This window comes from Mytilus californianus, unplaced genomic scaffold, assembly GCF_021869535.1.
Source record: "Mytilus californianus isolate M0D057914Y unplaced genomic scaffold, xbMytCali1.0.p SCAF_7, whole genome shotgun sequence".
Lineage (NCBI taxonomy): Eukaryota > Metazoa > Mollusca > Bivalvia > Mytilida > Mytilidae > Mytilus > Mytilus californianus.
The window spans coordinates 77,392,846-77,464,934 of record NW_026262723.1 but is presented as its reverse complement, the minus strand read 5'-3'; the positions used below and the strand labels follow the sequence as shown (position 1 = coordinate 77,464,934).

Here is a 72,089-nt window from a genome sequence, read left to right as displayed (position 1 = left end):
GTAATCCAGATTGTGTTATTATTTTATCTTCAATATTACCCAGGCCATGTGATTTTAATCATTCTGAATTGTTCGTCATCAATTTTAACAATGTACTAAAACAGTTGGCTTCCTCTGTTACTAATGTCAGATACATGGCATGTGAGAAGACTTTTTATAATAGAGTGAGGAAGCCAATTAACACTTTGTTTTCATTTGACAAATTGCAATTGTTTACCACTGGTCTTAATAAGGTTTTTAGCTTTATAGCTTATACTCTTGCACATCTTTAAATCTTTTGAAGTAGAATTAATTTTGATTGTGTTTGAAATTTAAATAAGAATTTTAAATTCAAATTTACTAGTAAATTGCAGCTTATTTTTAGGAGAAGGTTTACTCTTAATGTCTACATGAGAGAGAGAAGAATTTTGATCCTATTTTTTCTATTATTGTAGAGGGTTTACACTGTTGACTCTATCATGCATCCTTGTTAGTACAATGGGTAGTACACCCGTCCTTGTGATGGCGGATCGAGGTTCGAGTCCTCGACTTGGATTATAGAAGATGATGTAGACTTACTCTCTAATTATTTTAGAATTATTATAAAAGTTGCAATTTGCAGTTTCTGAGATTTGTTTGTTTGGCGGACCTTCGGTTTGGCGGGTATGAAATTTACATTTCATTTGTATCTCATAGAATTTTTATTTTGTTATGCTTCATTCTTTATATTTATTAAGATACTTCTTAGTAGTTCTTTAATTCAGAGTTTATTTGTCAGTTATAATCTATGATCACATGGTATTTCATTTGTATTATAATCTTGACATATGTATATATTATTATGACTACCTGCAAAGCCTAAATAAAAGTTTTTATTTAAACAGTATTTTCTTCTGAATTAATTTGTAAATTTTTGATTAAAAATGAATAATTATTGAAGAATCAGAAAAATAATTTAGTGAATTGGTAAATGTACAATTGGTCTCACTTCATTTAACAGTGAACACATCTCTGGTCAAGGTTTAGTTTGGACTGACTTCTAATTTAATTTAAACACGTTTTTTATTGGTCACGCAGTACAGTAATTTATATTGGATACAAATTTCAGTTTAAAAGTAGAACTCACTACTGATTTTCACTTTTCAGAAACACCAGAAAACAGGTAGTCAATATTTTAATAATTTTAATTTTAATTGATATCGCCTACATTTAAGAACTTTCCTTCTATTCAGTCAGGAGTAAGAATTGTCAGAATTGCATCATTGGAAAAACCGATTCCAAGAAAAATATACATTCAGGGGCAGCTTGTAACTATAAGATATGAGGGTCAACAAAATCTAAAAAAATGCTACAAATGCAATGAATACGGTCACATTGCTATAGATTGTGGAAATGAACCAAAACGTAGATGGGAACAAAAAGACTATTGTTTCAAGTGTGTCCGTTATGGACACAAATCTACAGAATGTTATAATGGCACAAATGTACATAAAACAAATAGCACAGATGACAATGGCAATAGTGAACAAGAAAACCCAAGCTCATATCATACCTCTCAATATGCGGAAGTAGATGATCAAAATATAGACAACTCTTACACACATTCTAAATTCTGTAGCTTTGATACGGGAACTAGGTATTTTGGACAGAGTTTTCCTTCACCACCGAAAAAAGATCATATAGAAAATACAGAGGAGTTTGTTACAAATGAAATTTGTGATAACAATTTAGAATCAAATAATCAATACCAAACAGAGAGCACAACATACGAAAACAATTGGGAAAACGAAGAATCATGGGAACAAGACAATCAGGACAACAATACAAACAAACAAGAAATCATAATACAGAATGAGTTACAAATTGGTGAAATAATAGAAATATCTTGTGAACATAAAGAAAAAAACAGCTGAAACAGACGAAACCGAAAACATTTTCGTTTTTACCAAAAATGAACAAATTACAGAAGCAGAATCTGTAGATGGTCCGAGTACACAGTTATTTCGTAGTGCATTTCTTTTAGACAATAAATGAAAATTAAAAAAATCCCACCTGCGCTTTCTCAATAATATTTTTACAGTGTGTTGTACTACTTTTGGGACAAATTATATCAAAATTATAGAAAACTTCATCGGCTCTAACTCAAAATATGGACAATTTTATGTTAAGGGGGTCTTCAAATCTTTTGACAGCTTCCGAAGTGCTAATTTTTAACATTTTTCAGCTGGACCAAATCACTACTTTACTTTAAAATTCATGACCCAAATTTTTTTATAGTGTCATTTCACCCCCCTACTTGCTATTTGAGTCATAAAACATGGAGAAATAAATTTGGAAGGGGTATAAAAAAAATTGGCAAGTAACACACTATCCACACTAGGGACTATATTCGTGGACAACGAAAATCAAAGGACGATAACTGTGTACTCGGACCAGATATTGTCGAAAATGTCGAAAAAGATATATAGATAAAAGAAAAAGAACAAATGAAAAACAAAAATACAGAAGCTAAGAAAAAGAAAGACAAACCTAAAGTGGGGAAAAAGAAACTTGAAGAAAAGACAGCAGATAAAGACAAGACAAAAAGTTCAAAAACTACACAAAACAAAGGTGAAACACACAGTGATAAGACAAAAAAAGATGAACCGAAAACAAATAGCAATACTACAATGGCAAATAAAAGGTCAAGAAATTCAACAGGAGATGGTAAAAAGCAAGAACACTCACAAAAGAAAACAAAAGTACAAACACCTACAGCTCAAACTTCAAAATGATGCATGCTAAACTAACATTTCTCTATAGCACACTACTAATGTTAAGTATTTTGAAAATTATAAGTGTGAATATAAGAAGGAGTTTTGAAACAAAAATAGATGGTATCATTAAAGATTATGGTGATTGTGAAATCATTTGTTTGCAGGAATGTGGTTATATCAAGCAAAATGTTATTAGCGATTTAGAAAATAATACAGACTTTAAAATATATTTTTCGCAAGGAGAGTTACATACAAAAGGTGTGGTAACATTGGTAAAAAAAGATATTGAATGTACAAACCATTACTTTAACAGCAATATATTGAAAGGTAGATTGGTACATACTAGTTTTAAAACTGATGACAAAGTACTTAATCTATTGAACATATATAGTCCTACAAAATCCACAGGACAACAAGGAATTTTTTATAGAGAAATGATGGAATACTGTGCAATTGTAAATGTAGAATCACATAGAAATATTATGTTGGGAGATTTTAATTGTATTGATCAACAGATTGATACAAAAAACCCAAATGTAGTACTAGATAACACTATAATTTTGTTATATAAAGAATTGTGTACCATGTTAAATATATTAGATAGCTTTAGATATAAATATCCTAAAAAAATAAGTTATACTTTTATAGATAATAAAGGTGCTAAAACTAGAATAGACAACATATGTATATCTGAAGCCTTAAAGCATAAGATAAGAGATCTAAAGCATATACCCTATCAATATAGTGACCACAAGATCGTATATATATCTTTGAAACTTCAAAAAACTAAATGGGGAAATGGTTATTGGAAAATGAATGATAGTTTATTGGACAAAGAACTTTACATCGAATACATAAATAACCTCTGGATAAATAGGAAACAAAGGAAGAGTAACTATAATATATTAGATTGGTGGGAAATTGGAAAGAAAAAAATTAAAGAATTGACAATACGATTCTCCAAAATACTAGTAGCTCGTGAAAGAAAAGAACTTTCAGAAACATATATACAACTTAAGAACGAAGAAAATAAAACTCAGCCTGACCAAGTCACCATTGACAACTTAAGTGAAATTATGATTAAATTAGAAAATAAGGGGAAAATGGGTACAATAATACGCTCAAGACAAGATTATTATGAAGAAGATATAGATAATATCAATTTCTTTAAACAAGCAGAGGAAAAAAGAGGAGATAAACGAGAAGTGGAAAGTGTATTAGACAAAAACGGAAAATCATGCACATCTAAAAGTGAGGTGATTAAAGTAGTGACAGACTTTTATTCCGATTTATATAAGTCTCAAATCATTGATAAACAATCAATGACAAATTATCTAGAAGACCTTAATCTAAATAAATTAACAGAAGAAGATAAAACAAACTTTGATACCTTTATAACACAAGATGAATGTCTTAAATTATTAAAGGAATTCAAAAATAACAAATCTCCAGTAGTTGATGGAATAGGAAAGTCTTTTTATTTAAAATTCTGGAATTTGATAGGGGAAGACCTGGTTGAAGTTTTGAACAATATATATTTAAATGGAGAACTAACGGAATCAATGAAGACAGGACTGATCTCACTAATATATAAAAATAAGGGTAATAGAAAAGAAATGAAACAATGAAGACCGATAAGTCTACTATGTGTTGATTACAATATTCTTACCAAATTCTTAAGTAAAAACTTGTCAAAAATATTAAACAAGTTGTGAGATAAAAATCAAACAGGTGCAGGACCAGAAAAATTAATTTCAGACAATCTTTTATCTATAGAAAGTATATTGGAGTATATGGACTTGAATTACATAAGTGGTATATTAATTTCATTTGACCAGGAAAAGGCTTTTGATCGGGTGGAGCATGAATTTATTATACAAGTGTTAAGAGCGATGAATTTTCCATCAAACTTTATAAGATGGATTGAGATCATTTACACCGACATATCAAGTAAGATTATTATAAATGGGGCACTTAGCGACAAGATCGTAATTTCAAGGTCCATAAGACAAGGATGTCCAATTAGTATGAGTATATATGCTCTTATAATAGAAAAATTAGCTTGTAAAATTCGTACAAACAATAATAAACAGGGAATACAAATTCCTAATCATAATTCAAATGTAAAACTTTTTCAACACGCTGATGATTGTTCGATAATATCGACGAACCTTACAGACTTTGAAACTTTGAACAATTTGGTTTGGTATCTGGCTCGAAAATTAATGAAAACGAAACAGAAATTTTAAAAATTGGAAATCCTAATACAACAAACTTTGACAATATAAACAAATTAATTAAAGATGAAATTAAAGTCCTTGGAATATGGTATGGGAAAAATGCAATGGAATTCAACTGGAAAAAGAAGTATAATGGACTAATACAACAGATAAACAAATGGAAAAAAAGAAAACTCCGATATAAACATAAAGTTTTAATTCTCAACACTTATATACTTAGTAAATTCTTGTATACTGCAAGAATATATCCACCTAGTGAATATTATATAAAGAAAATAAATAAAGTAATCTATGATTTTTTCTGGGACAACACTGAGCTGTTAAACATAACAACAATTATCAAACAATATAAAGATGGTGGACAACAAGTTCCAGACATCAAAATGAAATGTGAAGCCTTACTTTTATACAGAATATCTCAAGTTTTAACTGGAAATTCAACTGTATGGACATCACTATTCATATATTTCATAGGAATCACTACAAGAGCCATACTTCCAAAATTAGCAGAAATATGTATAGACATTCTGTGGTCACTATAGGGCAATATGAAAGATTAAAATTCATATATCTAAAATATCAAAGTAATATTATACTTAATAAGAAAAGTTTTAAAGAAATTTATTTACAGTTGTTAGAACTTAACAATGTCATAAACAAGATTGAAATACTATAACCGAATGTAAATTTCCAACATATATGGAATACCGTACAAAGGGTGAACAATCTGTATACAAGAGATTTTATCTATAAAGTTGTACATATGATACTGCCAACAGGGGCGTGGCTCTCAAGGAGAAATTTTTTACAGGTAAAACATATAAATGTAGCTATTGTTATCAACATGTTGAGACGTTAGAACATTTATTTACAAAATGTGTTACTTTGACATATTTCAGAAATTTAGTTTGAAGTATTATACAAAATGAAAAAAAATGTCAAAATTTTAGTATGAATACATATACATGTATACTGTTTGATACTGATATAGACTTGTTTCCATATATTTATGGATATGTACATAGTATTTGGGCTTGTAGATATATGCCAAAAAAAGAACACTTATCACAAATACTTATGTTAAAATACTATAAAGATGAACTTTTATACAAACATTTGAATAATAATGTACAGTAGTTTATTTTTCTCAAAATAAAATTTAAATAAAAAAAAAAGCACAATGATGAGAAAGTTGACATAAAACCATCAGTATCGACCCTAATATAGGTGATCGAAGTGATGTTAACATGTGTTTTTTTCCATAAAAATTTTATTACACTTAAGTTGTAAATCTATTTTTGACTCTATCTTTTGACTTCCTTCTTAGCATATGTAATCACAACTAAACTGAACTCAAATCTGTTATAACCCACTACTTTTTATATTTTGTTTTGTTAAATTGTTTCTTTTTGTTTTATATATGATATTTTTTTTTTATGAAGTCAACAACAATCTGAGTGCTATAAGAGAAAAAAAAAAAAAAAAAAAAAGGTAATCAACATTTTAATAATTTAGAATTTTTATGTTTAAATATGTCTTAGTTTGTCGTTGAAACTTCTATCAGCGTAGTTAATTTGTTAATGAACATTGTGTTTCGTCGTTTGTTCATTTTTCAAAACCCTCCCTCCCTTTCCCTAAATGTGGAATAGGTTTGTATGAGGCGGGTATGAAATTTACATTTCATTTGTATCTCATAGAATTTTTATTTTGTTATGCTTCATTCTTTATATTTATTAAGATACTTCTTAGTAGTTCTTTAATTCAGAGTTTATTTGTCAGTTATAATCTATGATTACATGGTATTTCATTTTTATTATAATATTGACATATGTATATATTATTATGACTACCTGCAAAGCCTAAATAAAAGTTTTTATTTAAAAATTATTTTCTTCTGAATTAATTTTCAATTCTCAGTGTTTTTTTTCTAAGTTTTTGAAATCTCAGTGTGTTTTTTTTTAAATCTCAGTGTGTTTCGAAAAATGGCGTAAACATAGTTTTGACGAGAACATCTTGCCATACACAAGATACAGTTTTGATCCCACGCTGATTTTTAAAGACAATTTGCATACGAACTATTGTTCACCAAACTAATTCAAATATGTACTAAAAATATACCTGTATGTGCTACTTTTAGAATACTTTTTCGAAATTTTAGACATACTAAAAATTTTTTTTTAAACATTTTTATCTTTGGACAGACATACCTAATTAACTGATTTGTTTTAAAAGATTTTTGTAAAACCATTTGTCATATCTTTTTTCAGTACTTATGTATGCTGTAAATTTGCGTAAGAATTCTTTGGAAATAGTTAGTTTTTATAAATTTTTACGATTTTAGAAGAAAAAAAAACGTCATTTTTTGCTGTATATTTATCTTACTGAAAACAAAATTCATCGGCGATTTATTCATAAATAATTTAATTTTGGATGTAACGCGTCTTCTGATTGGCTGACGTTGTTTTGTTAATCGGCTCATAGACATAATTTTGTCATGTGACCGTGACGTCATCAACGTTTTTTCATGGTTTACTCCGGTTAAAAATGGAATTTAGAATTAAATTATAAGAAATGACTGTAATATTTTTTCTGTCTATTCAAAATAACATAAAAAATGTGGTGCACACTTTAAAATAACCCGCTACGCGGGTTATTCAGTGTGCACCACATTTTTGATGTTATTTCCTCATAGACAGAAAAAATATTACAGTAATTCCTTAAAGATTGATACAAATAATCTACTAACATAATTAAGCCAAATATCAGACATGTCCATGAACTCGTTTTTAAGGTTATGATTAAAATGTACGAAAAAATATATCTTTTCCAAACATGTCACATTTTGACACCAAAAAATAACATTTTTCATTAGCGGTCATTACATCGCCTGTAACTGTATTGTATGATGATAGACAGCAAGCAACCAACGTCAACCACTGAATTACAGACTCCTGACTTGGGGCTGGCACATACTCATGTTGGCGAGCGCTCATGTCCTCTTATAACCTTGACCAATGATCACCAATAGAACACCACAACATGAGAACAAACTGTAAAACTCAGTTGAAAATGGCGTGGCTCATCAGATAAACTAAAAGCACAAACAAACACCTAACAAAACAATTACAAATTGTCAAGAATCAGTCCTGTCAAGATTGCACAAGCGTATACTAGTATTCAACTACCAAACATTGAAAAAAATCGTTATATAGAAGTTTAACTTCTATATAACGATTTTTTCAATGTTTGGTAGTTGAATACTAGTATTTATGGAAAAAAACTTTAACAAACGATGTGCAATTTTCTTCTCGACAACTCCCCCTTAGTGCTGCTATCACCAGAATCCTTCAAAATGTGTCTTGATTTTCAATGATATAAATTATTTCAAAAGAAAGTTTGAACTTCTCGCTACAAATTTGGATTGTTTTACTGTGATGTCAAATTGCTTACATTTGTAGGTATTCTATTAGTTAAATGTCCTCTTTTGAAAGAAGGGTCAACTTTTCAAAAATATATTTAAATTACTTCCTAAGGGGTTCGTTCCTTCGATATAGAAGGTGAAAGGTCGTGATGTTTTTCTTTTAAAAAATGGATTAGAAATTTGATTTGAAAGTTTGACAACGAGATATATCGTGTAAGTAACCAAACACTAAAATGCGAATCAGTTGTGTTTATATGTTCATATAGTACATCATCGCTACAAACAATACGAAATTAACTGAAGTTTTGTATGAAATTTTTGGGGTTAATTGAAAAATAGTGGAAAAAAGAAAGCAAAACACAATTATGAGTAATAAATGCATTCATAATTGAATTTATTAGAGTTGTTTATAGTTATTCCGTTATAGACGACGATAAAAATCCGAAGATCATAAACGGTATTTTCTGAAAATCAAATATATTAACAGAGTTATTGATTTTATCAACTAATCTAGTATATTTAAAGGGGCATTAGCTACGATTGAGACAAACAATTAAAATACGATTCTTTTTGTTTCATTATTAATGGAATTAATTAGTGGAATTTTGAAATACTATTTCGTAATAAGCAGTCAAATTGGCTCAAATTTCTCAAAAACATCGTTGTTGTATTATTGACTTGCAACCTCAATTGAATCTCTATTCACGTGACCTTCAATCTAACCCCTTAGCTGGAGATGGATTACCATACGCAGCTATACAAGTCATAATAAGGGTCGATAACTCTGTCGGTACAGATCGAATGGTAAAGGGTCGATAAGTTCTTACATGTAATTATGTGCATTTTATCTCTACACTAGGTCAAATTTCGGTAAAAACTTGAAATTAAAAAAAATTAAAAAAATCCAAAAGCATTTGCTTTGCGTTTAGGCTTTATGTTGTTTTTTTTTTTATCAAATGACAAATTTTACAAACAGAAAATAAAAAAAAATCGATGTATTTTACAATTGATATATAATTTATAAAAAAAATAACTATGTTAAAACATTATTAAGCTGAAAATATAAATATTTATTTTGTTTGCATTATTATTGTTCTGATATTTTATCCAGTGTTGTGATAGAATTTGATATTTGGAAGAATTTCCCGGGGGCAAACTATGTCGTATATAATGACATTACTTTAAAAAATCTCAGAAAATAACTTTGTACGCAGGTGATTATAACAAGTATTAAATTTGGTTTGGCATACGCTTCCTGTGTGTAATATCTGAAGGACGAATTCGCGCAAACGTAACGCGCCGATCTGAATAATTATGTGATGTAGATTTTTTCAACCTGTCTGTAACTTGTGAGGCTTAATAGCTGTTGTTTAATCTTTCTCAGAGACATACATACACATGTAGATAAACGCATGTGCATTTCTATATATTTTAAGGCAGATGTTATAATATGTATTGACTGTAACAATATTTGAAAAAAATTTTTTTTTTGCATCGAAAAAAAAAAACTTTTTAAAATAATCATAGATAAAAAATGGATAAAAAATGCAACCTTCAGAAATATGTCAAATAAATAATGAGAAAGGCAAAATTATCTGATGTATGAACACGACAAACGACACAGCCGCCATTTTGAAAAGTCCCGTTGTTTAAGGAATTTGTGAAATTGATGTTTAAGAAGACGATGGCTTGTTAGTTTTACCATACAGTCAAAGGACAGAGGAGGAGAAAGAGATCAATATATACAATTGATCACCGACGTAATTTCATCTAAATTTAAACTGTTAGGGTCAACATTTTTAAGAAAGATTTATGTTCGAAGACAGGGGAAAGAGCTGCAAAAGTTAGAAAACGGGTCGCATTAAAAATTAAAGTTTATTGAAAGACCTATGCAATTTATATGAGACGAATTTACTAAAAATGGCGGATGCTACGTCATCGAAGTCACGTGATGTCTGACTTAGTTGGGTATGTCATGTACTAGGGGTGCTCAGCTATTAAAGAAAAAGAATGTCAACATTGAAAGTGAAACAAGGGTGAACCATTTCGTTGACTGATTCGATCCACAAAAAATCATTCTTATACAGGTATAAACTATGAATACCCTATTTTTTAAACCTATAACATTGAATCAAACAGACATAGAAAAATCAAATTGCATGTATTCGCTAAATCTATTTATATTTATATTTATATTGGATTATATGACTATCAGTAGTCTTCGAATGTCATGCTGATACATATTATCGAGTCTATGCATTTTTAATAACTTATTTTAGACGTTTTGTAATTTGGATATACGTTTTAGTATGTTATAAATCAAATATGAGAAATTGAGTCAAATAGGTGAATGTGAATTTTACAGCTGATGCCCTTTTTTTCATTTTTAACTTTTCGTCGCTTACATCAGACGTCGAACGGACGTCAGTATGGAAAATAATGCTCCTTCAACTTGAGACTGAATCATCGAATGTTAGATATGAACCCTATGGCCATGTTATAACGGGGGACCCCAACATCGTTCAAGACCGAGAGGTTAAAATGTTTTTGAAAAAGGTAAAAAATATCGGCCTCCATCTAAAATAGATTGGAAACAGTGTCGTCAGGTCATTAAAGACACTCTTTCATCCTACTGTAAAATTGGTGTAAACGGGATTAATCTGAATTCAAAAATCTCTTAAAAGTCTTATATAATTATATATATATGAATATTGTGCATATTCGAATATCTCATTTTGAAAATAATTTAGAAATAAATAAAAGGTTACATAATACGCATATTTCTAGAATAAGAAACAATTTCAAGTACTCGCGAAGTAGTTTGAGTTCGTACCGGTCGACAAAGCGGTGTCTTCCCGATTGTCCAACTTTTTAAAAGTAGAGATAGTATGTGGGACAATCGGGAAGATGACGGTTTGTTGGACAATTAGGAAGTTAAAATGTTGGACAATCGGGCCTTGTTTTGGTAGTAATTCATTTGTGTAGCAAATAATAACAGGTAATTAATCAATGTAGCTTAAAGAATTGGAATAAAATTAAAAAAAAGATGTAAACTACTGTCCAAATAAAGAACAATATAATATAGTTCATAAAATTTATAGTAGGATTAACTACTATTAATGTCATATAAGAAGGCCCTTTTGTTGATAGATTCAAGTTCATTAATCCAATCAAATCGTTGATAAAGATCCAATATAACTGGACAGATAAAACACTTCCTTGGCGCACATCATGGTTAAGCTTAAACCATTTGGAAGGTTTCCCCATCTGATAGAATAGCACTTGGTAAACCTGTGTACAGGTTATCTAATAGTAGCCATAGCTTTCCGGTCGCACCATATTCAAAAAGTCTAATACGTAATCCACCAGGAGGTACTGTGTCGAATGCCTTTGTGCTGTCCAATATCAAAAATATAACTGTTCCGTTCCTTTCTATGAGATGAATAGTTACATGTACTACATGAAGGTTGAATGATGCATTTCACCTAGACAGGACATTTTGGTAAGTTACCTGTTGAACTTTCGGAAAGTCAGAACGCAACAAGGTAAGTTGCAAGTCAACCGTCTTCTCGAAAATGGCTTGGTTTCATATCAACAGGTTAAGCATAACTCTTTTGGGTGCTATAAACAGTTTCGTATAAAAAACTAGGGGTTATTCCTCGACTAAAAATAGCCATGGAGGGAAATCCCTTTTTATTTACATAATTGGTGAAAAAGTGTCATGTTTTTTTGTATTTGATTGTAAAAATTAAGTAATTAGCTTCAATTAAAATATGTTGAATAATTAAAATAATTTTAAAAATTAGATTGAAAATACATGTTTTAAGGGGAGACAACACTGTAAACATCCTGTTTTTTTGGCAGTGAAAATTGAAAACGTTTTTGTAGCCACTGTAGCTCTTTTCGAAGCAGGCGAACGTACCCTGAAGGGAGAATTTTTTGAAAGACCAGATAAAAATCTATGAAATTCATACAGTTTTGATTATGTGAAATGTGCCTGTATCATGCCTACATGGGTATGTACATCACCTGATTTCAGGTTTTTCATGTTCAGATTAGGCATTATTTTTCCCATTTTCTTTGGAGAGAACTTTTTTATTATATTAAAAGTACACTTTATTTTTATTTCATTATAAACAAGAGAAAATTCTGATTCCAGTGATATCTAGTTTTATACAAGTAACTTTATTAACAATACCACCACTAAGGGTCACTTATACATGGTCCCTCAAAATATGACGTCATAGAAAAAACTGTTGATTGCACCCTTCAGTAACTGCGGGCATTCAAAGAAACGATTTAAAATTTTTGTTAATTGTTTAGATTGTACTTTTGTTAGTTAATATTATTTATTTTACATACACGTATATTTCACAGAAAAGTCACTTTCCTGAACTGATTTTTAGTGTACTTTATTTTGTGTACCTTATATTATTTCACTGATCGAGTTTTAAAAATTTAACCCTGGCAAGATATTCATGTTCCTGTTCCAAGTAAGAACCATTGACAACATTTTTCTAATGTTTAGTTTGTCTTTCTCTTTTTGTGTCATATGATAATTGATATGGGATATTTGACAGTCTCTGTTATTCTTCTTTGCTAGGACAGGTTAGAGATTGACATATTGTATGGAGATATGTATCTGTTGTTGAAGACCGTATGTTGACCTCGAGACATCTTTTAGATTTTTGTTTCGTTAGATTGCCCTCTTATTGTCGTTCATCCCACATCTGCATTAAGTAAAAAAAAATTAATTGTTTACCGTATATATCAATATGTCATTGGTATGACTTTTAGGAATGCATGGAAAAGAAATCAAAATGATTTTTGAGAATAATGATTTCCCCTTGTGTCACCAATAACTGCAAACAATAACATAAACTGTTTTTGTAATATAGTCGAAATAGGCATATAATTTGATGAATGCCGTCCGGATATCCAGATTTAAGAGTAAATACGTTAGAGGTAGAGTCAGTAAGTTAGAGGTCAAGGTTACCGTAGCTATCTGTAGACTTACATGGCAAAAGTTTGGTTTTTGAATGAAATCTTTTGAACTGCATATCCAACTACATGTATTACCAAATTGATTCGATAATGACACATGGGATACGGCAGATCCCTATTGATATTGATGTCAATAGGTCAGAAATTAATGCCAAAGCAGCTACTGATTGACTGAAATTTTGGCAAAATGATTTATTTCCGGATGTTTTTGAAAAAAAAATGTTTAACTTTTACCAAATACGAACGGGTAATGGCATTCATACCTTATCATATTGAGTTCACTTGGTCAGAGGTCAAGGTTTCAGAAAAAAATCCATAAGGATCGCCCTTAAAAAATCCATAGTTCGGTTTATGAGCCCAAAGTATTTATCGTGTTCTATAAGTTAAGTGTTGTTTTCATTTTTTACAACACAGGGTCTATACCGCTACTGGTGGACTATCATCAGCTTAGTTCAGTGCTTCGGTACTGACATGATCCATAACAAACCTTTCTTAAATTGTCCGTTTATAAATTCAAAAATTATTAAGAAACTAAGATTTCAACTCCCTGAGGCAAAGTTGACCTTAAATGGATTTGGCTATTATTTTTATGTCCTTTTTTGGTCATATATCTCTTCAACTGTTTCAGTTTCTATACATCCTTGGCTTTCAAATATTCAGCTTTGAGAGTTCCGGATGGAAGTAAATCCAGAAAAGCGCTTCGGACGCATAAAATTTGTACTGCGTTGCTTTCATTTTTCACATTGAATACAAAATCTCAAAATCTTAGCAGATGAATTATTATATTTTACAAAAACTTAAATTGGATCTCTTGAAGGATAATACGACCTGACACGTTTTTTTTTGTAATCTGTAAAAAGACTAACAATATGAAGTTATTAATAATGTTAGCTTCTTTAAATTCTTCTTGAGAAATACTTATAGGCCTTGGACGTCAGATTTATACGAACAAAGTAACAAGAGTTAATTACAATGCTAGAATATGTAAATAAGAAAAGAAAACAGAATTAAACGCAGCAAAAATGTAGCGTTTTGATTTGATTTGTTATTTAATAGGATACGACGCTCAACTCTTCACCAAGCAGTACGATTTATCAAAACTACTAGAACACACCGCGACATCGCGGGTCCATGACTGAATCAAAGTACCTGCGCCATATTTTAGCTGGATTTTTAGTATTCGTATTGACATCTGATAAAATCATGCTGATTATAAGGTGCACAGTTTTCTCTGCTTTCAAAATCAGTTTCTGTTTGAACCTGTCGACCCGGAACTTGTTAATTGTTGGTAATATTAGTTATGTGGAAAAAAAGGGCTTGGAGTGGTGTAATTTTTAATCAACATCATTGTCCAATATTAGTTTTAATATATATATATATATATATATATATATATCTTTATACTGTCAACCTTTGCAATTACAATGGTATACATACACTTCATGAGTTATATATAAGTTGAATTCTTTAATTCGTCGTTTTTATGTCATGCCGGCTAACAAATTGGAAAGTACCTACGCCTTATTTTAGCCTGGATTTCTAGTATTTGAATTGTCATTTGATACAGTCATGCTGATTATAAGGTGCACAGTTTCACTGCTTTCAAAATCTTTCTGTTTGAACCCGTCCTGGTTTTCTTACTACAACCGGAAACTACATGTGACATATACTACTGGTATCGGTATCGGATTCGACCTGGAACTTGTTAATCATTGGTAATATTAATTATGTGGAAAACAAAAGGGCCTGGGATGGTGTAATTTTTTATCAACACCATTGTCCTATATTAGTTATATATAAAGATGAATTCTTTGGTGCGTCGTTTTTTTGTCATGCCGACTAACAAATTGGACTGAAATTGAAAAGAGGTATTTTCTATTTTCTAATTTATATGATTTTTATCTTTAAGATTCATGCCAATATTATTAAATATCTCGACAAAGAGCCTCACAAATGAGCTATTTAAGAATTCAACGGAATCTGAAGTCATTGTACGTATCCTGTTTTCTTAATCTTAATATCTATCTTTTGATGAGCTAACTGACTATCGTTATGATTTTCTAGCAGTTCATTAAGAAACAAACAAGATCTAAACAAATGCTGTTATCTTGAAAGAAGGTCATCATTTTGACTCCATTGACGACATGAAGCTTTCAGTTAACTCGAAACTTAAAACAACAGCATAAATTCTTTCACATCAAGGTTAGGAGGTTTGACACGAAAAAATCGATATACTTTTACGACTTGTACTTGGAGACATGCGTGCTGTTTTTTACTTACATCTTTAAGAAATTCACACTGACGTTTGTATAGCAAACTTACAGCTGGAACTCCACTTCGTTATACCGCAATAAAGCTTCAATACGATGCAGTCGAAACAATAGGAATTCAACTAAGAGGAAACTATAACCGTACATCTGACAAAAGTTCTAACCTTTACGGTTGGTATCAGAAAGTAAAACAATTCCCAGAGATCAGAATTATGTCGGGAGATGACCTTGATTATCCGTAAGAACTACATGCTTATTAATTTTATTGCACATTAGCATCAGTTTTATCATAGAATAGGGCACATAGAAGGAGCTTTACTGAATGCTGGGTTGAGTAAATTGGGTAAAATTTTGAAATTCGACGATCTTAGCAACTTATATATATAGGCAAATTCAAACATTCTTAAGTGCTACAATAACGGCCATATTAATTTAACAAGGAGATCGTCTAACACAATTCTAAAAACGGACCCACCAAAGGAGAATAATTATATCCATTTGTTTTCCTTATGAGCTGTACAACAGCATAGAAAAGTCGATGAAACGTGGCGTTTTTCATTATTAATACACCATGTCCCTTTTGTCCCATAAGAAGCTGATACGAAGCACCTTAGAAATATTACATTAAATTTAGTTCAAATTAGAAGAGTGCTTAAGAGTCGATTTTTAAAAAGTTCACATACAACAGTTCACAATAGGCCAAAGTCATATGAAAAAATATCAGAGACTTATTTGTCTTTAAAACTAGAGGCTATTGATCGGTGAAAGTTTATTACCGTTTTCTTGCATGATCTTAACGTTGTTGTCAAAGCTATGTAAGTTTACGAATTAGAAATTTCTCTCTGATACAGTAAATAAAGCATAGTGGTTAAAGAGGTATAATGATGCCACACACTTGTATTGTTTTTATTGCTTTCTTTAGCAGTTGATTTACGTTTACTTTTGGTGTATCAAGGCGTATTTAAATTATTTCATATTAATGATCTTGTAATTCTCAATGTAGTTCATGTTTCCGGAGTATTTATTTTATTACCACATTGTAACTAAGAGTCAACAGTAGTTCAATGTTCAAAATTTATAAGCCCACTGAAAACAACACGTTATAAATTTCATGCGTCGAAAGCGCTTTTCTAGATTTAACTTCATCAGGAAGGGGCTTTAGTTGCAAAATTTATGCCCACCATATTCCTCCCGACTCTCAAATTTTATTTAATATATACTGAATTAAGGTAACCAACAGTGGTTTACCGATGCTCAAATCTCACAAATCTGCCGAGTAGACAAATCAAGGTTACAATTCAAAGCATTGTCGGTGTTGTGATTCAGCCATTTGTTTAGCTACGGCAAATAGACCAACATTTTTTCTGATCTCATGTTTAATAAAAAAATTATACCAGCTCTTGTAAGACATTTAGAGACAACAAACACAACTTCGGATAAGCCATTTAGGCTCAAAATGTTAATTTGTGTTTAAAAAGAGAATAAACCAAGAGCAATCAAAATATCATATGTTTAAAAAAAAAAGACAGACGACACTTGGTTTGAATGTAGAACATTATCATTTTCATTATTATTTCACGAAAAATTTTAAAATCACCCCTTTCAGTTCATGAAATTCTCAGTAAAAATGTTATTCTCCCATGGTACTTCTGACAATCAAAGTGATCGAAATCACTGATGGAAAGACTGGAAGAGTTGTGAGCATAATTTCAAATCATATTCTCAGATATTGTGGTAAACAAAAACAAAATGATATATCACTATTCCATTAAATTCAGAAAGATAATTGGGTTTTCTTTAGTTAATAAAACAAGCTTGTCTCCCTTAATTTATTTGTAAATGGTTGCTTTTGGGAATATTTCTATTTTTAAACAAAGGTATGCAATTTTTCTACCTCATCTTAGAATCATTCATTGATTTTTGATAAAAAATTATATGACAATGAATATGAATGGTTTATTTTATTTCCATAATCTTACTGAAAAAATTCATTTGCTCAATTTTTGGAAGGGGCACTAATTTCTAATATCCTCTTTTTTCAATTACATACTTTTGGCATGATTGGAAATAGAAATCTTCAAAGGAAGGTGTAGTATATTTTTTATTGAAGTTTGACTTAATTATTTCAGGAAAGAGGCACTAAATGCACCTTTTCAACTACAAAAATCAAATAACTAATTTTTATCTAAATTCGTGTCCCTTTTTCATTGAGAAAAAACAATTTCTTGTATTTAAGTATACATGTATAATACCTTACAATGTTAAATAGCAATATAATGGGGAATAAACAAATGAAATTGATTGCAGAAAATCCCAAGGTTAGAGTTATGCAATTTTGGTTATTGTTTCAAGCTAATTAATGATAATTGTTACTTAAATTAACATATATTATTGACTTAAATCAGATGATTATAACCAGGCATGGGGTAATCGTAATCAGTAATCGTAATCAGCTGTAATCGATTACATTTTGCAATGTAATCACATGTAATCAGTAATCAAACATTTTCTGATTACAAGTAATCGTAATGTCATCAATTACAATGCAAAAAACAGGTTAAATCATGATTACTGTTAGTTTACATTCAAATGATTACTTGCTGATTACAAATTTCATATATAAAAATTGTTTTTTTTATATACAAGCATAAATAAAATTCCTCAAACTAATGTTCACTATGATTAATCATGGTTCAATATGATTGATCCTTTTAATAATTTCAGTTTCAGTATACTCATGCTTTAGGGTATGTAGGGTGTAAATGTGTGTGTTTTTTTCCAGTTTACTACATGAATATTTTATTGTTCCCTTAGGTTGCAGAAAATTCTAGGACTGTTAAGGTTAAGTGCAAATTTTGCTCTTTATGATGACTTTGATGTTCAACTTAAATTGATAATGGAAGTTAGAACCAACTGTTTTTTTCACAATTTTTATAACAAAATTCCATAATTTTTTATCATGTGTTTTCTTAATAAGTTTGTATACAAATATAAATTTTACAATCATGTATATAAGAAAAAATAAACTGCATACACATTTATTGATTATTCCAATCAAAACAATTCATTTTAATTACCCAAGCTCACCTATTGTTTGTTATTAAATTTGAAGTAGTGATTAACACCTGTAAAAACACATTTAAGTCTCAATTATATCCACACAGACAAAAATGCTACTTGATCATTAAATAATCACTATTCTTTTTCTTAATTGAAAATATATTTTGGGCGAAAAATTAAAATCAAAGCATCGTGGATGTTGTGATCCAGCCAATTTTGTAGCTAGTCTGACATTTTTTCTGACCATTCTTTCAATATTTCTTTCATTTCCATAATCGCAATGTAAAATTTGTATTATATTGTCCAAAGATGGAGAATTTTGCAATATTGATGCAAATTATTTTGGAATTTCAATTGAAGACACTATCAGATTGTTTTTACATCTTCTTTTTTTAGAAACATTTTCAATTCAATGATTTTGACAAGAATGTAAATATATTTATGTACGACAGGCGTATGAGTTCAGGTAGCGGGCTAATTGTAATAACAATAGAGTAAGAAGTTCCGTTAGTATTTAAAGTCGTGCGTGCACGAGAAAAGTTATCGACAAGGGTGGAGACCATCTAACGAGTAGTGTGTACGTGTATTTGTGTATAGGAAGATTAATCTTCAGTATAACAGTTCATGCCTTATATATGTAGAGTTCATATTTTAATTATGCGCTTTTCTTTTGTAGATTGTATGTTAATTGAATGAACTGATGCCATTGTATATTATTTGAATGAACTGATGCCATTTATGGTGAAAACTATTTGAGGACATTTGTCTTGTGTTTTATGTGTTTAATAAATTGTGAAGATGGTCACCGCACCTGACAGTCTCTATAATGGTGTTTGTCTTTATTAATACAGAAATAATTTCACTGCAAATATTTGAGACATACGTATTATTTTTCGTGGTTGGTATTAGGGTGTCGTCAGAAAATAAGGAGCCTAGAGTACATAAATAATTTATTTTCGGTTGAACAGAGTGAATTGAGAAAATAAAGGGAAATCTTTAAACGTGTAGCATATCTTTTATATGCCGTTTAAATAATAATTGGCTTAATGATTTCTAGAAAGCGGCATTGAAAATGTCTTTTCTCAACAACAACAAAAATAAATAACTATTTTTGTTTTATCTAAATTAGAGTTCATTCTTCATTAAGAAAAAAATACATTTCCTGTATTCAAATATACATGTACAAATACCTAATGCTGAGATAATTCCATTAACTGTTAAATAGCAATACAATGGGAAATATACAAATTAATTTAATTGCAGAACATGTTCAGGTAAAAATTATACAATTGTGTTTATAGTTTCAACCAAATAACTGATAATTGTAACTTAAAAAGACCTTAATTATTAACTTATGTCAGATGACACTAATTTTACAAATGAAATAAAATCTGGTTGCATTATACATATTTTATATTTACTATTTTTCTCAGTGGTATAAAAGTAATAAAAATCAGTTTAAATACGTTTGTAATGAAAAGTTGTGATGTGTTTCAACTTATTATCAGTTCATATCAACATGGAAGTAATAGTATACTTTCATGATATCAAAGAGGTTCAGAGGTCAATATTGGAGTATACAATGCACGTAATAAACAACTAAATAATATTTCTGATTGGGAAACATCGAGTGCATACAAGAACATTGTTTTCATATAAAGAAACACTGTTGTCAATTATTTAGTTGTTTATCACGTGCATTGTATACTCCAATATTGACCTCTGAACCTCATTGATATCATGAAAGTATACTATTACTTCCATGTTGATATGAACTAATAATAAGTTGAATGTAGTCTTTTCTTTGAAAAAAAACCACATCTCATTAATCAGTCAGCTTTCACACAAAATTAACAGAATAATCTTATGTAGTTATGATCAAAATAGATAATAGTTACACTATTTAGGTCAAGTTTTTGTGTATTCAGTTAGATGTGTAATGAATCGAACACACACAATCTTGACCTCAATACCAGTATGATTACCAACTGTCATGATATATTAAGTGTAGTCAATTATAATGGAGTTGATTCCAATTAAAACTTACACATTTACACCTTACGCACTGTAAACAGCGTCAACATAGGAAATTTTAAAGATCTACTTCAAAGAATTCAAATTGGCCTAAAATTTAAGTTTTACAAAATCACGTGATTATTTGTTGCGCAAAAATATAAATTTGGTATGTGCAAAGTCTTATCACTATTATGGATATTTACAGACATTATGGCACACATTTAATTGTTCTTAAAAATGACAAATTGTGTAGTTTTATACATATTTCTGATTGGGAAACATCGAGTGCATACAGGAACATTGTTTTCGTATAAAGAAACACTGTTGTCAATTATTTAGTTGTTTATCACGTGCATTGTATACTCCAATATTGACCTCTGAACCTCATTGATACCATGACAGTATACTATTACTTCCATGTTGATATGAACTAATAATAAGTTGAAACACATCACAACTTTTCATTACAAACGTATTTAAACTGATTTTTATTACTTTTATACCACTGAGAAAAAGACCACATCGTATTTATATGATAGGTCATAGTCTTTGCACTTGCTGTCTTCGTGCGTTTGTAAAAACTGATTGTATTAGATCCCAGATTTTTCACAAAGAACTTTTTCGAAGCAATATAATTGAAGGCCCTAAAGAACAGCAGTAAAAAAAAGTATAACAAAGATACCAAACTCAAAGGAAAATTCAAAAAGGGGAAGTAAAAAAAGAAAAAAAGAAAACGCTATCAATCAACGGAACAAGTGAAAAACAACTTTCATATTTCTGACTTGCCAGTTGGTACAGGCATTTTCCGTAGAAAATGGTGGGTTAAACCTGGTTTTGTAGCTAGCGAAACCTCCAATTTGTATGACAGTTTGGCACTAAGTATGATTTCATTAATAGTCATACTGAATATTTACGGAATAACCCAAAAAATCAGATATAATCAGATAGTAATACAATCACCGCGAGGTTCTTGGGACACGCACATGGGGCGGGATTAAACTAGTGTATAATACAAAAAGATAAACATGACAAATTTGAAGATAAGAGAAATACGACTAGATTTAAGATATTTATTGTTAGAAAATTATCGACGAAAAGAATATTTAATATAAGATGTTAAAACATCGTCCTCTCCTGAATAATATAGTACAATAATATATTCACGCCACCACTACAGCAACTAAACCCAATAGTTATATTTATGCATGAATTAACAAATTAAGATAAACTTTCCAAGTAAGCAAAAATAGTAATTCTTGTAGTTTTCCTATTTCCTGATAAGACTTAAACAATACATGCATCTTAAAAAATATTCTGATATTTAATAATAGAATAAGATTAGGTGATGTAATTGAATAAATTTAATAGTAGATCTAAAGGTAAACCTTCATTTTTTTTGTAAACAATTTATATGTTACAATGAATTTGTAAAATCGGTAGCTGTTTGAGTGATTTAGTAAAACCCTGAAATATTTAGAAATTTTATTAAATCACTGCAAATATTGCTATTGATTTTGTAAACAAGATATATAAACAATATACAAATACCCTCAGACATGTAGTGTTTCTTATACAGAAAAAAAGGTTTGAACTAGTATTTTTTTGCCAGATACCAGACGTAAAACATTTGTAAAGTGATTGCTAATAAAGTGCATATGTTTAGATACAAAAATTACAAGTTACTTTTGTTACTTTTGTTACAAACCATCGTTACTGGATGTCGCTTTTTTTTCTCACTTTCCCACACATCTCCCCATTACAACATGAAATGCATTAAACAAAACTAACATTTTAACTTAGTTTATTTTATGATCTATTGGGGATAAAAGTGGATAAAGTATAGAGAAATTGTTTGAAATATTGACAGTATTTCATAGTGTTCACGGCTGTCATTCGATATATCGAGAAAAATGACAGTGAAAGAATAAGTATGGTGATTAGATCGTGAACGATCTGGTATAGGATCGTCAAGGAAATCTTATCGAGAAGACACACTCAACGTCAGTAAATAATCTAGTTTAATGAATTATAATGACAAATATTAGAACAATAAAAATGTCTGTCAAAATAGTTCAACATTATGATCAGTTTTCGGGGAAAATGAAGTTTTAAAACTATACTGTTTTTACAAAACTACAAAAGGCAGATTGCTCCTCGAAATTTTATAGAAATAAACATGTAACTAACATGATTGTTTTCAAATTTTTAATGCATTAACGACTTTTCTCTTAAAATATCGTTCAATATTACTGTTTAAAATAGTTCTTAAAGTAATTATGTTTTAGTTAATCAGAAACCGAATTTTGATGATCGTGAAAAGGATCGTGAAAGGTCTGTTGCCGCTTATTTGTCATTGCAAAAATCCACGAAAACGATCAAATCTTTCTTTAACCACATTATAATTTATATTTGAAATTAGTAACAAAAGTAACAAAAGATTGGATTTGCATGACTTTTTCCGCTTATCTTTTGTTTTGAACAGGGCTATGATGGTTCAATGCTTTTGGGACAATATTTTATTTAAGTCTCACCTCTTCATTTTATAAAACATACAAAAAGTTAATAAAACATAATCATTAAACATACAAGAGCCACTCTAAAAAGAGTTATGAGAGACTATCTAAAAAGGTAAACATGGCGGTCATGTAAGTTTTTTTTCTAATGAATTTGCTTTATTGTAACAAATAGACTAGCACAACATGTATGAACAAAGGTATACATAATGGCATATTCACAGCAAGGAAGTTTTAAATCAAAAACAACAATTGAATATATAATGTTATTACACTTCATGTCAAAATGCCAGATTTTGATTGGTTAATACGAGGGAGACAATTTACTCTATCCTATGGTAAATACTCTATTACCCTTCACGGAGACGATTGATCAAATGTGAGCTTTACTAAATACGGATGGTTGCTATGTACAAGACGTCATAGTTTATTACTTTGAATTTGAAATTTAATAGACAGTAATGACAGAACATTCAGTATAATAAATTAAATAACACATATCTGAGAGGGTGATAGAGCAGATTGTTACCCCTCGAAAAGACATTGTCAACCTTGGCTTCGCCTCAGTTGACAATGTTTTCTCGGGGTAACAATCTGCTCTATCACCCTCTCAGCTATGTGTTATTTATATAGTGTAACATTAAGTTAAATATAAATAATCATCTAATAACAATGGAATCTTATTTCATTCTTGGAATATCTATGTGCGGTGTTTAAATAAAATTGATAAAACAAAAATCGACATTTATTTATTAGTCTGTAATGGGGATCCAGGGACCCCAGTATTTGTTGTAATCCTCTTCAGAGAGTTTTTTTAAATGAAATGATTAAATGTTCATGATTTCCTTTAAATATTTATTTAAAGCATTTAAATTTGTCAAAACTTCTTTGCAGAAAAAACATTATATGGATGATTCTATATTGGAACCAGCAAAGCTTAGTACTTCTAGTATATTTTGTAAACGAAATGTGTATTTTTTCCCAGTTAAATTGCTTTTAAATTTAACATTTTTAAAACACCAAAAAATAATCTTGACATAAAAGATCTCGCTTGACCTTATCCAGTTTATTATCCCATATAAATGTATACATTTTATTTGTCAAATTACGTAACATATTCTCATCTTGACTAGATAGAAACAGATGATTTTATTAAGATATGACCAAAGTTTTCAAAATGGTAATTTTTCCAAAGGGGGTTAGATACTATTTTGACCATTTTTCCAAAGTGTTGTCTTTATTATTTAACACTGACCTATAATTTAAATAAATCATTCTATCTAGATCAACTGAAAAAGTAATTCCAAGAAGCTTAAATGTGCTGAAGCCCCATTTCAATCCCCACTTAATACAAATTTGATCTTGGCTATGTTTTTTGCTACCTATCCAAATAACATTTGTTTTTTCTATATTAATCCTAAGTCCCGAGATTCCAGCATAAAATCGGAGAACAGTAAGAGATGCATCGAGTGATTCTGGCGAGCCATCTTATATCAATGATGTTTCATCCGCATATTGAGAAAGTATAAATTCTGTATCATCTATAGAAATACCCCTTGTCTCCCTACTACCTCTTACTAAAATGCCTAATATTTCTGCACATTGCAAGAAAATATAAGGGGATAAAGGATCCCCCCTGTCTACAGCCTCTTTCTACAGTGAAGAATTCTGACAGAAAACAGTTTTGTGTCACTGCAGCTGTCATATTACTTTAAAAAAGTTTTAACCCAGGATATACCTAAATCTCCAAAATTAAAATATCTTCATGTATCATAAATAAAGGACCAAGATATGGAATCAAATGCCTTCTCAAAATCAATCAACAACTGGAATATTATTTTCTTCAGTAAAATGCAGAATGTCATATATCAATCGACAATTTTGCCCTAGATATCTACCTGGAATAAAACCAGTTTGATCAGAACTTATTAATTTTGACAAAACAGATTTTATTTTCTCTGCTATACAGCTTGATGCCAATTTATATGTAGAATTAAGAAGAGTAATAGGTCTCATATTTTTAAGAAATTGTTTTGGTTTACCTTCTTTTGGAATAAATTTAATCACTCCCTGCTTCTAGGTGACTATAAATTGACCCTTCCCATATCCAAAATTTATAGATTTAAGAACAAATTTACCACTATCAATCCAAAGAAATTAAAAAAATTCTGCGGTGTAACCATCAGAGCCTGGACTCTTGTTATTTTTCATTCTCTTTAATGCTGCAGATAATTCAGAGAAACTAATATTTCTCTCCAATAACTGCTTTTCATCCTCGCTCAGCATCGGTATATCATCATAAAAATGTCCTGCGTTAAATCAACACTTTTCAAAAATCTTGTTTTTTATAAAATTTCTCATAAAACACTTTTGTCTGACTTAATATTTATTTTTGTTCTTCCACTACAACCCTATTTTCTAATGTAAGTTTCTGTATAGTCTTATTAATATAATTTCTAGTCTCTAGATTTAAAAAAAAAGTTAGTAGGTGTTTCCCCTTCTTCAATCCACTGACTTCTTGATCTGATATTTTGTACCTGAACCTTCTTTTGTCTATACATTTTTAGTTCTGCATTTTTCTGGTCTATCTCTTCCAGATTTTCTTCTGTTTTTGCATTTTCTTCTAATTGTTTTAATTTTAAAATAATCTCGGTTTCTTTTTACACTCTCCCTTTTTTTATAAGATTTATATGAAAAAGCGGTCATGTAAGTTAGTTGGAGAGGACCCAGAATGGCTAGATAGACTAGATAGTTAACAGATATATCATGTCGAGGAGTGGTATTTGTGAAAAATTCTGGGGAGTGTCGAGAGATGGTAAAATGTCATGAGCCAACAGGCGAAGGAAATACCTTCTCAAGACTGGTATTTTTCTCAAATTTACCTCATGAGCATGCTTTATCTGTTTATTTAAATCAAATATCAATAGAAATGGTTAAGATACACATTCGATTTAGTTACATTACTAGATATCACGACGGTAACAAACACAGTTGCATTTTATAAAACGCACAAATGATCAAGCGTCTCCCTGGAGGGTAAAAAATGTATCTACATTTCGGTTTATACCACGACAGAGAGTGTAAAAAAGGCATACCCTTGGGCATATACCCCGCGGCGGTGAACTATAAACGATATTTATTAGATAAAAGAAAATACATGAAAAATACACTGGCTCTCAACCAATCAAAATCCAGTTTACTTGTATAAGGTGTAATAATGTAAGAAATCTTCTGATTATCGTCTTCGAGGAAACGGTATTCGAACTGAATAATTTCCTACTACCTGATTGGAAGATAATACTGACTCTTTAATAGTTGAGTCCGTTGATAAACTGGTCACCTGTTGTGTTCGCTTATTGTTAGACAGCTTTTAAACAGAAAAGCGGACCAGGTTAGTCTGTTGATTGGTTAGGACTAATAATATTGTTTTACACGGGGATCTTTAGTGGAGGATTTGGGCTGGGTTGGAAGTTGTCTAGCTATCCCTACCTAAAAAGCAAAAATTGAAGAAAAACAGATGACGAATAAATCCGAAGGGGATAAAAGGAGAAAAAACGACTCTCAGACGATAAAAGCAATTATAATACATGCATGTTGACATATCTTAAGCGATGCTTACTTTCTATGAATGATTTAAATAAGACGTGAATTATTCATTTTTAATTAAGACAGCAACCCAATTAAACGACACACAAAATAATTTACTTCTAAAGTTCAACCTACGGTCTTGTACAATGGACATGTTATTACAATATTTTAACTTTTTAATCCTCCAAAGTATAGCTATAATACAAAGAATAGTTGTCAATACATGTAAAACATACATTAAAGGGGCGTTAGCTACGAAGTTGACAAATAATCAAAATAAGATTTTTTTTTTTAAACATTTATAAAAGCAGAATTGTGAAATAATATTTCATTATAAGCAGCTAGTTTTGGTTCAATTTTGTCAAAATAAGCTGATGATGTATTTTGGCTTGCAATTCAAAAATTCAACTCATTTGAATCCGTATTCATGCAAACTTCAATTCAACCCTTAACTGGCATGGACTACGTATGGGCTAAGCATGTTTAGTTATTAAAAATAGTAGAAGGTCAACATTGGAAAGTGAAACAAGGCAGCCACCGTGATGGTCTCTTTCGTTGACTTATTCTGCCTACAAAAAAATCATTCAAATACAGGTAAAACGATGATTTACATATTTCTTTTAATCTATGACATGAAATAAAACATACTTAAAAAAATTGTCATTGTACGATTGAACGCGCTTGCCTGTGTATTTGTATTCATATTTATGTTTAAATCAGGTCATATGACCTACGCAATTCTTCGAAAATTGGTTAATTATATGGCGTCTATTCTTAAGTACACACGAAACGTTGATGTATATTATAACAGTTATGCATTGTAAATTGTTTCTTTAGGAATTTTTGTAATTTGGATGGACGTTTTAGTCTGTCATAAATACAAAATGATATTTTGTGTCGAAGCGGTGAACATGAATTTAATAAAAAAAAAAGATGAATGCAGATATAACTTAAACAATGATTGGAGTCTTAAATTTGTTGAGATTTATTGACTATTTATACTATGCATATCATATGAGAGAAGAGAAAAAAAATATACATCTAAAAGACGAACATGCTATTGGTATTGGAAATGATGATTAGATGTTTTCCAAAAATTATAGCTAATCTAGTTATTGTCTTAAGAATGATTCACTGTTATATCAAACATGAAATCCTAAGCAATATCAAAAAGATAACCATAACCTTGGACAAAATGCCGCCAAATAAAATAACATATTCAGGTAAATAAAAATAATTTTGTAGTTCGGTATACATGGAGTACGGAAATATTTTTTACAAAATAAATAATTTGTTGTTCATAGTACGAGAACAGAAGTGAAAGTGGTCATATTTGGGCCTTGTCTAACATACTCCTCTACCTAGCTTAGTGTTTAGTATTTTTAGATCTCAACCATTGCCGTTTTAATCAGTTTTGAATGTTCCTGGCCAGCGTATATACATATACATCCTCCACCCCCAAAAAATGAAAAAAATGGTAAATCTCAAAGTTATATAAGTCTTTTATGTTTAACCTAATTAACTTGAATTTATATACAAATAGTTAAAATGTAATGTGAAACCATTCACCAATTTCACCAGCTATGTGACGGCTTGCTTCTTGGGAAATGTATTACTTGTCACGGGGTTGTTGTCGGAATGACGTATAGTACACATCTCATTTTCGTATATTCATGGTGCTTTCACAATTAAATTTTTTTAAAGTTTTCCAGACATGAGGAGCACAAGTTATATGATTTAGGGGTTCAAGGAAAGGATAATACAATAAAATGCTATAACATTCAATAAAACAATCCTACTTAATTTACATAAAATGAAAAATCCGATTAAACAGATTTCATATGAAACTAATTATAAAAGTTTATTTGGTTATACATTTTTAACATGATTGCTTAATTTGTCGATACCAGCGTTAAAACTATACACATCCAATGGTATCAATTAGCCTACGAGATCGTCGAGATCATCTTCTTTAAATCCTTCCTTAACAGCTTCTTGTATTGCTGGCAAATTATCAGGAGGAGGCATTACAGCTTCCACTTCTCGTTGAATTCTGGAAATTCTCTCGTCTATAGCTTCTTCATATTTCTGATGCTGCTCTTTGATTTTTTTCTTTATAGCACGTTGTGCGGATTCGCATTGGTCATGTAGTTTTTGTCTCCCAGACAGTATTTTCTGCTTATCTATTTCAGGGTCTAGTCCTATCAAATCTGACAGTTGTGTTATCTGTTCCATTAGATTTTCTCTCGATATTTCAACGTATGCCCCGGCCATTGTACTGACAACATAGCTTACTCGGCTGGCATGCAGCGTCTGTTCATACATGTTTGCGCGAAAAGCATTTGACATCATTTCTCCTTCTCCTTTCAGTTTTCGGCTTACAGTAGCAGTTTGAACAAACTTCTTCAGAGACGTGTTCATGCAGCATTTGATAATATTGGATATTTCTTCGAAAAAGACAACAAGTTTTCCCCACTGCGCTTTTACTTGTGCCAAAGCTCTAATTCCCTGCTGTAAAGTCGTGCGAACCGTGTCAAAGTCGATTTCTTCGAGCTTTAGTTTTTTCATGGTCTTCAAGGCATCACAGAGTCTTTCGTTTGCTTCCTCTAGTTGCTTGTCAGCTGCATCCTGCCTCTCTTTTGTGTCTCGAAGGGTTTCTTTTGCTAACTCGGTCTTAAATCTTGCGGTTTCCATAGCTGATTTAACGATGTTTGGATTTTCACTTTGAACAGGCATTTTTTCAAGGCATGGAGACTTTTCATCAAGCGGATTTCTTCCCAATTTTTTATTTGCTTTTGCAACAAGTGACATACTTTCCGTTCTTATCTCTAGAACCTTGTTTTGGAGGTCTACCACTGTTCTGTCGCTATAAAGGGCACAAGAGATCTTTTGTGCTTCGCTGCAAATTTCCTTAGCTTTTTTGCAAAGTTCAGAAATCCGGACTCCAAGTTTACCGGCATCCTTTTCTGCCGACACGTTTGCCTGATGCCTTGACAGGGAAGCTTGCAATGTTCCAATGTTATCTTTAATTGCATTCAGGTCAGGTTTGTGTCCAGGGGTACCAATTATAAGTTCAAGGCTTTGTATATTTGTATCTATCATTGCTACTGTTGTGAGAACGTTATGCTCAGCTACTTTAACATTATAACCCTTGGTTGTTCCAAGAATTGCTTTTGGTTGTTCAGGAGTGCCTCTTATCCAATCATGTGCAATATGAAAGGATCCTGTTCCAAGACCCCTGACAATGTCTGAAGGCAGTCCTATTATTGACTTTACAGAGTTAACCATGCCCTCTGCAAAAGACAATCCCAATAGTTGTCCGCTTCCCGGCATATCTTTGATTGTATGTGTATATTCATCCTGAGCCTTGTTCACCTGTTTTTCCATATTTTCATATCTTTTCTTTCTTTCCTTTTGGGCCTCTGCTGCACGTGTTTTCTCAAGCTCAGCTACTTCTATCTGTGTTGCCGTATTCTTTGCCTTTCGATCGTGCACGCTTTTTGTATTTGTTGAGGCTTCTAGAAGTTCTTCGGTAAGATGCATGACGAAAAGAAATTTGTCCTCAATGTTCTGAGCCAACTGCAAACTATCATCGGCAATTTGTTCAACACTTTTTAAAGAAAATGGGAGCATTTCTTCCACTTCTCTAGGTGAACCGGCCATGAGTAGTCTTACAGAATCCTTTATATGACTATCAACGTTTCCTGACATCAGCCGTATTTGGTCCATACTGGTGTGTGCTTCGTTAAATGCATTCCATCCACTGTTAGTCACCTGTACTAAGCAAGCTCTGAAAGAATCAGGATATTTGATATAGTCAAACCCGTTAGTTGGCATCTGTTCTGTCAAGGTAAAATCTGTCTTTGTTGAGATTAGTAAAAGTTCTCCAAGTATGGCTATGGCTGATGGTGCTGGGGTGAGAAACCTATCCCAATTGGCAAACGGTGCCATCATCAGTAAACAGTCGTCTTTTTTATCTTTTCCTTTAGATATACTTTTTATTGCCTTTTCAGTCTTCTCTATCGCTCCGGCAGAAGCCATTTTTCTGTAAATATAAATATTTACAATATTTGCAACAATGCCTTTTTTATCAAATAAAATATCGGTTTCTTCAATGTTCTTAAACGATTTCAATGATATACGGCTGCTATATTCTGTTATATTAATCGGAAAAATATTTCAAAACTGACATTGTCCTTTTCGTTGAAACTGCACGTTGTGATAGAAGATGTTCTAGTTCTATCACATCTAATATAAAAATAAAAAAAAAGAAGAAAACTTTCGATTTTGATTGAAGACATTCAAGAGCGACATATAAATATTTTCATTGTGAATACCTCATTGGGTGGTTAGGTTCAATAAATGGCAAGCAGACTGTCAACAGGGACAAGCACCACAAATATGGACAAACTTTAAAATAAACATATTTTATCTTAAAATTATATGGTGTAGTTACTTTTTATCACACAAAATTGGGTTTTCCATGCATAATCTATACAAAATCTGATTATGCATGGAAAAACCAATTTTGCACAACCTGTTGCGTGAAAAAAAGTCCGGTGACCCATACTTTTTATTATATTTTTGAAAAAAAGCATGATATAATCTACATTTTGACAAATTATTAAAAAAAAAAAAACTCTATGGATTTTAATTTAGACCCCCATCTACCTTAATGTCAAAAACATTTTTTGTTATTTGATTTTTCTGAACTATTTGAGGACTATGGGTTACGGTCAGTAATATTGTCACTAAACCGTACGAATAATATAAAATCCACTTTGATTTCCAAAGCATTTTATTTATCATATTCTTAGACTGTTTTTGAATCTTTGCATTTAATTCCAAAACATAAAATTGTACCTGTAAATCAAAACCAGTTTTTTTGATTTAATAGATTTCTGTCTGTTATATAGCCTTAGCTATTGCTCTCTTGTGTCTTAAAATTGCCAACTATCATTATTCATGCAGACGGTCGCAGCTCGACGATAAAGTATACGTTAATTTTGACCCCTTTATCTAGCAATAATCTGTTATGACTACTGGTATTTAACTGGTGATATTATTTCCCATCTCTAGATGGCAGAACTAGTACAGTGAGTATTCTTTTTTGTAATACTTATATATGGCAGCGGCAATAATTGAAATAAGGCAATAAGCTTAAATCCCAGACAATAAGTTGACGCCTAGGCATTAAGTTATTACCGGAAATTTTCAGGCATTAAACTTAAATCTTAGGAAATAACCTAACGCCTAGGCATTAAGTTATTACCTGAAATTTTCAGATATTACGCTTATTTCCTGAAATCTGATGAAGATCATTCAACCTATTGCCGAACATCATTTCAGACAATAAATGAACTATTGATTTTTTTGTTTTATCTTCCGAATACATGTACATTCGGTGAAATGTTCATGATGTATAGTAATTTCCCGACTTATATTCAAAAATTCATATTAATATACATTCATTTGAGTGATCTTCAAATTTTAGTATTTTCCCGTATTCAAATCAGAATAAACTCGTATTTCTTTGTGGTTTTAAAAAAAATGTTTTAAACAAGTGATTGTAGAAAATACGAGTTTAAAAATTATATCTGAAAATTATTTGAAGAAAATTCAGACTTCACTGGTAGAGTTGATTTGAGCTGGTCAGAGGGAGACAATTGTAGATATGATTTTTTGCTTTATTTTATTGGATATATAAATTTTCTTGTTAAACATTTTGTTAAATACTCATAGGCCATCTTGTCTTTTTCACTTCGTAATCTGGATTATAAGCATACAGGTGACAACATGTCTACTGAGGACAAGTATTTAAAAATATATTCCAACAAGGGTAAGGGGACCAACACAGTAATGCATCCGTGTGATGACTTTAGTGTAATTGAACTGATCGTTATGAACACAAGTGTCATAATCACAAAATTTTAACTAGTTTTAAAATATATTTTTTTGTCGGGATTATCAATAGTTTTTAATTACTCTCAATTACATGTTTAACCTTATTATTTATTTACACTCTCTTTCAGAATGTATTGTGCTACGTATGTGACCAGGATACCTCGGAGCTCATATGTGTAGTAAATGATACAAACACAGTCTTGTTATATGTGGAACTATTGTTAGTAAAGAGGAGTACGGTTCGAAGGTGTTATGTCCAAATTATACGATTTATACCAATAGAGCACATATGGACCGTCAACTGAAGCAAGCAAACGCAATGATAGCCAGAATAAAAAAAGATTGGTGACTCCAGAACTGTTGATCATAACTGTGGTAGTACCAATACATATGTTTGATCAACGGAAGGATGACAATAGTAATTTACTAGGTAGATTAATTGAGGTAAAACATTTGATCAATAATTTGACTGCATCATTTGATATGTTAAAGGGAAAAAAAAACAGAAAATAACGGTAGAAGAACGAATGATGTTTATGTAAATAATGAATGCGGGACAATGGCACAAAGACAGCACAAAATCAATCAACGAATACTCATAGTTACCTGAAAATAGACACCAATAATTACTTATTCCAACTCGCACAAATATTATTTTAACAATCAGATATATAAATGAAAATATTCAAATTGCCTTAATAAAACTTTCAATCGTTTATTTTTCAGGTCAACGAAAAGGGCAATGATTTTGTAGGTAGAAGATTTGTTGAACCAAGACAGGTTCTAGGCATATTTGGATCATATGAAATGAGCATCTGTTGATAGAATTAAATTTTAGAAGAGGAAATAAACCGTAAAACTACTTTAAGTGTTTGCGTTTCAGCAACAGAGCAGTCATTTTTCGGCGCTCAAGAATTTTTTATATTTGAATCCAAATGATTGAATTTCAGGTGCAAATGCAAGAAAACTTAATATATTTCATAACCCGTCCTAACTGCAAGGGCAACTATATTGGACAGACTGGAACAGTATTTTGGAAAGGGTTAGGATTCATAATGCAGCAATCCGACAACCGGATTACTGAAATATCCCGTTAATTTAAATTTCATTTTTTCTATTTCCAAGTGTCAAGTTCCATCAGATTAAACCATTGTGGTGACGTCAGCCTATTCATTTACCGTGGATTCTTTTTCTAGAATCAACGCTTCCTAAATCTGCCGCTGAAATTGACTCACCAAATTATATTCAATTGTTTCCTTTGTGTGCCTAATTTCATTAAGTTTGAATTGGCTAATTTACTGATTTCTGTTCACTAATGGAATTAATTTAAAAACTTACCTTTAATTTTTGTAATTTGTATATGCCTTCACTGGGAATCGAACCCTTCCTTGAAATCTGTTATGTGTGACTGACATCAACACACCGACGAAACCTCTCGGCTACCAATGGGTTACACTATAGATGTTTATTATATATATTTAAATGAACATCTGATATACATCGGTTCATCGGACACACAGGGCTTGTACCTTTATATAGACACAATAGGCAGTCGTATAGTATGAGTTGGTAGCCGCGAGGTTAGCATGGTTAAAATCAATGAGTTAATGATCGGGATTTGTCGGTTTAGGTTCGAATCCCTGTATTCTCTCTGTTGTTCCAATTCTTAAGTTATCCTGTTTTTTTTCTAATTTTGCAAGTTATAGTGGATATTTTTGTAATAATAGCGAGTTTTACCGGGTTTTTTTTTATTATTATTGGCTATTTCACATGTTTGAAACAAAAATGATTACATTCTATTTGTCAATTTTTGTTTTATAAATATAGTATGATTTCATCTGTTTTACTACATAATTTTACAAAGGTTTGTTCGCAAATTCCTATGCGAGAAAATCGTGATGTGCCTAGAGTGCTAGAAAAATTTCGATAACATACTTATTATATATACTTTATATATGCTTTTTGGTCGGGTTGTTGTCTCCTGGACACGTTACCCATTTCCATTTACAATTTTATTAGAAATAATTTCGAATATGTCTTATTTTGTATAAACAGATAATATTCATATGCCTGGTAATATAAAGATCTTTAAAGGTAGAAGTGTTATATTTGTATTTGTTAACCAATTAATTGTGATCTGAGATTTATCAATGCATCGTTGGACACGATAACATGGTTATTTAAACTCACTTACAATACCTTCTAATTAAGAAAAGGCTTTAATTTTGAAAAGAAATTAACACAATAGTTTAAGTTATAGATACAATGGATAAGCGTAGATTCATGAAAAACAAACCATTCGCCCTCCGGGCTCATGGTTTCTTTTTCAAGAATCCACGCTTATCCATTGTATCTATATAACTGAGTATAGAAAGAAACTAGAGAACAAATTTATGAAAATATATGGTACAAAAATAAATGCAAAGTAAACTTTCAGAGGATTCTTGGTCAACAACAACGTTACCTCACAGTAACAAACCCCAACACAATAACACGTGTTTCATACTGTTGAATTGTTAAGGGTGCATTATTATGACCGAAGATTGGTAAAAGCGCAAATTAATATTAGTAATTTAGAAAATGTTTTTTTCAGTTACTTAATTTATACACTGTTTCAGAACTTTTCGTATGTACATATTCATAATTCAGTCTGACAATGTTAGAACTGTAAATTTGCGGTAGCAAATTTTGTTCTTCACTCAGCAGGATTTGAACATTTTGATAAATCTGCATGCACTGTGTCAAACTTACGTTAGTCGAGTAATACTTTTCCTCATCGGCTTTAAAAATATAAACACAGAACATCAGTGATCAAGAAGTCAAAACATTACATCGTGGAAAATACATGACAAAGACGGAAAAATAAAAATATCAGAACGCAATAACAAACAAGAAACTCAACACCTTTAATAATTTTAAATGAGTAGCAGAAATGAAGTCAGTTGTCATCAACGGGAAAATCGTCAATACTGATACAAACAATTATTCAAAACAAATATTAGTTAAGTTAAAAAACGTTAAACTTAAAAAGCTTTTATAGTGTCTTTTTTAGCTTATAATTAGCACTATATTTTAAATTTAGATTAAAAGCATAGATTTCTAAACTGGTTTCACGATGTTTATGCACTGTCCTTACTTTTGATTGGTACTCTACTAAAATATAATAGTTGACTACGCCCAAGGGAAGGTGGTACCTTAACTAATAATAATAATTATAATAATTTCATGGTTCAGCTAGCAAGCAAGCTAATCAAAGATACTACCTTTACCTATACACTCAAGCCATTGTGCTGTAACTACCCTTTATTGAAAAAAGTTAAAGAATGGAGTATGAAGTTGTAGTTATTAAAATTTCTCTTTTAATTTACTGTGACTTGACTATGGGTGTTGCTGTTTACCTTTACCTTTTGTAAATTGTAAAATTGACAATACAATTGAAACATTTGAATTGACCAGTTAGTATTGTTAGAGTTAATTCTACCTTGATGCTACCTGTACTGTTTTTATTCACCTAACCCAACCTTACAGCATGCTTTTTTCCTGAAGTTTTTCTTCACCTAGGGTTATTCTATTATAAAATTGAAAGGGAAGAAAATATTATTGGTTTTCATTGTTTTAAATCTCCAACATAGATGATTAATCTAATTTTTACCCAAAAATCTTAATCAGTAAAAGATTTTCTTAACTGCATGTTAATATCTATGAACATTAAAACAGTTTTTTCATAATAAATGAATCTTTAGATTTTGAATAAAGTTAGCCCACGGACTAGTTGAGATTTCCAATAAAATGACATACGTACGTAACTCGACGTAAGGACCTAATGGGACTAGTTATTGCCAACCATTGAATTTGATTAAATACGTTGCTCAAGTTCAAACAAAGTATTCCAAGACTTTCAAAATTACACACTGGAATTTTCGTCCATATAAAAATAATTTTATCATGACAAAAAATGATAGAAATCTAGCATTTTTATTTATCACGTGGTTTTCTAGATTCCCGCCTTTATTTTCACTGACATAAGATCACGTATTAACACACGTATTCCATACCTATCATACGTACGTTTTGAATGGTTTTAAATATGACAATTATTTTTCAATATACTTTGCAGGTGATTCTATTTTTTTTCTGTCTTTCTTTATAGTTTATCTTATTTTTATTATATTTGTTGTGGGGAAAATATTTAGAAGGATATTTTTCTGACAATTTCAGAAATATCGAAACTAAAAGTATGTCAGAATCTGTCTCTCTATAAAAGTTGAAAATTGAGATAAAACAATCACTTCCGTTTAATTTATAATCAAAAGTATTTTTCATTTATTATAAACTGTATTGATAAAAAAAAATCCCTATATATGTTTTTTTTTTTAGAACTAAGGTGTGTTCGATTATGGATTGTTCTGTTCTGCTTTGTTTATCGGGAATGCTATCGGAGTCAAAATACAAAAGACATTTCCAGGCAATGCTTCATGTATTCCTTGAAGTAAATTAACTTATAGTATGTTCATTTCATTGAGAAAACAATTAAAAGGGGGGCCACCGAATTCATTGTACTGAATAAATCATTAACGGAAATATGTAAGGTAAGTAACATTGAACAACATAATATACTAGTAATAAGATATCATTACCAGATGCTGATTTATGATTTTGAAAGGGGGAGTGGTATAGGCAACGTTAGAAGTGGAACAAAAAATAGAAGTATTTATAGGATGTAGGGCCATTTATATCCGGTTCGTTGCATATGTATTTTACATATACATATTTAGGACGAGAAGATGAATATGAACCAGACTTTGTATTATACCGCAGGAAGACATGGCATCCTACCCGGACACATAATTTTGACCCCGGACCGACCAATCTTTGCTCTAACTTCTAAATATTGCGTGCTTGGCAGATAGGCAGCAAATCTTCGATTTGAAACGACCGAGGATCGAGCCCAAGACTTCTCGCACTCGAGCAGTGGTGTAGCTTTGATTGACACAATGAGGCAACCGCCTCACCAAATTTTTGACCATTAAAAAAAGAGATAAAGAGAATTATATACCATTTAGGTCATAGTATAAAGTATACTGAGTGACGACTGTTCAAAACGTTGACTGCTTTACTCTTTACTCACTTATTCCTCATTACGAAAGTCTTGAAAAATTTCTTTCATAAAATGAACACGGTAGATGCAAATATCTTTTTTTAAGTAAAAAGACAAAGTTTACCTCGCAAAAAACTGATTCAAACAAGAGGTCATAACTGTGAAACTGATATGATGCTTGTTTTGTTTTTGAAAACGAACTTGTTACTTTTGGTGGACACAGTTTTCAACAGACACTTGGCATTACAACAATTTATAAAGTACTCTTCTACCTATGAATATATCAGGAATACTTCATAGTTCACCCAGTTATTATCATCCATACAATTTGACAAAATATAAACGTATAAAGTATAAAGACGTAGTGGATCCTAAACTTAATATCCCCAAATCTGTACAAAAGCATTATAGAGGAGGCCATACATATAATTCTGTCAATTATTTTGGTTTTGATCAGGACCTGAATAATGAGAATTTAACCTTTAACCAGCAGTTTCATTGAAATACGTTGATTTAATGCGCACTAGAAATGTTATTTCAGGATGATATTGCACATATCTGGATTTCTCATAGACAGGATCATTTTGCAAGTGTGTGACCTATCAAGAGTATGATCACATACACCTATTTTCCGATTCGTATTTTCAATTAACCGTCCATTCCCTATTGGCATTGACGTCTTTTAACCAAGCGAGGCTTTACTGCCAAGATTCAGATCATTTGCCTCGCCAGAAATAAAATTCAAGCTACGCTACTGTCGATTGATTGATGATAATTGGTTCATTAACGTCCAGTGGCAAATATTTCATGCATAATTAACGTGCAGAGAGCTTGGCATTATCTCTACAAGATGCATCTGATTACACGCCCCCTCTCTGACCGGACTGGACTGCGTACTTGTACATCCCGCACAATCAAACGGACTCCCCACTTTTGCCATGGTTAAACTGCCGATCGGAAAAAGACCAATCGTGGCCATATTTCTATTCCCCAGATCACCTTTGAGGGGTTTATTACTGTCGAGGCGATTGGCGACAAAAGAGACAAATATGAATATTGAAGATACATATACATGTACGTGTATTACCTAAACCATTTGCAACAGGAATGTGTAGCCTTAAGACACCGTGCCCCACATGATCATATTTCCATGTTCAGTGTACCACTTAACCCGGGTCAAATTCTAATTTGGTATAATTTTAAACGTTTTATATTTTGAACAGAACGGAAGAACGGATGGATGCACAGACCAGTAAATATAATATTCCTTTGCTATCATAAGTTGATCTTAAAACTAAAACTTCAAGCAAATATTCCGTTCATGTCCGTTTTTCATACGTATTTGTATAAATGAAACGCCAAACATTTTAGAAAAACAAGTTAAGAGCAAGGACGTTAAATTACGCATATATACGTTTGTACGGACTCTTCTGATAATCCATGCATCATTATAATTAAAGACAAGATACAAAAAAAAAATGATTCAGTAAAGTGTATCATATTTTTTCTTGAAGATGCGTCCTCATAAATTCCATTTTATAAAATTCAACGGAAAGGTGACAAAGTATTATCAGAAAGATACATCAGTGATCTGAATTTTACCTTTGGCAAAAGTATCTTGAAATAAAATATAGAAGTATGCAAAAAAACAAAGAAGAAGAAAGTCGGGTACACCTTTTACTTTCCGGCGTGTTTGAAACTCTGGTTTTATCTTATTACTTTTAAATCAAAAATGAGAATATGATCTCGCTTCAGATTCCATTATTTTTAAACTTAGTGATGAATGTATGGGTCAATTGAAATGACGAAGTAATGATCGGTGCATTTGATTACCTTGGTAACTGAACTAAATATTCCCTTTTAATGTTGTTGTCTAAGAAATCATCCCAAATTTATTAACAAAATATGTAAAGAATTAAAATAGTAGTTTGTGATAATTTTTAAACAGCATCTATTCCAACAAGTATGAAATTAATGCAGTCTATGCTCCCCTCCGTCGTCCTTCACTGCAATAGGTCGAGATACGGTGAGAAAGGTTGGTTATGTCGAGTAATGTCATTTTATTGGAAATCTCTATTATAAGGTATTGCATAATTTATATCATTTATATTTAGTATATGAGATTCCCCCGACAAGGAAATTTCCATTTACTTTGAAACAATCTACGGTAGTGGTAGTGGTTTATGTTGCTTAGTCTTTAGTTTTTTATGCTGTGTTTGTGTATGTTGTTTGTCTTTTCGTCGTTTTTCGTATTTTGCCATGGCATTGTCAGTTTGTTTTCGACTTATGAGTATTAATATCGCTTTGGTATCTTTTGTGTCTATTGATAGATCATCTCCCTTCGACACCCGTTCGTTATACGCGCCGAAACGGTTTGCGTCTCTCATTGTTAAATTTATGCTAGTATATTTATCATTGACATTTCTTCCCTGTTCTTAAACCATTATTTGTGAAGGTTGTAATGTGTTACATTGTATATATTTAATGTTATCTTAATTTCATAGGCTTACTTTTCTCTGGGAAAATTATCCACATACCTTTTCAATTTGATTAATGGTTTTATATGTATACTTGTTAGAAACAAGTGCGTGTGCTCAATTTTCAGAATTGTCAAATTAAGGGCATTAAAATATGATAAAAAAGACATGAAATTATTTAGTTTTAAAAATTGTCTTCTACCTGAAGGCGTCTATTATCTTTTTATAAGGATACAACTTGTTACTGTTATGTCTGACCTCTTATCTTATCTCTGAACAGTACTCAACCTAGATTTGATATAGTCATACGTTATTATGCATAAATAAAAGAAGATGTAGTATATACCTCACGATCAAGCAATTCAACAACACAATTAGAAGTTTAGATGTCATATAAGCAACAATGGACAGTTTTTTTTACAATATTTCAAGCTGTTAATCAATCGCTCCGGGTCTAATGAAGTTGTGAATATATTATAAAGAGACGGTGAATTTATCGATACACTGATCACACATTTTTTTTACCATACGACATTCTCCATTAAAACAAAGAATCAAACTGCATTAAGACATAGTATCATACTTAGTATCCCAATTCCTCAAATTTATCTCAGGAATAATAATAGGTACCATATACCGTATTGGACTGGAAGAGCCGGCCGATGATTATATCGTATACTGACGCCATATATATTAATAGAGAATATTTTTGTAAGATGGTTTATTAATTCCTAAATATCTAAAGATAATACAGAAAATACGTATGTACTTTCAAGTGTTATGTGCCATTTCACAGAAGCATAAATATAATGTGAAAATATATTCGTATTTACGGTTTCCATTAAACCCTGCTGTTTTGTTTGAACGCTTTTACAAATCAGTATTATATAAACAAAGCCATCAGATGCGCTTTAGTCTGTATAGTTAAGGCCCGTTGTCGCTATCAAAGTTTTCTTGTACAAATATTCTTGGTCAAAGTTTTTAATGGATTTTTCTGATAGAGACAACCGTCATAGAATTCTTTGATCAAAAACTTTGACGGACTTGGATGGAATAGAATCTACTTTCATGAAATTTTGATGGACTTGGACGGGAATTTTCCAATCACATTGGGGGTTTTTTCTTTGACCAAATATTTGATGAAAACTTTAATAGTGAAAACCAAACACTTTGATAGTAACAACTGATGGCTTGGACCAAGTTTACCTGGTCAAAGAAAAAAATTGACCAAGTTAACATTGATAGTGACAACCGGACTTTATTGAGAAATGACTACCGGCCCATAAACTTCCATATGGATTTTGAGTTATTGAAATGTCTTCAGACTAATTAAAATTAGAGTGCGATCATAACTTTACCATCATGTTAAAAAATTCAATGACTGGCTATTCTCATCTTGAATCTGATTTGGAAAAAATTGAAAGAATGTCAGCCAAATTTACGTTTCACAAATATGTTTCTTTTTTTTCTGAATGAATATATATCTGAAAGAAGAATTTTCAATGACAAAAAAACCTCAATACAATTCTAAGTCACAACCTACTCCCGAAAAAATAAACGCAATGAAAAAGAAATAAAACCTTTAAAGTAATACGACATTGAAGGCTCTTATTAACTGAATCGTACTTATCATTCTTTATTACGCCAATGAAACAATTCCGTCGCAAACACAAGGAATCGTTAAGACAATATCTTATCATAGAAAAAATTACAAAATGACCAACAAAAAAATACGAAAAGACAACCAACAGTCTAAAATACACTTCATAGAAAACTAAAGACTGAGCAACAAGAACCACACCAAAAACTGGGGCTCCGGTAGGATATGCAGAGACTGTTCCACATGTGACCCCCTTCGTTTGTTCATGGAAAGTACAAACTCGATGATTAGTCTCATTCGGTGATGTTGCATTCAAGATAAAGAGGATGTAATTGTGGCTACAACAATTGGAACCTATGCGTGGTAAACTTTCTATCTGAAAGGGAATCATGAGAGGAACGAACACTCTGGAATATCGTATCCGCTGGGGTATTTATACTCCACATGAATGTGCTACTAAAATGTTGCTTCGTAAAAATGGAAAATTCACAATTGGAAAGGTAAATTCATCTCTTTTGACTTTAAGTTTTGCCCCCAACCAACCCTAAATTGGTATTTTCTAGATGTAAGTCAAGATATGAGGCAGACTTAACTGTATCTGTGCTATCATATATTTTCAGGTTGATGGGATAAATTCGTTCAACAGTCAGCAAACTTTATTATTCAGTTAATTAGTGAGAGGACATCATCTAAATAGCGGAACGTGAAGCTACAGGATAATTATATATGTATAAAACTTTATGCATGTCATAACAAAGTCTGATTATAATGCAGCAACTGTAAAAAGTCGCGTAAACAGTAAAGAAAGTGCTCTTCTCGCCAATAAACTAAAATGCATTGCACATTACTTGTTACGATGCGGATATCCCATTAGGATAGGGTAGATAGTTTTGTTATTTGTATGTCTCTGGAACCCAAAAATGCAGCAGTAAAACCCATTATGGGGACACACTTTTAGTTCCCTGATTAAACTGGTTTGGAGGCGATTCCCAAATCAGGCTGCTGGACAATAAACTGGGCCCGTATGCATACTTTTTTTTTAACTAAAGTGTTCCTAAACTTCGATTTCAATAACATGTGGAGCAGGATCTGCTTACCCTTCCGGAGCATCTGAGATCACCCCCCCCAGTTTTTGTAGGGGTTCGTGTTGCTTAGTCTTTAGTCAACTATGTTGTGTTTTGTGTACAATTGTTTGTCTGTTTGTCTTTTTTCTTTTTTAGCCATGGCGTTGTCAGTTTATTTTCGATTTATGAGTTTGAATGTCCCTCTGGTATCTTCAATAAGAATTTCCTTAGTTAAGTGAAATTCTCAAGTCGTAGGCATAAATTACTCAAGTCTTCACTTAATTTAGGAAAAGTTAAATCGAAAAACTTCCTGGAATTACCGCTTGATATGTGTTAGCTCATCTCATCAGATATCCCCATAAGATAGGGTAGACAAGTTTTTTGTTATTTGTGTGTCTCTTGAACCCCAAAATGCAGTGAAACCCATTATGTGGACAAAGTTTTTGTTCCCTGATTTAACTGGTTTGGAGGCGATTCCCAAATCAGGCTGCTGGACAGTAAACTGGGCCCGTATGCATACATTTTTTTAACTAAAGTGTTCCTCAAATTCGATTTCAATAAGAATTTCCTTAGTTAAGTCTTCATTTAACTTAGGAAAACTTAAATCGGAAACTTCCTCGAATTAATTCTTGGTATGTGTGAGCTCATCGCATTTAATCATCCGTGCAAAATTTACTTTTGATTATTTATTGAATAATGCAAACTTATATACGGAGGGTTAAATTAATTAATGGTCAAAACAAGACAAGACAAATACTTTATTAAAGTCTCACCACATGTAACATATAAAATACACAGCATAATAAAACACAAGTAAACAACAAGAGACACTCTATAAAGAGTTATGAGAGACTATAAACAATAAAGTTTAATACAAATTAAATCAACTATCATGAGTATAAAATTCAGCTTCAATACAATTTCTTGTAGATTTTGACAGTATGAAAGTCAAAATTTTCATTTGTAAATAGAAATGTCAATTTTTCAGTTTGTAGTGTGAAACTGAATTAAAAGAAATGTAACACACTAAAATGTCCGAACGAATATCAAACTGGAGCAGAAGAGAAAGGTTGTTTAAATGGACGTGCGTGGACAAAAATATATTTTAAAAGCAGAATTCCTCCTACTGAATGTTACTATAGAAGAAAAATGTCTTGGGAGGAAATAACAAATATATTAAAACATAATAAGTACAGAAAATGCCAAGAAGTGGGACAACTTATGCATGGGGTAATGAATGTAAAGAATCATACTATTTTGAAATTATCCACTACCAATTTTTCTATTGCAAGTAAATCTTCAATCGCAGGAGGCGTCGCAAAATGACGAAGTTACTAATACTCTAAATCATGTTGTAACAAAATATCCAACTAAAGAATGGTACATGTCTGAAAAAATTATCCAAGCTTGGGTATACAGGTAATTTTGTTCAAGTGCCTGTGTATATGTTAGAAAAATCTTATCTTCCTAACCATAAACAATACCAACTCATCATATTATCAATAACATGTGTCCCATCTCTAATAAATCGACCAACACCTTTCATCGGTTTTGCTTGGTATGTTTTTTCTAGGATCTGTGAAAAATGTGAGCAATTATCCAAAAATTGTGGAGAAGGTCTTTCTAAACCAAAACTAAATTTATATTGATTTCTTTAGAATCAAACTATTTAATTCACCCCCCCCCCCCTTTTTTTGATGTGCATAAAGATTCTCATAGCCTTCTTCATTACTAACATTCGATACCATTTGAACAGTTTACCGTTCAAAGTTTGCACGTACAAATGATTCAATAGAAAAACATTGGCATGTATTCCATGCGTGTAAAGATAGTAAACTCTTTTCGGAATAAACAGTTGTGAATAGATAAAGGCAACAGTCGTATACCGCTGATCAAAAGTCATAAATCTATTGAGTGGAAACAAATTCGGGTTACAAACTAAAACCGAGGGAAACACATCAACTATAAAAGGAAAACAACGGAACAACAGAAACACTGAAGTGCGACAAAAACAAACGCCAATGCAACATACATAGAAACGAACTATTTGATAACAACTGCCATATTCCTGACTTGGTACAGGACATTTTAAGAAAAATGGTGTGAGACTGAGAAAGAGGGTATGAGGTAATTATACAACTACCCCCGTTATCTCTGATATTGTTTATTATACGTGATGCTTAGTAAAATTAATATGGTCGTTTACATTAAGCAATAAACAAACGAAATATTATTGAAATTATCTTTAACTGATTGATTGGTAGCTAATCTTTCCATTTCCGGCGAAACAACATACTCTCAATGTTCCTTTTCGTGAGTCTATTTACAAATTTAAGAATATATCCAAACAAAGCTACTGTATCAACTACATTTATTAGCTGAAAAAAAAAATTAGATAAATGTTCTGACGGTAAACTGAAAACATATCGTGTTTTTAAACAAATTTTGTTTTTAAGAAATATCTCACAATGTTTAGTAATTTTGAGCTAAGAGTTTTACAAGGTAAAGCATTTCTTCACATATGTTACAAATAGAACTTGGTAGATATCAGTGTATTCCCCGCTACAGCAGAATATGTAATAAATGTACTTATAAAGCTGTTGAAGATGAGGCTCATTTTAATAATTCGAACAGTCAAAACTAAATCATTTGGCTTTTTAGTGTAGAAAATGTTAATTTTCTTAAAATAATATGTAATTTTATATGCAAACATCTTCCTTAAGTTTATTATATACATACATACTTTAGATTTTGACAGTATTTACTTATTGACTTAAAATTAACACATACTAGTCCTTAAAAAATGAAAATGGAAGATATATATTGAAAAGTACATTCATTTTTTTCTTCTTTTTTTTTCATAAATGAAATTTCCTCATATCCTAATGGCATCACCCCCAGGGACCATATGCATAAAGCTACTTAAGTTAAAAAAAATCAGTGAACACTTAAGTGAAAGAGACTCCCCCTTTTCACCTAACTGGTATGGGTATAATATCTTAAACTAAGTGTTTCCTTAGTAAATTCTTTGTTGTTTTAAGTCACGCCAACACAACTTACGTGGTGTGCATAAAACCCCATAAGCTTAGAAAACGCTGACTCAAGGTTTAAAAAAAACTTGATCTTGTATTGTTAGAACTTGTCCCCTCAACCCAGCAACGCCTATGGAAGATGAGTGATGAATGCCTTGGAAATGGGACAAATTTGATTGAAAAGTACGATGATTTGAAACATTTTTTAAATAAGATTTTACTCATTGTAAAGTTGGATGAATACTACAGGATAATGTTGAGTTTTCAATACTTCACCATTTAAAGTTTTCTCCGTGATTAAAGTTTTGTTTGCTATAAAAAATTGCTGGTGGATAATTTCGAAATGTTTTAATATTTTACATTTATCGGTCGTCCCACTGTCTTTATAACTCTGCTCAGCTCTTAATAAAATTGCATATCACGGCTTTGTGACGTCAAATATGTTGAACCGGTCTTAATAACCTTGACCGGACATATTACCGACGTCATAATAAATGAACCGACGTTGATAAGTTTGACCTGAACTTATCAAGTCATCTTCCGGTTTGCTGGTGAAACAAAGAAAACACTTGTTTTTACCATGCAAAATACGCAAATACAACGCAATAAATCGCTAAGCTGGTAGTCTGCGTATTTATATTGTAAAATATCAATATGCAGACAACCTGATAATCGGTACTTATCACTCCATGCATAAGTTGTCCCACTTCTTTTGGCTCCCTTAAAAATCTCTTCTCATGAAATTGTTTGTACTTATTATGTTGATATATATTTATTTTTTCCTCCCAACCCCATTTATTCCATCCTGTAGTAACAGTAGGGAGAAAGTTTGCATTAAAAAAGTGTTTTTCCATGCTCGTAGATAAAAACAACCTTTTTCTAATGTGCCAATTTGGCATTTGTTTGGATATTTTAGTTGGTTATGTATTTTTGAATTCTTTTACACACTACCGTCAATTAAAACCTAATTGTTAATTAAGTGATGCTATGCATACGTCTGTACTTGAGTAAGAGCAAAGATTTGTTGGCACCGAGTCAGAATAATGTTTCCAAGTACGGTGAAATGTCGTCCTGTAGATCGACAATGTGGAGTATTTACTCAGAGACAAGTGCCTGTGAAATTACGATGAAACCTTAACAAAAACGGTTTAAGATCAGGGAAAAAATGTCAATTATAAACAAACAAGCATAAATTTGGTAATTAGAGACGCAAACCCTTTCGGCACGTAAAAAGGACGGACACCGAAGGGAGATGAGTTAAGCCTTTTTCAACTAATTTTCATAGTTTGTTCTTATGTTGTACAGTTCCACCACTGTCCCAGGTTAAGGGGAGAATTTGTACATTAATCTTTTATAGCTGACTATGCGGTATGGGTTTTGCTCATTGTTGAAGGCCGTGTGGTGAACTATAGTTGTTAACTTCTAATTCATTTAGTCTCTGATGGAGAGTTGTCTCATTGGCAATCATACCACATCTTCATATTTTTATATAACACACGCAGCTATATAAGTCACAAGAAGGTCGGCAACTCTGTCGCTACAGATCAGATGGTAAGAAAGGGTCGACAATATCTTACATTTAATCAGAGACATATGCACTTATTTTGTCAACTAAAATTGGTAAAAAAATTATAAAATTGTTCAAAATCATTTGCATTGGGTTTAGGCTTAAATTTGTTTTAATGAGGACAAATTTTACAAACAGAAAACAAAATATTATTATTAATATATTTATAAAAATAATTATGCTAAAACATTTAGAAGTTGAAAATATTAATATTTAATTTTTTTCTTCATTATTATTGTTTTGATATTTATTCAGCGTTGTGATAATTGAAAGAATTTCCCGATGGCAAAATATGTCGTATATTACTTTAAAACTCAGGAAATAACATAGTACACAGGATAATTATAACACTTATAGGTAATTTGGTTTGGCATACGTTTTCTGTGTAATACCTGACTAATTGTGTAAAGTAGGCTTGTATCTTCCTGTCTGTACCTTTTCAGGCTTACCTGATGTCATTGCATCTATGCATTTGTGTATTTTATAATAAAGATGTCATATTCATATGTATGTACATTACAATTTTTATTTTTTAGGCATCGAAAAAGGCTACTATAAAAATAAACACGGTGAAAACATGCAATCTTCGCCATTTAAATATAGAAAATAGCAAATTTTACCTAAGTATAAACATGATAAATGATACAGCAACCATTTTGAAAAATCTCGTCATTGTCGAAAAATTTACAGTTTTAAATCGACCAGGGACGTAATTTTTATACAAATTAAACTGTTAAAAACAGCATGCACCGCTAGACATATGTTTCAGTTATAACAATATAGCAGCAAAGTATTACTTTTTGAATTTTCCTTGGAGTTCGGTATTTTTGCTATTTTACTTTTTACTTTTGCTTAAGACATTTATGAAATAAATGTTCAAGAAGACGTAGGTATGTTAGTTTTAAAATAAAATAAACGGGCAGACGACGAGAAAAGGAGCGATATTTACAATTGATCAGGGACGTAATTTAATCTAAGATTAAACTGTCAGGGTCAACATTTTAAGCTCACCTTTCCTAAAAGGAAATGTGAGCTTTTGCCACCACTTGGCGTCCGTCGTCGTCCGTCGTCGTCGTCGTCGTCCGTCCGGTGTAAACTATTTCAAACATCTTCTCCTATGAAACTACTGAACCAATTGCAGCCAAACTTATGCTGAATGATCCTTAGGGTATCTAGTATAAAGTCTGTGTTTTATTAATAGTTTCGTAAAAAAACATGGCCGCCATAGCTAAAAATAGAACATAGGGGTAAAATGCAGTTTTTTGGCTTATATCTTAAAAACTAAAGCATTTAGAGCAAATCTGACTGGGCTAAAAGCGTTCATTAGGTCAAGATCTACCTGCAGTAAAATTTTCAGAGAAGTCGGACAACCGATTTTTGGATTATTGCCCCTGAATTAATAATTTTAATGAAATTTTGCAGTTTTTAGTTATTATCTTGAATATTATTATAGATAAACATAAACTGTAATCAGCAAAAATTTCAGCAAAGTAAGATCTACAAATAAGTCAAATTGACTAAAATTGTTTATTGACCCCTTAAGGAGTTATTGGCCTTTAAAGACAATTTTACACAATTTGTTCATCATGTTTGCAAACATTTAAAAAATCTTCTTCTCTGAAACTGCTCAACCAATTTCAACCAAACTTAAATAGAATGATCCTTATGGTATCTAGTATACAGTTTGTGTTTTATTAAGAGTTTAGTCAAAAAACATGGCTGCCGTGGCTGGAAATAAAACATAGGGGTAAAATGCAGTTTTTGGATTATATCTCAAAAACTAAAGCATTTAGAGCAAATCTGACATGGTGTTAAAGTGTTAATTAGGTCAAGATCTACCTGTCACGAAAGTATCAGACAAGTCGGACTACTGATTTTTGGGTTATTGACTCTCAATTGATAATCTTTGGGAAATTTTGCAGTTTTTAGTTATTATCTTGAATATTATTATAGATAAACTGTAAAAAGCAAGAATGTTCAGCAAAGTAAGATCTAAAAATAAGTCAAATGACTAAAATTATTAATTGACCCCTTAAGGAGTAATTGGCCTTCAAAGACGATTTTACACAATTTGTTCATCATGTTGTTAACTTTAAAAAATCTTCTTCTGTGAAACTACTGAACTAATTGCAGCCAAACTTATGCTTAATAATCCTCAGGGTATCAAGTATAAACAAATGTGTTTTATTTTGTGTTTGATCCAAAAAATATTGTCATCATGGCTATAAATAGAACATAGGGTAAAATGTCGTTTTTGGCTTATATCTCAATACCATAGCATTTAGAGCAAATTATCAGAAGTAAAAATGTTTATAAGGTTAAGTTATACCTGGCTTGAAATTTTAAGACGAATCAGACGACCCATATTGGGGTAATTTCCCCTGAATTGACAATTTTAAGGAAATTTGGCAATTTTTTGGTTATTATCTTGAATATTGTTTAAGATAAAGGTAAACTGTGAACAGCATAAATATATCTGCGTTAATATAGGAAATGCCTGTATCAAGGCAGGAATATGACAGTTGTTTTCCATTCCCTTGATGTGTTTAACTTTTGATATTGAAAAATGATAAAAAGAAGAAGAAACTCAAATAAGTGAACATGACTGAAGTTGTCAAACACCAATTACAGTTATAATTGCTCTTAAAAGATGATATAAACCTTTTCTTTTGCTTTTGAAGAAAATATGACAAAACCGAGACACGTTGAATGGCATTTTCAAGCACTTATTAATATACAGTAAACCAAAAAATAATCAATGATGAAATTTGGGACTAATAGTCTCAAATGAAAGATAAATGCAAAAAAACACAGGTGAGCGATTCAGGCTCTTGAGAGCCTCTTCATTTAAAAAGAACTATGTTCGAAGACAAAGGAAAGAGCAGCAAATGTTGGAAAACGGGCCGAATTGACGGAAAAATTAAAGTTAATTGGAGGGCCTACTTAATTTCTATGACACATATTTTACTAAAGATGGCGGATTGCCACGTCATTGAAGTCACGTGATGTCTAACTTAGTTGGACGAAAGATAGCAAAGGAATATTCAATCTCATCGAAGACAACTTCAAATGTCATGGCAAAAAAAAAACCCCGAAAAGCGACCAACGAAAAACAACAGAACAAAGAACACAACATAAAGTAGATGTTCCAATGTCCCTTTGGTAGCTCTCGCCTCTCTTTTCCGGATAGTTGCTTATCATATGGATTTAAAGTGTGAACCTGATTGCGAGATATTGTACGGTTATGGAAGCAAATGCTGTAAAAGTTTGGCGGAAAAGAATAATAATCAGAAGAAATACAGTAAGGTCTGTTCCATTTGGAAAAGGAAAGACCTTAACTAGATATTCAAAGAGAAATACTGTTAATTGCGTTCATGAAGTATAGTAAACCGCGTGCAACGTTTCACACGTTAACCTCTCTGCAGCATTTAAATTAAGGCTAATAGCCCGTATGAGGGAAACACTGGTGCACATTCAGCTATTATGAAATTATATCACCAGCATGGAAATTGTTGGAAAAATACAATGAGGCTTCGGAGTTCACTAGTATCTGTCCTATAACTGTTAAGACGAGTAATCAGGTCTGGTTTCTTTTTTTTAATCTAATTGTTCTGTCGTTACGTATCTAATTAATTATAAAAGTGAAAAATACATCTGAAATTACTTCGTTTAATTCCTTTTTTTTTTAATAATTTAATATATCAATTTCAACAGGAAACAGGTTTAAACCTATCCACGGGTATCGTAAAACAAGGCAAACTATATTTTTTTTTACGTTGCCTAACATGTAGGGAGGAATTCAATTAATCAATTTATCTATCAATTCAAAAATATATTATATATATCACGACATGTCATTGGCTTTAGTGAAGATGATCTTCTATCAAATGCATATTATCGATAAAAGCCTGTCAAGATTTAAACAATTATTTCGAGCACTTCCTATTCAATTTTTATTGCTCACGAAAATGAGAACTTTACTTTTGTACTTATTTCATTGGTACTTAAGTTTACCTAAAAATAAGAAACATCCCTTTACTAGGTGCTGATTCGGAAGTAGGTGCACAACACGCAAAATTATACAGTTTGCTAGAGAGCAGGAATTTATCTATCTCTTCATAACCACTAAAGGGTCAACATTCTTTATTTTACAAATGCTTATCACGCAGAAAATATTTGCCGTAGAAAAATGCATTTTCAAACATTAAAAGCTAGTGAGTAAAAATTCAAAAGAGATATTTTCAATCAATAACTATTGATCCATATATCTTACCTTCTTTCATAAATCTGCTTTGATTTCCATTAAATTAAGAAAATGAAAAAGATGAAAATGCTTACCGTTTTATAATCTTTTTTGAAGCTCAAACAAATTAATGCTTTTGTTGCTCGTTGATTCCACCCAGTTAACAATCTACTGATTATGTACTGTCTCCTTAGTAGAAAAAAGAAATATAACTAAGATTTGAATATGTTTGTGAATACTTGTCTCTCTGGCAATCAAACCACATCTCCTTATTTTTATATTAAAAAGAAAAAAATGAAAATTACTGTGGTAGGAGTGTTGACATGTCATGTAATTTTTTGTTTTTCTTCCAAAATGAAATAATATGAATTTATCACAACTTTTAAAAAAAAGAAATGTAGCAAGATAAAAAAAATTGCTATCGGAAATACCTTAAAAGAAAATATAAGTTATAGAAAACTGTTGTAAAAACATTTCAGTTGAACTAGTAGTGAACATTTTCCCTTTAGTTGATCGAAATATTTTAAGTGTTTTGTACGATAATTTCAAAGTTCCGCTGAAAAGATACAAAACGTTATTATTTAAACTCTCTTTTAATTTAACTGAACTACTAAGACCACTATGCCACAAATGCCCCGTTTCTTATTGCCATTTCTTATTGAAAAGAAAAAAAACAAACATTGCATTTACCAAAACATCCCAAAAAAATAAATAGTTATAAAATAGAAATAAAAATTGAGGATAAAATTCATTCTAAAATATCTAAAAGCTAAAACAGACTATTAAATCATGCAATCATATTACTAAATTATTACAATCATAAGTAAAAATTATAATCTTTTACTAAGAATTACATTTTTATTAAAATTTTGCGATCCATTGACTACTTATTATGTTTGAAGTAAACCCATTTTATCTATTTAACTGAATTTTACAATTTTTTTTCAGAAATATGACTTTGACAAGTTATAGAAAATAGAGTAATATTCAATAAAAGATTACTTTTACCCAGATATATATAATTCGAGTAAAATTGTGTCATATGTTAACATTAGTTTCAACCAGAAATTAATTTAAATATTAACAATGTTTTTGAAGTTGAATATTAACATTTTTTGAATTTCTATACTTTTACTGCAGTAAAATATAAACCCTACCTTCCTCAAAGACACCTATAGAGTATGTGCTTGTTTGCTTTTCGGATCTGCTTCATTTATACATGTTGTATGCATCACCAAGGTAACACTATGTCTTAGTGCAGTGTATACTAACTACGAGGCAAAGGAAAAAATTTCTCTGATGTTAAGACTTCCGTCTGAAGATGCAACTGTAACAATAATTAGAATATTATGAAAGAAGCATAATACATAAATAATATTGAAATATGCATAATAATGTACTTCATTCAAAATACGAACAACATACACATGATTTTCTTCGTACTACCGCTTTTAGAAAATTACCTTTACTCGGATACTTTTTGTCTGACGATTTAACTGAAATGAAATATTATTGTGAAACAAATACTTCCGAAAAATAAGCAAAGTCATGTGTTAAAAGAAGCAAAAACATTTCATTAAACACAGACTACTTGTAATATCTTGAGATAAATCGGTGCATACTATTATTTGAAACGATGCAATTACAGCAATGTGTGTCAGTTTGTCTCCTTCCAATTTCATGTTATTTGTGTAATCTGTTTCTTGGGTTGGTGTAGTTTGACAATTTTTATAGAGCTGTTCGGTGTTATTATTCCAATTAAACAACTTGCATGTAAAAGTTTGGATTTATTTAGCTCAGTTCCTGGATTACTTTTGTGTTACTAATCTCAAGACATTGTCTTACAGAGGGAAAGTAATTCGCTCATGAAGGATTACACTTGAATTTAGAAATCTATCCAACTGGCCGATACATAATCAGAGAGAATAGTTATCTAAAAATGAATTGCATACCAAGTTGCCATGAATTGTTGTTTTAATTGCTTTCAACAAGTAACAAGAGTGCACAAATGAAATGTCTCGCTTGCTTTACTGATCAATTTTGAATTTATGTGGAAAGTCTTAGTGAAGAATATGATACAACAAATATTACATACAATTAATATTATCTATGTTCCATGTAGATGAGATAAATATCCTCTGAAAAAGCTCAACCATGTAGATGAGATAAGTATCCTCTGAAATATTTCAACCATGTAGATGAAATAAATATCCTCTGAAAAAGCTCAACATTGTTATGAAAAAAGAGAGGTCGTAATATTTTGATTTTTTTGGTCACAGAATCAACATTTTTCAATTGAGACCTCAAAGAAATATCAGTCATAACTTGACAAAAGTGCAAGTCTGCTGCTCGATGTTTTCATTGAGTCGAACCTGATACTTTGTTTCCTCTTCACCATTTGTATTAGGTTTTGGACTTTCAAATATTTTGGCCTTTAGCATAATACTCTTAATGTTATCTTAACTAACAATACAAACAAATTTGGCAGACCACCGGTGTTTCTAAATGTGGACTGTGTCTGTCACGTATTCTCAGTAACAGGAATGATGTAAATATATTTGATTACATTTTAAGCTTTTACATGCAACATTATACAGATGCGTCATCAACAAACGGGTTTAATGGGGGGTGTACCATGTATGGTTTGTTGTTTCCTTCATGGCTATATATTTGGAATTATCATAAACAAATGCTTGTCCATGTCTTTTCTAGAAATATAACCTATTTAGTAGGAGCAACTATTTAATGTGGGATTCTAACTTGTCTTAAACACGTAAACTGTTCTAATGTGATAATGAGACAGCCGTTGCTATAAAGGAGAAGGGTTGCTTGAAATGATTGATGGCTAAAACCGCTTTTACTGGTATTAAAGCCAACCAATTTATAATGAATGTTGTAAAAAATTGACAGTTTTGACACTAAATGGGTATAATCATTGGCATAAATATCCAACTCCATAGGGTACAAAATCATATTGGTCTTTATAAGATCATTGACAAATATTGTCAAGTCGGGTGGGTTGTTATACTCTAATTTCTCATCTGGACAACTGTATTTCTCACAATGTTCAAGAACTTAAATGACAATAAATAACATAAATTATGTATAATAAGTGGTTTCAAACATGTTTTCGCGGTTCTCAATCTTCAGATAACAGCACAGCTGTCTGATCTGTATTTTTACCGATTGTGTCATATATCCCATAGTGACATTTTGACTGAGTCTTGATTCGCATGCATGGCAGGAGATGCTCACCCTGTCGACACACCCGGTCTTTTTTGCTGTTCTTTTAGATTTTGTTTATTACTTTGATTTGTCTCTTCTCAATGGATTGATGAGATCTGAAAAATTGTTCAATAAACATACAATATTCGTCGAATATACTGTACATAGCTGTCTCGGGGTATATTTTGACAATTTTTGAAAAAATTCGCACATGGTGTGAAATCGACGTGATACTTACCAACTATACGGACATATTTTTTTCAAAAGGCAAAGTTTTACAGAAAAAATCTAAAACGATATTGAATTGAATATTGTTTTGGGGTATACTCAATGTAATTATCAATACGTGATGCTCAGGATCTTCCGTTTGAATGTAAATCTATCCACTCCTTAAGCGTGTTAAATTTTTCAGAATAAAATATATTCAATAGCTATTAAAATATGATTATGAAGAATAAATCCCTTTACAATAAATAAATGAAACAGGAAAGGTGTGCTGAAGATAGAAAATTGTCCCGTGCTGTTAAATAAGAGCAAAAATTTCCGAACAAACATTAGACAATTTTTGGCAAAACAATTTAAATCGATATAGTTGTATTGGGTTTCATTTAAAACATTAAAAAATAAAGAAAGTTTGGGCTTCAAAACTCAGTAAGGGAAATGAGCATTGTTAAACAAATTTTGTGAACAAATTCTGAAATCATATAAAATGATTTCCTTAAACAATTAGAAAAAATGCAAAACACTTGAACCTAATGAGTTCAGATTCACAATCACGATATATTTCGTAAAAACTGTGTATAATAAACATTTATTCTTTGTACACACATATGATCTAATGGGTATGACCCTCTGTAATTGGTATGACTCACCTAGCAGGTTAAACTGCTATGAATTAGAGACATAAACATCAACAAATCATTTTGATAAGACTAAATTATTAGGAAGATATTCAGTGCATGAATTGGCAGATTTTTTAAAATACGGCTAGTTGTATGGATAAAATTACACATATATTTATAGTTCAACATGATTTAACACATTATACGGTATTCATATTTGGAAATAACCTCCTTCCTTTTAACAACGTCCAATTCTTTGTATAAAGTATCTCCGTTTTTGTGTATAATATTAGGCTATAATTTCTATTATTTGATTGAATTAATATTACACGAGTTCTTTCTTTTAAGAATGGCAAATTACTCATATAAAGGACTATTTATGGTCTTAAAAAAGTACACTGCACAATTCATGTACGATGTGTCTAATGGTTGGGGCCTCGCAATCATGTTTAACGCCACCCATCATGTCTGTGCATTTACCAAGTGAGGAGTCTGTTATTCAGTTGTCGTCGTTTGTTGCTGTATATTATATGTCATATCTTCGTTTATTGTTTTGTAAATTAATCAGGCCGTTATTTTTTTATTTGAATTGTTTTACATTTTGTCCATTCGGCGGCTTTTACATTTTCAATTTTGCTACACCTGCATTGAAACCGTCAAATCTATGTGGTAATTAGAAAACACTTATTTTCATGAATATATGGCATTAATTAAGGTTTATATTTCACCTTAGATAACGTGATTTATTTTATAGCTAATAAAACATCTAAATCCCAAACATTCAATAGTTCAAAAAATATTCAACTAGTTACGACCTATAATAACACTATAAATTACAAAAGCGCATAGTGCAGGAGTTTAAAACTATTCAATCTTATTCGGATATGAGGCAATATCGTTTGATATCTGAATTGTTTGGATATTTTATTCTTTTTATTACAGTGGATTTTAATGTAAATAACGCATAAAAATTGTGTGGAATTATCTTTTTTTAAATGAGTTCTCTATTCGTTATGATGCAGTCTTGACACTTACAGTGGTATATGGCGTCAACAAAAGTGAAATGACTGGATTTCACAGAAATCTATTTCTGTCCGTTTTAAAACTGTATAAGGCTAAAGATTTTGTTATTCAAATAGATGATACAAGTTTCATTTAAAAATCAAGTTAGTTTATATAAGAAGTTATATCACAAAAATTTCAGTATTCTGACTAGCTTCAGTTTAAAAAAAAAAATTTTTAATCTTATTGTCAGATTAAACCCTTCGTGACCCTCTCCTTTGTGGATATTTTTTTAATTTCTTGATTCTCAGCAATAACATACTCTCTGTTCCATCGTATGGTTTGTCCATATCTTAATACGTTACGCTCGTGCGTGGTTACAATATACGAACTTCAATGAAGGGAAATGACTGGATTTATTTCAGATTGTTTTCATTTGACTTGGAATAAATGTTATAAATGTAGATATTCTGCATTGTGGTACACCGACATCAAATATTCATTGGTGTGTTTCTATTAGATTCGGTTACACTTCTTTAGATTGGAGACATATAAAATACTACGCTACATTGATATATTATTTTGAAAAGCGTCTATGTTAGAAAAATACTTATTGCAAGAATTAGCAGATTTATAGAAATATGGCCTATTGTCTTCTTCAAATTACACATATATAAAAAGTTTAACATGTTTAAACATAATACCTTTGTTTATTCATGTTTAAAAATAACCTTCTTACTTCAACAACCTCCAGTTCTTGGTATAATTTCTTTAAGAAAATTAAACTTTTCTACGTCATAACAAATTGTTATCTCTGGTATTTAAATCTATTTCTGTCTTTATGATTCCGCCAATGTAATACCGTTACAACAACGATATGCAGAGAGGCATACAGGAGCTTGTTCGCTCTAAATAAAACCCAACACAATTGTATGTCGAAAATGAGCATTTAATATAAAATGCCAATATCAAACAAGAGAACACATGTACAATATGATATCAAAAACAAATTTTATAAAATATAAAAAATATCAAAATTATTCATGTAACCAATATGGTAAAACTATGCATATGACTTGACTGTAAATAGTGATTGGTTCATCTGATATAATAAGAGCGAAGATGGGGCATAAAAAGCGCCAATAAAGCTGTTTGAATTTAAATAAAATTGAGAAAAGAAATGGGGAATGTGTCAAAGAGACAACTACTCGACCATAGAGCAGACAACAGCCGAAGGCCACCAATGGGTCTTCAATGCAGCGAGAAACTCCCGCATCCGGAGGCGTCTTTCAGCTGGCCCCTAAACAAATATGTATACTAGTTCAGTGATAATGGAGTCATAGTAAATTCCAAATTATACACAGGAAACTAAAATTAAAAATGATACAAGACTAACAAAGGCCAGAGGTTCCTGACTTGGGACAGGCGCAAAAATGCGGCGGGGTTAAACATGTTTTTTGAGATCTCAACCCTCCCCCTATACCTCTAGCCAATGTAGAAAAAACAAACGCACAACAGTACGCACAGTAAAACTCAGTATAAGAGAAGTCCGAGTCCGATGTCAGAATAGGAAAAAAAAAAAAAAAAAAAAAAAAAAAAATCAAAATGACAATAATACATAAATAACAGACTACTAGCAGTTACTGACATGCCAGCTCCAGACCTCAATTAAACTGATTGAAAGATTATGTCTTCTTCATATGAATATCAGGCACAATCCCTTCTTTTAGGGGTTTAGTATTATACCGTCATAAAATATATGAGAAGAACATAACCCGTGTCATGCCAACAACTGGTTTTAGAATAAATGTGTTTAATTCCGATGCAAAGACCCTATAAGTGAATCAATATTAAAGCCAAAATATGCAATCTTTAATGACCTGACAACAGTATCGTAACTATATCCCTTCTTAATAAGTCTGTTTAAAGGTTTTGTTAGCTTTTGAGGTGAATACTGACATTTTTGTGCTTTGTAAAGAATATTACCATAAAAGTTTGGATGTGAAATACCCGAACGTATAAGATGTCTGCATGTTGAGTTATATTTACGAATGATGTCCTTATACCGATGATAAAATTTAGTAAATGTTTTTACTAGTTTATGATATCGAAAACCCTGGTGTAATAATTTTTCAGTAATACATAAATTTCTCTCGCTAAAATCTAATACGTTGTTACATACACGAGCGAATCGTACAAGTTGGGATATATAAACACCATAAGATGGTGACAAGGGAACGTCACCATCTAAAAATGGATAATTAACGATAGGAAATGAAAAATCGTCTCTTTTATCATAAATTTTTGTATTAAGCTTCCCGTTAATGATATAGATATCAAGATCGAGGAAAGGACAGTGGTCATTGTTAGTATTAGCTTTATTTAAAGTAAGTTCAACAGGATAAATTTCTTCAGTATACATACTGAAGTCGTCATTATTGAGTGGTGCACAGTTAGTCCCCATTGGAATTCCGATAACTTGACGATATACGGAATCTCCAAAGCGAACAAAAATGTTATCAAGTAAAAATTCAAGGGCAGACATAGTATCAAAGCAGGTCCAATTAACATAGTTCTTTTGTTTGTTGCTACTAAAAAATGACCTAAAAGAGTTTGAACATATGTATTCGCATTCCGACTTTTTAAATGCCCATTTAATTAGGTGTGTGATTTTTTTCTTAATAAGAATATGAGGCAAAGTGGTATATAGGGTAGAAAAATCAAAACTTTGAACAGATTCAAAATCACCAATATATGCATGCAATTTATCAAGTACTTCCAACGAGTTTTTGACACTCCAAAAGTAATTAATTCCACTATTTTCAAAGGCCTTATTTGAACAATTTATTATCAGGTTTTTGATTGTACCAAGTGTACTAGTAAGTAGAATAGACAATTAAGTAGTGGAACAATGACTTGAAGACGAAATAAATCTATATTTGTAAGGTGATTTGTGTAGCTTCGGAAGCCAGTACATAGTTGAGACTTTCATTGTATTTGGTTCTGCATGTGAAGAAGTAGCTAATAGTTTATGTTTGTTACAGATATCGTTTTCTGAAAATGAAGTCAGTTGGAATGTTGGTGAATTCGTGATTTCCTTTTGCAGAACCTCAATGTAAAATTTAGGTCAAACTATAACGATATTATTAGCAGCTTTATCAGCCGAGACAAAAACAAATTCCTTGGCTAGTTCTTTTAGTTTATGTTTGATACGAGAAATAGGATTTTTATGGTTGTTTTTAAAAGTAAAATGTTCTTTAAAATGTTGTATACGTATATCAACTATCTTCATTACTGAATTAAAAAAAGAGTCCAAAGATTTTTTGTCAGCTTTTTCCCGTTTTATCCATTTCAAACAGTAAGCACGAAGTGAGTCGTGGATGATATTACGACACTCATTCCAATTAATAATTGACGGGGGGCGATATTTAGGTCCTTTACTGAGGAATGATTTTAACTCTCGGTCACGAACGATGTTAAGGTCTCCTGTTATAACATGGGAAATGGGGCCATAAGTGTATTCGGAATTACTACAATTACATGACGTAGGTGTATTTTCACTGATATTTACATCTTTACAGACTTGGCTATAATTAAACACAATTTCCGGGTAGATTTCTTGTAAATATAACAAATAAGAGGGAGTTCAGTATTGTCAAAATATCCAGGAATTTGTTCTTTAACAGAATGGTCGTTAAAAATACCGGCAATATTTACAAAATCAAAACCTTTATTGACATACTTTATTTTAACAAAATGTTTTTTATGATCTTCAGGGCGATCAATTTTGGGAAACAGTTTAGAATAACAATATGCCATTATAATTTGAACGATTTCATACTTAGGACTGAAATATGAAATTGTGTTGCAATCCTCTAAAATTTTATTTAATCTACTTATAGGTAAAGAACAGAGCTTGGTTAATAGATAAAGTCTGCCGTTGTTTTTTGAAATAGAAATTAGGTCCGAAATATTTGTATAGTTGGTCCGAAACTTTCTTTGATTGCGATTTTTTCTACGCCCATGAGAACGGTTTTTACGAACAGTTTTAGAAACTATATCCAAAATGTTAACAGAATCGGTTCTTGATATATTACCAATTCCCATGATATTATCATTAAGACCGAGAGGGTAGACTGTCTGTAATTTTTTAATCCAATTTAATTCAATTATTTTCCGTGATCGTACAAACTTTGAATGAGATTCACCAGGCTGCTTATTTACTACTTCTAAAGGTTGAACTGTTAAATATTTAATAGGATGATTGTGCTTTTTAAGATGTTGATAAATGATACTTTTAAATTTATTGGGTCTTTTAAAACGATACAGGTGTTCTTGCGTGCGTTTAGATAAATATCGTCCGAATGTCTTAACATGAAAAGTCAAACAGCAGCCCCAACCGATGTATGCCTTTGATAAACATAAGAATAATTCAGTTTCTATGAACAAGTAAGATAAAATGAAAGAAATACTAAAGACTAAAAACTCCTGTAAACAAAACAAAAAATTTTTTTACACCATCTTTCTATCAGCACATTTTGCCATGCAATGTCCTACAACAATGTACATATAAATCATGATAATGGTTAACATAGTCTCAAAAATAGATGTTACTGTCAACCGTAGAACTAATGGACCGATTTAAGCGGATTATTCTAATAATCAACGATATGGAATATCAGGACGGCATAATTAATATTAACATCCACCACTGTGAATAACAGTACACGTTACAATGCTGTTGCAAAGAAGTGTAGACCAATGTCTTTGAAATGTAAGCAATATCGTCATCCGATCCTGCTCAAAGGTATTCTAACATCAGTCTAAGTTCAAATTTCGTTTAAAAGCAAACATTGTGCATCCTTGCAATGCATGTAGTATTAAAACTTCAGCAAGCCGAATTTAAAAGTCTATCCAACAGGTAAAAACGTAAACTTTAAATTCCTAAAACTGTTGTTGTTGTCCGTAATCCTGTTTCCTTTTATAGCGGACACAAATTCAGTTCTTACAGATTGTTTAGCAGGTTAGGCATCACATATCGGAGTCATATAAAGTCTGCACAACAGCAGAATATCTCTAAAACTATGAGATTTTCATGTGAAATGTCTTATGTATTGGTCCAATTCAAGACTACTGAATTATCCACAGCTTCTCCAAGAACAACATTTTTTTTACAGGACAAAAGTCAGGTTCAACTTGACTTTGAATTTGTAACTGGACAGGCTGTTTAGACAAGTTATGTTTAAAGTTGGACATCTTTAAAATTAAATACGGATTTCCAGAACCACAATTTTTTAAAGTCAGATTTTCCAAATAAATCAAATTATGATTTTCTTGTTATTCCTAATCGTTATCTCTCCTATACGAAGGAAAGCATGAAATGCCATTAAAAAAACATCAACGAAAACAACTTTTGTTGATAGAAAGATCTACAGATAAATGGTAATGCCCTGATAATGTCATGGAGAACAGAAAGAGTAATAGGGCGCCTCAAATCAGGAGTTGCTGATAAACGTTTAGCACCACACATCATTTTTTTTATTAAAAAATTTGAACATAAATCCGGACGACGATTGATTTTTAAATTGTAAGATAATGCACCCAAGTAAGTACTTATAGTGTTCGGTGACTTTCCATCCTCATAAGAAGATGCAATAAAAAAACATCAGCATTTCAAGTGAGCAATTAACTATACCTGGAAAAACTTTACTCAAAAAAGGATAAAATACTCTTAAAGCATTACCATACACTTTTTTGGTAGAGGGTGCAATAGCAGCGTCTATCAGCAGTCTTGAAGTGTTTAATAAACTTCTAGTAATCCTGGGTCCACGTCTGTGGGATACGTGTCCATCAAAGAGGCCAGTCTGTGAAACTCCTGAATCTGAAAACGTGAAAGCAGATCCGGTAGAATATTATGTGTTCCAGGAATGTGTTCGGCACGCATTAATATGTTCAATTTCATGCATGTCAGAACAAGTCGCCTCACTAATTTCATAACCATAGGATCTTTTGAGGTTTGTTTATTGACAATCCATACAACTGCCTGATTATCAGAATGGAATAACAAGCAAGAATTTTTAAATAAATGACCCCAGACTTCAACGGCAAGCACAATGGGATAGAGCTCCTTAAACGTAATTGTGCACTCATTGAGAGAATCCGACCAGCGCCCATAAAACCAATGCGACTTGAAAATAGCACCATATCCAATAGCTCCAGCTGCGTCTGTGTAAAGGTGCAACTTAACAGATGACATCCACACATGGTCGAGCATCAAAGCCTTTCCATTGAAGCAATTGATAAACATATACCAAGCTAATAGGTCTAAACGACTTTCTTTTGTAAGCCTGATATAGTGGTGATGCCTAGAGATACCCTTTGTCAAATCTATCAATCGCCTTAAAAAGGCTCGCCCTGGAACAACAACACAGCACGCAAAGTTTAACAGACCAATCAATGACTGAAGCTCACGTAAAGTAACCCTTTTTCGAACTTTCATAGCCTGCAAAGCAGCTTCAATTTTTCTAATGTTATCATCTGAATCCAATTCAATACCCAAGAATACAAGACAAGTACAGGAATATTCAGTTTTTTCATTCTTAATTGGCACTCCTAATGTTTTACAGAGATTCAAAAACAATCTTAAACTTTCCTCACAAACATTACTGTTCGCAGGACCCACAAAAAGAAAATCATCTAAAATATGAATCATATGCCTGATATTTAGCCTGTTTTGGGCTATCCATTGCAAAGCTGTGGAAAATTTCTCAAAAATAGAACAAGAACTTCCAAGACCCATTGCTAAACAACGGTCAAAATAAAACTGATTCTTCCAATTGATACCTAATAATTCATAGTCCAAATAATTAACAGGAAAATTTCTGTATGCACTATCAATATCGCACTTGACGAGATTACAATTACGACCGAGTAACACTATCAGCCGGACAGCATCATCAACTGTAGCATACGAAACACTTTTAGATTCACCAGGAATATGATCATTTACAGAATGAATCGAGGGATAAGACAAGTGGTGTATCAATCTAAATTGACCTTCCTCTTTTTTAGGAACTACTCCGATAGGAGACACCTGTAAATTTTAAAACGGAATTTCCGAAAAAGGACTTGCAATTCTTCCAAGACTAACTTCCTTTGACAGTTTTTTATCTACAACATCTGGGAGTTGATAAGTTGATTTTAAATTATTTGACATCCGTTGATCCCGAGGCCCCTCGAAAACCTTCCTCAAACCCAGATACCAAACAATTTGCATCCTGATTAGGATATCCCATAAGTAAAATTTTCAAAGTTTTAGAGTAAATAGGAGTGACAACCGACTTCCAAGTATGACTATGTGAGTTACATAATTACTTGTTTCTGGGGTCGGGCTTGGGTGTTGAATGGGGTTGTTGTTTTGACGGGGCAACACGTTTGGCACATCTGATAATGGGGTGATTGCCTTTACATCCTCCACAACGATGGGCAAATTTGCAAACTTTGATGCGACAAAATCCATCTTTATTATAGTTCCAACACACCCCTTTTGGCAACGTTTCGTCCGTTGAAGACCCTTCTTGTCTATTGGAGGAATTACACTGACGGTTTCGAAAATGACGAAAAGGACGACTTCCCTGAGGAGTCCCCTGTTGGGGTCTTGTTGCCATAAATTTACAATTCCATGTTTAAACTATGCCATGGTACCCCTCTTATTTGTCTGTCCATGCGGACTTGTTGATCATATGTCAGCCAAGCATTGTTACTTGACTGCGTGGAAGCCAAATCCCTAACAATTTATGCATGTTTAGCCAAGTAAGCAGTGGACTAGTTTCACTATAAATTGCCATAAATCTTAAAAAAGCTGTTGTCCACTGTTCAATCGATGAAATATAAAACCTGGGCCTGTTGGAAACCAGTGACAGTGTTGAATTCCCAGACACTTGAAATTGCAAGCCATTTTTCTTAGCATTTGGTAAACAATTTTGTGGTAACAATACCAAAAGATCAATATATTTATCTTGCAAAATTTTGTGTTTAATGCCTGGGTCTACCATTGCTGCAATAGGAGTCGATATAGATTTAGTCGCAGGCAGATCTACTTGCCACTCATTTTCCTCCATCTCCACCCCTTCTTGCTCACCATTTTCCGAAACATGGTCCTCTTGCTCAGGGATTTCCTCTACCGGCTCATTTCGGTTCATGGACTGGATCACTGACTCAGTAATCCTGGCTATTAAAGCATCTTCTACCTCAGGGGACAAAGGGGATGGAGACTCCGTTCTTTGGGCTTTATTCTTGCCTTTTCTAGACTGTCCAGGTTTTGTTTTAGGCATGGCTACTTTCTGAAATATATAGCTAAAAAATAAAATAAAATATATGAAGTAACCATATAGATGTAATGCTATAAAAGTAAAATTATCAACGGCATCAGCATATTCTAATTGATAGGCCATTCTCACTAACAAATGACAAAAACTAGCATACTTAATGTAAATAACAAAAATATGCATGACTCGTTGATAAATGTCTTGCCTACAGAATACTCACAACTACAGTGCCAAATCATCATACACATACTGCCAATCTTAGTGAGAATTGGACACAGTATAAACAGCAGCCCAACACATCCAGCATTAAAACAGCACTCAAATACATAGGGCATTAAACAGCACCCTAATACATAGGGCATTAAAACAGCTACCCTATACATTGGCTATTATAACAGCAGCCCCAAACATAGGGTATGAAAACAGCAGCCCAACAACTAGGGCATATACCAACAGAAGCCCAAATAACTGGGCACAGTTCATTATTTCAGCCCAACCATTAGGTCCGGGTACACAGTTATCGTCCTTTGATTTTCGTTGTCCACGAATATAGTCCCTAGTGTGGACAGTGTGTTACTTGTCGATTTTTTTTATACCCCTTCCGAATTTATTTCTCCATGTTTTATGACTCAAATAGTAAGTAGGGGGGTGAAATGACACTGTAAAAAAATTTGGGTCATGAATTTTAAAGTAAAGTAGTGATTTGGTCCAGCTGAAAAATGTTAAAAATTAGCACTTCGGAGGCTGTCAAAAGATTTGAAGACCCCCTCAGCATGAAATTGTCCATATTTTGAGTTAGAGCCGATGAAGTTTTCTATAATTTTGATATAATTTGTCCCAAAAGTAGTACAACACACTGTAAAAATATTATTGAGAAAACGCAGGTGGGATTTTTTTAATTTTCATTTATTGTCTAAAAGAAATGCACTACGAAATAACTGTGTACTCGGACCATTAGGGCGAAACATTTTCACAGGTTGTTTTATTTTTTTTTTTTTAATCATTATTATTGATTTTTTTTTTTTTTATTATTATTATTATTATTTATTTTATTTTTTTTTATATGCATATATATATATATATAGATTGCCTAACAATGTAATTTTAACACACTATTAAGTATGTAAATATAAGAATGTTTAAAATATTTACAAAATGATGAAAATAAACGCAATATTCCTGCTGTATATAATATATATAATATATATAAAATATTTACAAAATGATGAAAATAAACGCATTTTAATATATATAATATATATATTATATATATTAAAATGCGTTTATTTTCATATATAATATATTAAAATGCGTTTATTTTCATCATTTTGTAAATATTTTAAACATTCTTATATTTACATACTTAATAGTGTGTTAAAATTACATTGTTAGGCAATCTATGATTTTATTTGTGTAATTGAATTAATCTCTGTACTGATTAATCCACACTCCCATAGATTTGTATGTCATGTGCTGCTATTTATAGGCACTTATATATACCAACGTCTATATGTAAAATATAACTTGTTAATCAACTAAATAAATTTAACTCTTACGAGCTGAAACCACTGCAGCTCGAATACTATTGTAATATTTAGGGTAACCTGTATTCATGTTCAAATGTACCCCATCATTGCAAAATGCAAACTGTTTACTTTTTTCTGACCAAAAACCAGAATGTTTCCAGAAGGACACATTATCCATTCTGTTTTCTATAAAATAGTGCGTTAAGAATGAGTTTAGTTCATCACACCTTTTATTAAACCACTTTATGTCCACCTTATATCTAATTCTTTTTTGAGGGGACAAACGGTGCAATATTTGACAGATTATAAATTTTTTAACTTCTACACAGAAGCGCAATTTCATGGCTACTTCAATTATACCTCTGGCCACATCCTGCACTGAATTTGCAGAATTACATAAATCATTTGACCCTATCTGTAACACAATTATCTCAGGCTTACAGCTAGAGCTTCACATAGTCTAAACCACACGTTTTAATTTTTTCCAGATTACCCCCTGGGTAACCCCTCAGTAAAACATGCTCTCTCGATTTATCTAAACCTAGATTCATGCTAACGGAACGATGTTTACTAACTTTAATAAAAGATTTAAATCTAGATATAAATGAATGACCTTATATAAGCGTTTTAAAAACCATTCTTACCAGTGATATAGATTAATAAATACACTGTTTCAAAAACACACCGTGGATCTAGGAAGAAGAAGAAGAAGAAGAAGAAGAAGATGCTTTATTTCCATCAAATGGGCTCACAAGTAGCATAATAAAATATCATTATAATATCATTTTTACAAATATAATAAACAATACAGTATACATAGTTACAAACACAAATAAGAAACAACAGTTTTCACATATTCGTATTTATATATAGGAGTATATATAAAACCTTCGTCTTAGGCACACCTCTGGAAAGTAATAATAAAAAAAAAGAATTCTGTGAGTAGGCTAAATATATCTAGCTTAACTGCAGGAGGCACCAAGGAACGGTGCTATATGGCATGGTGGGTGCATATTAAAATGTGTATCGGGACATTAACATGATTAATGATATGGTAAGATATTGTAAAAAGTTGCACATAACTGGTATGTCATCCTCGTGCCTGGTGCAGAGGAGTCAGGTCAGCACAACAAAACAAAGTAACTTAATTAAATATCATTATAATATTATTTTTACAAATATAATAAACAATACAGCATACATAGTTACAAACACAAATAAGAAACAAAGTATATATATTTAATCTGCTATGTATGCAAATACTACCACTAGAATTAAATTTTCAAATGGTCTTAGCGTTGCATTTACTTCAGAGCGTGGTGTTAAACAAGGGGATGTTTTAAGCCCCATACTTTTTAATATTTTTATTGATGATGTCGCAAAAGATTTAATCAATGGTAACTGTGAGCCCGTTAGAGTTGGTGATTTGTCTGTAAATTGTTTATTATATGCTGATGATATTGTATTACTATCAGAATGCAAAACTGGTTTACAAACCAGTCTCAATATTCTTGGTACATATTGCTCGAATTGGAAACTACATGTTAATGTACAAAAATCAAAGGTATTAGTATTTAATTCAAATGGTAAAACACATTTAAATGAGTTTATTTATAATGATAATGCCATACAAACAGTCTCAAAATATTGTTACTTGGGAATAATGTTAAAGTGTAATGGCAATTTTAATTTAGCTGTATCCTTACTAATGGAAAAAGCTAGGAAAGCATGTTTTAAGATTAAGAAAACAATTGGGTTGGATAATCCTTGTAAACTTTTAGAAAAATAATTTGATTCATTAGTAAGTCCCATCTTGCTGTATTGTAGTGAGGTTTGGGGTGTTTTTTATTAATTCGGGAGACAATTCCATTTTGGAAAAATTCCATATGAAGTTCATAAAAGAAATACTAGGTGTTCATTGCAAAGCAATTAATGCTGCTTGTAGAGCTGAACTTGGCAGGCTACCATTGTGGTCAAAAATCTCTTTTTCTTCTATTAAATTTTTTGAACATATTTTAAGGTCTGAAAACACACTTGTATCCAAAATTTTTCTGGCAACTGAAAAAAAAAACCCCTGGACAAATAAACTTTATTCTATTTTAAACAATCTAGGATTTTCAAAACCTAGCTGGGGGAAACTTTTCTATTAAACAATATCTACCTAGTATTAAACAACGAGTGATTGATCAGTGCACGCAGGATCAATCATCAAAAATTTACAATTCATCCAAACTAAAATTTTATCAACAATTTCATAATTCAAATCAGCGTAGTTCTTATGTTGATGTTCTTAGTAATAAATTAGAAAGGTCATTCATGTGTAAAATAAGATTGAGTGCACACAATTTTGCTATAGAAAAAGGGCGACATTTAGGTTTACCCACCAATGAACGAGTTTGTAATGTATGTAAATCGGGTGAGGTAGAAGATGAAAATCACTTTCTACTGAATTGTGAAAAATTTTCTAAATACAGAATAAACTTTAAAACTATTATATTAAATATACTTCCTACAAGTTCTAGTGAGAGTCAGCTAAATATGAAACGTTGCATTAATAGCAACTCTTTAAAAGTCTTGAAAGTGACAAGTTCTTATATACATATAAATGTCTGGTATATAGAAATGAGATTTTAGCTTCTTAAAATTATAACATATTATTTTATTATGCTGTATTCATTGTTATAATGTACTAAAAAAATATGGGCCTTTGCCAATTATTGTAATTGTGTTTGTGCCAATAAAATATTTGTATTTGTATTTGTATTAAATTTTGTAAACAACGAACAAAGATGTATATCTATAAATAGCGTTAGCTTCAATGATAAATCTTGAAAAGTATTTGAGATTTTTGTGTACAAACCACTTCTCAAAACAAGAGAAAATTGACGAATTAAATATTTCGTGGGATAAAATTCCTTTCTTTGTTTCTCTAAATGAAGGTGTTGTCTAAAAAGAGACTTGTCATTGGTTGATCGGCTATCGATCTAAACAAGAAACCTGCTAAAACAATAGCAACAATCCTGGCAGTATTGAGGGACCATAAATTCATTTATGCTTAACATAAATACCTGTTTGAAACTGTATTAGGCTATAGATTCAATACTGTTATTCAAATAGATGATACAAGTTTCATTTAAGAACAGCTTATGATTAAGGTCATATAAAACGAGTTTCTTGAAATTCTAATGTTATCAAAATTAGTTAGATGAAGACATTACAAATTGGACAAGGTTTACATTTGGCCAAATATGGTTTTGAAAATCAAATTTATCATAATTTATCATAATTTATCAAAAAGGTTATCGTTTTGTTCTAAAACGGATATATTTCAAAAGCCTTATTTCCAAGGAAAGTAAATCTCTTCCGTCACAAAGTACACTGGAGGCTCCAGCACATTTTGGATATTTTGTCAAAAAACAATAATTTTGTACATTTATTCTAATCCATTGTTTTAAAGAAGACTTTTTTGTTAATTAAACTGAATGTGACTTTTTTCCTTTGTAATACTGGTTATTTCAACATTCCTGTCAAGTTTTGTCGTAATCAGTTCAATAGTTTGAGAGAAATCTAGTATAATGTAAGACGACATCTACAGTGTTTCGAGCAAAATTTCTTCGAAAAATCCAAACAAAGCCGCATCATTATAGAATATAGTGTGGACCAATAAATGATCAAATATTTATCTCATCTGACAAACAGTTGAATATGATACAAAAGATGACTTACGGATGATAAATACTACTAATGGACCTCTTTGTCTTCCTTATAAGGTCTCTTTTGGTCCATTTATACCTCTCATTTCCTCAAAATGTCTACTTTTTAGGCCAATAAATAAAATTATTAAGGGTGACTTTCACTCATTTATAATAGAAATGTTATAATAAATGATTAGTTGAAGTATTCAAGCTGAATGAACTATCAAAAGTTTACTGTCTCCAAGGAGGTTTCAATAAGTCCTTACGTAAAACTTAAATTTACGCCATGTTCCAGTAAGGGACATAAAAAGCTTCTCTTTTGGTGAATAATTTGTTGTTACTGCTTTAAAAATAATTTCATTTACTTAAAACTATATAGTTTTTAAAGTATTTCTTAGGAAAAATTTTCTAGTATATCCGAATATAAGAAATAAGGAGAAAAAGCTCCCCAAAACTCTAAGTATGGCTTGTTCTGTCAACTAATATTCAGGGTAAAGTCCTATTTCAAGGAAATTTTCTCATAAAATGTGTTTTGGAGACTCAATCCACTCAGAATATTTCATTATTTGTAATATTTCACTTAAATAGCAAGAAATTTTAACACATGAGAGTACTCACAAGGTCAAAGGTGCATGTGCAGCTTCCCATATTAGGTGTAATACCAACATTGATTTTCCCCTCTTAGTCTTTGTTAAATTTGCACTTTTCAAAAAAGTGTGCAGAATTTATCTTTGTTTCAAATAAAGAAATACTTGGCATGAGTAAAGTTTTATCCTGTCCAGTACTATAGAAAAAAATTCACCTAACATTTCATTGCATATAAGAAAATAACCATCACTGGAAGTTAACCAATCAAATTTTCCCCTTTTTTAACCTGTGTACAAGCTTTAGTAACCATGTAACCTCAAGTTTCCAAAATATTCTATAGAAACCCCAAATTAAAAAAATAATGGTGCTTTGAAATACCCAAGATATATGTTTATGACCCATAAATGTTTTACTGCAATAAAATGTAGGATCAATTACCTACAACTGTCAAATTCAAGGGAATATTTTTTTTCGACCTATTTTCGCAACCGGATGTGAAGGTACTTTGATTTGGTGGTATTACATCTATATAGGAAAACATTGGCCCAAAACTAGCTACGGTCCAAAATGTTCTGCAACCAACAATTGACAATGTTTTTATTGAATCCTTTGACCCAACAATTTTCCGGATCGGGGGTTAATTTGAAAGATTTGAAAACTATTATGACGTATGGAAAATTTGACCAAAACTGAAGTAACAACACACATAATGCATAATTAAGGGATCATAACTGCGTAATTTATTAAGTAATGTGCAAAAACAAAAATTGGTTTATATAAGAAGTAATCTCACAAAAGAGGGACGAAAGATACCAGAGGGACAGTCAAACTCATAGATCGAAAACAAACTGACAACGCCATGGCCAAAAATGAAAAAGACAAACAGACAAATAATAGTACAGATGACACAACATAGAAAACTAAAGACTAAGCAACATGTTTCTATGTAAAATTTCGGTATTCTGACAACTAACAGATCAAGATCAAAGCACTGTAAGCGCTGTAGGCAGTTAACCAAAAACCAGGCAAACGTAATATGAAAACTGTGGCAG

The 72,089-nt window shown here is 31.4% G+C and overlaps 1 protein-coding gene and 1 pseudogene across 1 annotated transcript; one reads left to right on the top strand and one right to left on the bottom strand.

Annotated features, from left to right (window-relative positions):
- Positions 1–22,747: 22,747 nt before the first annotated feature.
- Positions 22,748–53,071, bottom strand: LOC127709031 (uncharacterized). The gene is made up of 3 exons (XM_052214317.1): positions 52,990–53,071; positions 51,928–52,021; positions 22,748–30,892 (listed from the first exon to the last, which is right to left on the bottom strand). The coding sequence occupies exon 3, from the start codon at positions 30,886–30,888 to the stop codon at positions 28,789–28,791; it is 2,100 nt and encodes a 699-aa protein (XP_052070277.1). The 5' UTR covers positions 30,889–30,892; positions 51,928–52,021; positions 52,990–53,071; the 3' UTR covers positions 22,748–28,788.
- A 14,932-nt stretch (positions 53,072–68,003) lies between these two features.
- On the top strand, positions 68,004–69,388 carry LOC127709528 (uncharacterized; annotated as a pseudogene).
- Positions 69,389–72,089: the final 2,701 nt, after the last annotated feature.

Bases quoted from the DNA above. Each gene is read 5' to 3' on its own strand.
- LOC127709031 (XM_052214317.1), bottom strand. From the start codon at position 30,888: ATGGCTTCTGCCGGAGCGATAGAGAAGACTGAAAAGGCAATAAAAAGT.